The sequence below is a fragment of the Nicotiana sylvestris genome, chromosome 3 (genome assembly GCF_000393655.2).
Source record: "Nicotiana sylvestris chromosome 3, ASM39365v2, whole genome shotgun sequence".
In the NCBI taxonomy this organism is placed as follows: Eukaryota; Viridiplantae; Streptophyta; class Magnoliopsida; order Solanales; family Solanaceae; genus Nicotiana; species Nicotiana sylvestris.
This window is the reverse complement of record NC_091059.1, coordinates 489,677-561,765: the sequence shown is the minus strand read 5'-3', so window position 1 is coordinate 561,765 and position 72,089 is coordinate 489,677.

Here is a 72,089-nt window from a genome sequence, read left to right as displayed (position 1 = left end):
TGTTTTCATGGTGATTTCACTTCTCAATCACTAGTTACAACATGATTTTGATTGGGTTTCATAGGATTTCTTCAAAATCTCAAGAACACCCCAAAAGTTGTCTTTCAAGATTTGGTCTACAAGAGGTAATCCTACACCCTTAGACTTACATATATGGTGTTATTATGGAATCATGAGTATAAATCAAGTATTACAACTTATGGTATGGTGATTGGAAGTCATAAATTTCCAATTTAAATACATGATCATGGTAGGGATTTAAGGGTGATTATTTGATAGGATTTGTTGGTTGGGTGTGAATGGATGGTCATATACGTGATGTTAAAAGTTATAAATTGGTTAATCATGATGGTAGGATAAATTATTGATGAATGGTGGTAATTAGATGAACTAATTATATTGTGATGAGATGTAGAGGTTTATGCCTACAAGGTGTTTGATAATATGCCTAAATGGCTTAAGTTATGGAATTTGTTACTAATATTGATTCCATTGGATATTGCTATTGTAGATTGAAGGTTCTTAATGTTGTGGATCATTGTAGTATCACTAAGGGGCGACATTGAGGTATGTGAGGCTAACTCTCTATGTTTGGAAATGTTAATGATCCTCCCTACACTACGTTTCTTTTACGACGTATCAATTGCCTCAGAAATATAGTTAAGCCTAGTTCCTTGAATAGTTGTAGAGCTTCTATTCTCTAGCTTCATAACTCGTTCATGACTTTCATTCCGAACGCTGTGAGCTCAGTTCGTATTCAATATAGACTTGGGTTTGATGTCCCTAAGTCTCAGTATGGCTTACTCAACATGTCATAAACAGTTGAAGTTTCGGTGTTCATAATCAGTTCAAGAATATATATCTCATTCTAGTCCTATTCAGTATTCCAGTTTTATGTAACTCAGTATGATTTAGTATTCCAGTATTATGTACTCAGTATGACCCAGTATTCCAGTATCATGTAACTCAGCGTGATTCAATATTTCACTATTATGTATTGCAGTATGATTCTCAGTTCCTGATTTTAAAATCCCTGAATGTTGAACACCTGTATTTGGGCATGAGGCCGCAATCAATGCTTTATGCATCTTTGGGCCTGAGGCCGCAGTTTATGATTTATGCATCTTTGGGCCTGAGGCCGCAGTTTATGCTTTATGCATTTTGGACCTGAGGTCGCAGTTATGTATACGTATACTTGGGCCCGAGGCCGCAGTTTGTGCACACACATATATATATATTGGGCCTGAGGCCGCAGTTTATTATTCAGATAAACAGGTTGTTTATCATTCAGGAGAGGGAGTATTCATATCCTTACTTCCTTTGTTCAGTTCAATTATTAGTTACCATTTTAGTTGCGAGTTATCAGTTTAGTTATCAGTTATCAGTTCAGCTATCAGTTACCAGTTCAGCTATCAGATATCAGTTCAGTTCAATTATCATTTCAGTTTCAGTTTCAATAGTTATCATTTCAGTTATCAATTATCAAATCTCAGTTATCAGCTTAATTTCAGTTTCAACATTTATAATTCTTTCTTTCAGTTGCTTTACATACCAGTACAATTCAAATGTTCTGACATCCCTTTTGCCCAGGGCCTGCATTTCACAATGCAGGTAATGATTTACAGGTTGATGATTCCGAGCGCTAGGATTCTCGTACCAGCTATTTGGTGATCCCAGTTCTTTCGGGGCATTTTCATTACCTTACAGTCTTCAGTATTTTTTTTGTTACAGTCAGTGTTTTCAGTACTTTTTAGAGGCTTCATAGACTAGAGTAACAGTTAGACAAATTCACGGGCTTTTCATATTAAGCTATGTTGGTTACAAATATGTTTTAGAATTGTATTAGTATTTCCGCACTTTGATTTATATCATCCAGACTTTCAATATATCAGCATGTGTTAGTTTATCTTCCGCATTTAGTATGTTATGATACCACATGTTGATTCAGCCAGCCAGTTGGTTCGCTCGGTCACATGTAGTCAGGCACCGAGTGCCGTGTTACGTCCAAGCCCAGGTTCGGGGCGTGACAGTAGTTGTTTGTGTTTTGAAGACCAATTAGCCCCTACTCACCCCTTGTATTTGCTGGTCTATGTGCATCTCTTCTTAGCCATGATTATGTGTTTCTAATTTGGACCTTTGTGTCCCCAACCCCTACTTCCCTGTTTGTAACTCCTGAAGCTGTACTGCTCTTTGAACTTGTTCTGTATGTGTTGTTGTTGCTCCTATCCCCTTCCCTTTTCAAAACTGTTTTCCTTAAGCAACTGTTCTATTGTCTTTTTGCAAACTCACTTCAAACATGACTGTTTTCAAAACTATTTTCCAACTCAACTCCTCTAAATCTATGTCAAGCACTCTCACATATACTCTTAGACCACCAGGTTCTGCCCTTTTTGTGTGAGCCTTGCTTTGGGACCCTTAAGCTCCCTCTGAACCTGGACACATAAGAGCTGGCCCTTCCATACTACACTTACTCTTGGTTATGCAATCTGGGCGTGAGCACTGCCCGGGATCCCTAGAGGTTCTTAGGGAACTCTGACACATCCAGATATGAGAAAGGCTATGGAATGATATTAGCACTTGAGGTGGTTTATTACATAACTCAGAGAGGAAGTCCTAATCAGGCTTTCTATAGTGTAGCTTCTTAGTTTTTATTTCTACTTATGTAATTCCCTCACATGGACTATAATAATTTGTAAACAAGTATTGGGGTGGCTAGTGAAAAGGGGTAGAGTACATATGCATGTTATAATTTGTTAAGGGTAGAAAATATGTCATTAGGTTTATATTCCTAATTGTGCAATAACAACCATGCTTAGGATTCATACGTGCATTATAAATCATATTCTTAGGATCCATGTTTCTTACTTTAGCATCTCATTCATTAATCCATATTTTATGTCTATCGCTTAGAAATCCTGCTCCTAGGGCAATAACAACATTGGTATAAAAGCTGTTACTCATGAAGTCGTATCTTAGTAATTCTGCAACTCTTGTGTACATTTAGTAATCATGCCTTAGGGACTTTGTTTTCAACAACCCTGCCATTTTCATTTTAGAATATCATGTTTTAGGATCCTGTTTGCATTTCGTTCAAATGCCTAGTTAATTACCGATTCATGAAAATGTAGTAAGTAATAATTTTCACATTGTGATGCTTTCTAAATAAGTTGGTAATAATATCTGCATACTAGAACATCATATTTTAGGTAAAAATAATCTCCAAAATATCTTAATAACTTGGAACAATTACTGCATATCGCTTTGCACCTAGGTAAGCCTTAGGTAATAACTTAAATAAAACTAGAACTGCCTTTGTTTGATTATCAACTATTACAATCAGTAGGCAAACCTGATTCAGACTTTTTTTCTAAGTCATGTGATAAATCTAGTTCTTCTATTATCACTTCAACACCCTGATTTAGGATTATGAATTCAGATTTTAGCTGTGCATGAGTCATTCTATCTATGTGCATTATTTGTGGAGGTATACTTGAGCCTTCTACTCGCTTCTATGTTTTCCCCCTAAGTGCAGTCTTATATGTTTTGTATATCGCTTTAGTATTTTGCCTTTAAACCTGAGGTTCTGCCTAGAACCTCCTTCTTATAGGATATGAGTCCTAAATTCCTCCAGGATTGATAGGAAAGGACGGGTAACAACATGCAATAGGGGTCGAGACCAACCCTCGCTTTAATTACCTTCACGGGCGGGAAAGGGTAGATATGGATATGATGACCGGTGTGCTAATACCACGTGTAGCCCCTCTTTTGAGGAGTGTCATAGCGGATATTGCATTGATGTGATCCATATTATTATTAAGGCTAGGACCCCCTCCCCCTTTTAGGATTAGATTGTTATTTTTCTCAAAAATCTTGCTTTTCACTAATTGTTTTCAAACACTCGTATCCCCTTACTATTTGAGCCCTACTTGTCTACTTGCTAATTGCACATATTCACAAAAATTGTTTTGCTGGGAACCACACTAGTGGATCCTGAGGGGTGCCTAACACCTTCCCCGTAGGATAATTTCAAGCCCTTACCCTATCTCTGGTTATCCAACCATAGTTAGAAATGAACCCTATAGGTGCCCTAACGCACCTTAAAATCATTAGGTGGCGACTCTTCATAATTGCAAAACCCCTTTCCCAAAAGGAAAGAGTTGTCCCATACCAAAATGTCTTGAACCCGATTTCCGCGGAAAGGAAAAAGGGGGCGCGATAGCATGGCGACTCTGCTGGGGTTTTTTTTAGGCTTTTACCATTTCAGATTGTTCTTGTGAATTTGTAACCCCCCCTATGTGCAATTACTTGTTTAATTTCTTTAAGCATTTAATTTTTTCTTCAAAAGCAAAACTTACATATCTTTTTTGTTTCTTTCCTTCCTTATAACTACTTTAAATTATGAAACTATTGTATTTATCACTTTCTTAACGTGCAAATACATGTCAACATGCCTTTAATTATTGCATAATCATGCTCAACATCATACTCCACTCGTGCCAAACAAATACTATAGCAACGCTTGATGAGTGGTTGCGCTCTTCATATATCATTACCCCCTAAATTTGGAAAGGCATATTTGCGATAAAACTAGTCGATCAGCGGTGTAGTCGACGGTTCCGTGCTTTCCCCCTTGAGTTGTCCGCTCAAGGGTACCAGTCTAAAACTCTATAAAAACCTTACTCTGTTTAAATTATACATGCATCATGGTCAAACCTAGACGGGTCAGTTATGTTGTCCACATAATGATCCTTTAAGATAGCCTTATCCAAAAGTCCATTGGGTTTCCCTAAACCCAAACGGACACCATCACGTTCTTTGCATTTATTTGGAGAACTAAATGCTTCTTGCTAATTGTTGATATTAAATAGTCGAGTCTGGTGGGGGTAAGGGCCTAACCTTATTTAACTTGTAGAAATATGAGGCACGAAGTCCCCAGATTCAGCATGGTCACCAACATCCACCCAAGATTGCTAAGCTAGTGGAGAGATTTACACTCTAGTGACCAAACCCTCGTCAGAAAATATCTGGGCAGTCTACCATCCCTCCTGGAGGTCCAACCTAACAACATAATAATAGAAGATGCTACCTTATTTTGGGATTGTGAAAAAGCCGTGTTCCACTTTAGGGACATCGAAATGACACCTTTACTAGAGGAGATAGAAGGACTGGCCCATCTAGTGTGGGAAACTCTGGGTTTGCTAATGCTGAGAACCGTAAAGGCAAGGGTTCCCTTAAAATGATGGGTTTGAAGAAGAATGCAGAATTGACATGCCTGAAGGAATCATACATCCCTTTTGACTACCTGTATGAAAGATACAGTCACGACAAATCATACCGTACCTACCCTAACGAGTTTGCCATCACGTCCTTGGGACATATTCATCTGTTCGTCTTCATGTTTTGCTTCCTGGGTCTGATCGTGTTTCCAACGACGAAAGCAAGAATCCATACTAGACTGGCTATGGTGACCAAGACCCTAAAGGAGGGGATTGGTGGGCAGACATTCAACATTGTGCCCATGATCACTGCAGACATATACCGAGCCTTAGAGAAGTGTCAATGAGGAGTGAGACACTTTGAAGGTTGCAATCTACTACTTCAGCTTTGGCTCATGGAACATCTCTAAAAGGGCAAATACCGACAAGAAATTTAGCAGAGGGACTGGGATGACCACATCGCTTTCCACCATCCAAAGCAAATGAATTACATCCCCGACATGTTCACTCAGCTGGAGAATGCCAAAGAATGGGTTGAGCACTTTGATAATCTGACTGAAGAGCAGTTTTAATGGATGTTCGAGTGGTTTCCGATAGAGGAGTTCATCACCCGATCCAGAGACGCACCTTTCCTAATACTGATTGGTCTAAGAGGAACGTACCCTTATGTCCCTCTTCGAGTTATGAGGCAAGAAGGTAGGAAGCAAGTCATACCCAGGGTCGACAAGATGAGCCATTTCCGAGCTGACTTCCAAAATGATGATAGTCCCTACAAGTGCCAAGCCCAACACATATGGCACTGCAAGATCGTAATGGGGAAAGACACCATCGAAACAGACAGATAACATGCCAGTTGTACTCCTTTCTATTCAGGTTGGTTGGAAGACAATTGGGATGGTCTGGGCCAGCCAGGGTTTGTTCGAGGTCACAGACTTATAGATGAAAAGGCCGAGGCACAAGTCAAGTACAACCAGCTATGCAAAAGGATCCCTAAATGCGAGAGCGAACACTGCGAAATACAAGAATCTAACCAGAAGCTGATTGAGGAATAGAAGGACATGGCTATCAGTGCAAACAAAAGGCTAGGATACTTGGGGCGAGGCATAATAGAACTAGAGAGGAAATTTCTCAAAAGGGTCGAAGACTATCAAAAAGTTAAAGGGACCGAAGATGGGCATCTAGCCAAAGCATACCTGTTGTTGGGACTTCGTGAATTGGGGAAGCTGTTCGACGGAGCCAGGGATGCCGAGTCTGGGGAAGGTCCTTCTGGGACCAAGTAGATAGGAGTTTACCTTTTTCGCTTTATGGATGTAATAAGGCCAATAGCCATTAGTGACTTTTATTTCTTATTTATTTAGTGTCGTTTTGGGATTCGTCTATTTCTATTAATAAAATGAGGCATTTAGAATTCTAAGTTCTTCGAATCAATTTGTTTCTAGGCCTACCTCGGGCACAAAGAGGTTCCCAAATTAGGACACGCTTTACATTCCCGCACTATGTGTTTAAATATTGCAATACTTTTTATAATCCTCACTAACTTGATTACCTTTGGTTTTATTTTTGTTTTATTATTCCCTTCCCCAAAGGTTAGTTCATGTACTCTGGCATGATCATCTTATTTCACAAGATCCAAGGGTCCTCCACCCACTCCTCCTTTTAGTCCCATTAAAGGCAAGATGGAAGATTTGAACAACATCAGGAAGGAGAACATAGTTGAACACGTAGAGTCCACTGATGGATAGGGTATTCGGGTTCCTAACGAGAATGTGTAACAACTTGAACAGAAACTGTTGAAATTTCAGGAAGAGCTCGATCAGGTTCGAAATCTGGCAAACCTGTCATTTTCCCTCAACACCCCAGATATCAACTTCCCCAACACTCAATACCCTATACCTCCTCAAAATATAACAAAACAACAGAATCATCCCGCTCCTCATCATCGCATTGCTCCCCCAAAGAACTAATGTAACACCTGCCATACACCAAATAACACTCCACTACTCATCCCAGAACCTCAAAACTCCACAAATGATCATTTCCACACCCATACACCAGGCTACCATAACACTCCTATCTACGTGGAGACTATGCCACACTCTACCCAACCTATCTCAGGCACACCTAAATATAATGAAAAGGATCTACTTATCAGGAACTTGGCCGATGAACTTAAGAAATTGACCAGCCGGATTCAGGACATCGAGGGAAGCAAAGGAATCGAGGGGCTGAACTATGAGGATATCTGCATACAACCTGATGTCGAACTTCCCGAGGGGTACAAACCTCCGAAGTTCGAGTTTTTTGATGGTACGGGTGATCCAAGGGTCCATCTGAGGACATATTGCGATAAGCTAGTTGGAGTAGGGAAGGATAAAAGAATCCGCATGAAGCTGTTCATGAGGAGTTTGAAAGGAGATGCATTATCTTGGTACATCAGCCAAGATCCCAAGAAGTGGTCAAGCTTGGTAGGCATGGCATCTGACTTTATGGACAAATTCAGGTTTAATATAGAGAATACACCAGACGTGTTCTATATTCAGAATTTGAAGAAGAATCCAACGGAGACATTTCCCAAGTATTCTACTCGATGGAGGTCCGAAGCTGCTAAGGTCAGACCCGCCTTAGAAGAAGAACAAATGAAAAAGTTCTTTGTTCGGGCTCAGGACCCGCAATACTATGAACGATGGATGATGATTGAGAACCACAAGTTTTCCGACATTATCAAGTTGGGTGAGAGAATTGAAGAAGGTATTAAAAGTGGTATGGTTACAAACTTCGAGGCCTTACAAGCAACAAATAAGGCTTTACAGTCCAGTGGTGTATCCAAGAAAAGGGATGTAGGGGCCGTGATGGTTGCACAGAGGACTAAATCTCCCCTCAAATACCAAACTTATCCAACACATCCACTCACATACCAGCCAACCCCAAATTACCAAGCACCCTCACCTTCATACCAAGCTCCGCCACCAACTTATCAGTCATCTCCACCTCCTACATATCAACCTACCTCACCCAGATACTCCCAACCCGCTTATGTCTACCAAACTTATAATACTCAACCATCCCATTATTAATCACCCCCTATATGCCAAAATTTCCCTAGACCCCGACCTAATTTTGATCACAGACCTCCAAAGCAATATACAGCCGTCGCTGAACCCATCAACCAGTTGTATGAGAGACTCAAAGCTGCTGGTTATGTCACCCCCATCCCTGCTGCAACCCCTGAGAATCCTTCTCAGTGGGTTAACCCAAACAAGTCCTATGCATACCACTCTGGCATGAAAGGGCACACCATCGATGAATGTCGCTCCTTGAAAGACAAGATACAATCCTTAATTGATAACAAGATTATTGTGGCAAAGGAACCCGCTCCAAACATCCGCAACAAACCTTTGCCAGAGCATAAAAGTGGAGGTATCCACATGATTGAAGTAGAAGATGACTGGGATCCCGACGGATCAATCGGATTGATCGCAGAAGGTGATGACCCAAAGAAACCAACAATTACTCTCAATCCAATCATAGTCCATATCCAACCGTCTGAGGACACTGAGGTGAATATATCTATACCTCTTGAGTTTGAAGCAGCACCATCCGCAAAAACACCGACACCAATTGAGGTTGAATTCATGTCCCCGACAAAAGCACCCTTTGAGGTTGCAGTCTTGCCACCCAAGGCACATGTTCCATTCGAAGTGAGGATAGCTGCGCCGATCCCAGTGGCGATGTCTTGCCACCCAAGGCACATGTTCCATTCTATACAAATGTTGTACCCTGAGACTATGCAACCGAGGCGAGAAGGAAAGGCAAGGTCAGGATTGAAGAAACTATCGCAACACAGGGTATGACAATAACTGGTAGAGTCTATACCCCTGAACATCTAGCTGAATCAAGTCCACAGGCCTCCAATTGGCCACCCGTCATTGAGACAAGTCCGGACGACCTTTGGAGGAAAATACAGGCCAAGGAGTTTTCGGTCATTGACCAGTTAAACAAGATGCCAACATGAATATCCATTCTCTCTTTGCTGTAAAATTCTGAGACGCATAAGAATGCTTTGTTAAAGGTGATGAATGAAGCATACGTACCAAGTAACATCACTCGTAGGGAAGGTGGCTAATATGGTAGGACAAGTTCTGGAAAGCCATAATATCACCTTTTGTGAGGACGAGCTGCCACCTGAAGGGATGGGCCACAACAAAGCACTGCACATCCCCATGCAATGTGAAGATTATTTCATCACCAGAATCCTAATCGATGGAGGTTCCAGTCTTAACATTTGTCCACTGGTAATACTCAAGAAGTTGGGTAAAGGGCTGCATGAGATAAAGAATGGACCAATCAATGTGAAAGCCTTCGATGGTTCTCAAAGGACCACCATTGGTGAGATTATTCTATGTTTGCAGATGGGACCAACCTGGTTCGAGGTCGATTTCCAGGTGATAGATGTACTAACGTCTTACAACTTGTTGTTGGGACGGCCATGGATTCATGCTGCTGGGGCCGTAGCATCAACGCTGCATCAAGCAGTAAAGTTTGAATGGAATCAATAGGAAATGATCATTCACGACGACGGTAGCAACCCTATATACAATCGTCAGACCATTCCGGAAATCGAGGGAAGAAGGAAGTTAGGTGGAGAAACTTACCACCACATTGAACGGGTCAATGCTATCGACAAAGACAAATGGTGGGATAGTAAAATCGAGAATATACTAAGTTGGAGTGGGTACGAACCCGACAAAAGGCTCGACAAGAACCTCCAAGGAATCGCTAAACCCATAAAACTCAAGAAACATGGCATTACCTTCGGTTTGGGATATGAATACACCTGGGAAGAATTCAATAGCTGGTCGCCACCATGGCGCAGTCCTTACTACCCACTAGAGCAGCCAATACCGTATCTGGAGCAGACCTTCCAACAGGCAGACATTATTTATGGGTCAGATGAAGAAGAAGCACTTGTAGCAATGAAGAACTTGTTTTTAGAGGACAATAATATGGACTGTTGTGTTATTCTCGAGGAGGAGGGGGAGGAAGGCCCTTCCATACAAGCTGTGAGCAGAGGGGCACATCTCAAGAGTTGGACCATCAGGACAACCAAAGGTCGACGTGCCTCGGGGTAGCAAGGCTAAAACAAGCATTGTTCATTGTTTTTACTAAATAATTTTCTTTTTGCATTTTCAATTCCCGCAATAAGATCTTCAATGTTCAAAACAATCATTCAACTTATCAAAAGCATTTTGATTTTTCTTATGAATTAATATTTATTGCTATCATTTTCTCTCCTTACTTTACCAATACAACATTACTATTACATATCTTGATGAACCGATGACTGTGACATGCAATGAGACAACACAACAAATAGACATTGATTCAGAGAAAGATGACATACCTGACAAGATTGTCAAAGAAGTTGAGAACTTTGAGAACAGACCTAAGTCCAACCTGGACGAGACCAAAATCGTCAACCTGGGAGATGCAGAAAACGTCAAGGAAACACGAATTAGCATTCACCTATCGCCATCAGAGAAGAAAGAATACATATAATTTCTAAAGGAGTATGAGGACATATTCGCCTGGTCATATGATGACATGACTGGTCTGAGTACATCTATTGTGGCTCACAAACTGCCAACCGATCCAATGTGCCCAGCGGTAAAGCAAACACTCAGAAAGTTCAATCTTGATATGAGTTTAAAATCAAGGAAGAAGTCAACAAGCAGATCAAAGCTAAGGCTCTCAGGGTAGTACAATACCCGATATGGTTAGCCAACATTGTGCTAGTGCCAAAGAAGGATGGAAAGGTTAGAGTTTGTGTCGACTACCGAGATCTCAATCGAGCCAGTCCGAAAGATAACTTCAACTTGCCAAATATACACATCCTGATCGACAATTGTGCCAAGCATGAGTTACAGTCATTCGTAGATTGCTTCGCTGGTTATCATCAAATCTGGATGGATGAGGAAGATTATGAGAAAACGGCTTTCATTATGCCGTGGGGAATGTACTGTTACAAGATGATGCCATTCGGCCTGAAGAATGCAGGGGCCACCTACATGAGGGCCATGACTACCATTTTCCATGATATGATACACAAGGAGATAGAGGTATATGTGGATGATGTTATTATCAAATCCAAGAAGGCCACTAACCACATGGAAGATTTGAAGAAATTTTTCAATAGACTACGGAGGTACAACCTAAAACTAAACCCCGCCAAGTGTACATTTGCGGTTCCTGTTGGAAAATTGCTTGGCTTTATTGTAAGCCGACGACGAATAGAACTGGATCCATCAAAAGTCAAAGCCATTCAAGAACTACCACCGCCAAAGAACAAGAAGGATGTGATGAGTTTCTTGGAGAGGCTTAACTACATCAGCCGATTCATAGCACAGTCTACAGTTATCTGTGATCCAATCTTTAAGATGTTGAAGAAGGACGCCACTACCAAATGGACCAATGACTGCCAAAAGGCCTTCGACAAAATCAAGGAGTACTTGTCAACACTGTCGCACCTCCTTTTTACCGCGCCCGCGGGGCGCGTGGAGAGTTTTCTCCAATTAAAGGACAGTCGAAACGGGATTTATTTAATTATTTTTGTTTCAGAGCCGCCACCTGGGAATTTTAAGGCGTCCCAAATCACCAATTTTTAATCCCTGAATCGAGGAGAATATGACTCTGTTTATTATTCTGCGAACCAGAAATTCTGAGTAAGGAATTCTGTTAATCCGGAAGAAGGTGTTAGGCATTTCTGAATTCCGTGGTTCTAGCACGGTCGCTCAACTGTTTTTATTATTGGCTTGATTATCTTGATTTTATTAAATACGTTTTTGTTACATGATTTTACTACCGCTTTTATTTATTGTTTACAATTATATAGACGAATTACGCGTACGTATATTCGTATTATATACCTTTCATAGTTACGGGGATCATGTCACACATACGTGTACACAATATAATTGATTATATTATATCCTTTATTACAAATTCATATGTTCGTGATTTAAAATAGAATTAAGAATGTTACCATCCTTATATTTAAACAGTGAACTGCACATCCCGGGTTATATGAAATTATTTTAACATTTTTGGAGAAATCTTTTTTATTAAATATTTGTTCGAAATTGCGCGTACGCATAATTCGAATTTGCTTTTAAAAATATAATCAGGGTACGCGAACGCATCCCTAATTGCGCAAAATATTTGTAATAATGTTATGGATCTTTCACAAATTGTTTATTATATCTACACCTTTTATATGAAAATCTTGAGAAATTCTCATTTAAGGGATGCCTTTAAATTCTTAAAAAAAATTCACAATTTATTAAATGTTGACCGTCGATTATAATTTCCGCGTATAATTTATGTTCATCCAAGACTATTCAAATTCAAAGTAAAGAATAAGAACATGATTAATACTATTCTTCACAAATACAACATATATACATATACCAAAGGATGAATTGCATATGAAACTTAACAAAAATGATTTATGAAGGGAAGAAGTATTTTTGAACAATTTTTATTTATTTTTATTTAGTGCAAATTCTATTTCTACTTACCATTGATATAAATGTTGCAATTCGTGCTTATACATCTCATCTTATTCTCATATACTTGCTTTTAATCCAATAGGCGAAATTAAATTAATTAATTATGCTTATGATTGAGTTGGGATATATATATATAATCAAACCAATTTGATTCTCAATCTATGAATTATTGCTAAACATTATCTTTCACATTGTATAAGTTCCAAAGCCCTTTATTATTAAGAAAGAGAACAAGTCTAGTTGACTTAATAAAATGATATTGCATACAATATTACTCACCATATTTGACATCGTGAACATAGCGGATTATACTAACGCTTCTTTCAACTATTGATTATAAACACAACCAATGTTGTGCCAAAAGATAGCAAATTGCAACCAACATCATCTAGCGTTAAACAACAACTAACTAACTAGCAAAATAAACTAATAGCATATTTTCCTTGATATTTCCATATTATGCTATACCTAGCTAACAATACCATAAAGTGTAAATAAAAGCCAACTTTCTGCCATGCTTCCTATTTACACAACTCAAAGATAACTAAACTAATGAAATTTTGACATGGATAACATTATTACAAAGTTTTATATGAATTTCAAAATAAGACAATTAACTTGTAGCCATCGAGTCGAACTCACTACTGGTTAACCAACATGAAACCAAAGCTGAAATTTTTAACTAAAGAACTTAAATGAATAGAAGATAGTATTACAATTCAAACTTTATTTATTTGTCATGTTGAATCTCTTTCCAACATGAGTTTAAAAGATATGTACCTGGAAATGAAGGTAGAAGAAGTAAATTTCAGCAATAGCAGCAGTAATAAAATCAGCAGAATAGAAGTATTTCCCCAGATTTGAGCAATAATAAGATCCGAGGAACCCAGATGCACAGTAACAGTATTTTTAAAGAAACTTCAGATTTTAACTGAACAATGGAATCAAATAAATTTGAACAGATTCAACGAAAGAACAATATTTCAGATTTCAGTTTCTTTTCTGTTTCAAATTCCCATTTCTGATTTTTCTGTTTCTGCTGTTGTATCTGTGTCAGATATTGTGTGTGTGTGTGACTGTTCTCTTTTGGTTTCTTTTCTGTTTCTTCTTCCTCTTCAGATTTTCATTTCTGATTTTCTGCTTGATTTTCCACACTCAAATCTATCTTTTCCCTCTCTAAAAAAAAACTCTTACTGAAGACTGATATTCAGTCCTAAAATCTCTGTCTGAAAAACTGATTTCTCTTTCTCTCCCAATTCCCTCTTTAAAATCTGATCTCAATCTTTCTTCCAAATCTATATTCAAAATCTCACCTTTCTCCTGATCTCTTCTTCTTTTTCTTCTTTTTTTTTTCTTCTTGTTCTCCCTCCTTAAAATCTGATCCAGCTCCCTGTATTTATACAGGGCTGCCCCTTTCTTTTTAAGTGTTGCCTGGACCCCTTTCCTCTTTAAAAATCAGAAAGTTCCAATAAAAACTGCTTTTGAATACTTTAAATGATCTTATCCTGATTCTAAGCAGCCCCATTACCCTTTGTTTCCCATTATCACTTTAAATAATAGCCAATAACTTTCCACTTTCAACCCATTATGCTATCATATTACCCTCACTATTCTGTCCCAGAAATAACCTCAGAAATCCTACTGTGATTACTATTATTACTGCTGTCAAACTTAAAATCTAACAATACAGATTTTTAAAATCTGTTCAAACCTGATTATTAATCTGATTTAAGACAGCTACAACCAATCCTAAAGTTTTGGACTGAATCCTAACTAAGAATGTAACCTTCTAACACAATTACATCTAATCAACATTTGTAAAATCACACTGAATTCAACATAACAATTTAAACAGAACTTCAACATTGAGTTAGGATCAAACAGATACAGGAGCATTGTCAATATACTGACAATGCCCTGAAACTTAATGCTCAGAAATCAACACACATACAACATCCATTTGATGGATTTTATTGAACTATAAACAAAGATGACTTAATTAACGAGTATTAATTAAACTGATTATCAAATAAGAAACAACTGATTACAACAAAATAATCCATCCGAAACAGGTTGCTTCAGTCAACATTTTCAGAAACAAGATTCACAATACAACTAATCGACGAACTTAATCGAGTCGATTACACACATTGTAAATAATCACAACCAACAGAAACAATTCACATTTAGAATCAAGTATACGGGTAGGAGACAGTATAACAATAAAAGATGGGAAAATTACACAGACTAATGAAACAAACACAAAAATACACGTAGAATACACAAAATAAATAGAAAAAAATACCTCTGAATCTTTCAATTTTAATCGGACTCGAACTCAACTTGGATTTGGACTTTGTTTGAAATCAAACAGACCTTAGTCGAAGTATTTTCCACTGAAAATACTTCGACTAAGGTCGATTAAACCTCAATCTTTATTTAATTCGGGCAGAATCCAAAAGTCTGGTATTTCTAGGGTTCCTGAAGATTCGATTTGGGACTTAACCATTTCTGGTCAGATTCGAGGGGAACCAACAATGACACAAGGGTGAGGGTAGCCTAGGGGTCATTTGGTGTCAGTTTAGAACAGATCTGAGTTTGTTCTTGTTTGGTCCGAACCTTCAAAAGAAGATTCGAAGAGTTCTGAGGGGATTCGAACCAAGCAAACAATAGATCCATACCTAGGGTGGTTAGGGGAAGCTATGGTGTCGATTTGGGGCTGTTTGGTTTAGATCTGAGCTTGACTCGAATCTTCAAATGAAGATTCGAGAACCTTCAGGAAGATTCGAGCCAAAAGGCTAACATATTCGGATAGAGGGTGTTTAGGGGGTTCTGGGGTGTTAAGGTAGTGACCGGCGGCGTTGTTGCCGCCGGGTTTCAGGCGGTGGGATGTTAGGGCGGCTAGGGTTAGGGGTGGGTTTGAGGAAGATGATGATGAACAGTGGAGAGGGGGGGTGTTAAGTTAGGGGCCGGGGTAGGGATTTGGGCCTTATATAGGGGTGGGGTGGATTGATCTTATCCGTTGGATCAATTAAGATGCACGGTTGAGATATATCCACTTAACCAAACGTTGTCGTTTGGTTGAAGTTCGGGGTCATGGGTTGAACCGGGTATCGGATCGTGTAATGATTACGGGTTAGGTTCGTGGGATCTCAGCCGTTGGTTGGCTTTGATCCAACGGTCACTGATAAACTACGACCAAACGCTGTCGTTTTGACTCGTTTGAATAAGACCGGATCTGGGCTCTTTGGATTGGGCTGTGGGGGGGGGGGTAATTTGATTTGGGCCTGGATTTTAATCCAGGTCCGAGTTTTATTTTACAACTTACATATATTTTTTCTAATTTTATTTTTAATTATAAAAAATCCTAATAATATTATAAAACAATTTTTAACCTTACACAAAATATTAATTACTTTATAACAATTATTTAACACATAGTCAAAACATTAATCACACAGTGAAATATTAAAATTAGAATAGACACATATTTTTGTGATTTTATTTTTTGAATCAATTATTAAATGCATAATTAAATCCTAGATATGCATGCAACATATATTTTTATTTTTATTTTCATTTTGTTATGACAAAGTAAACATTTACGGATATAAGACAAATATTTAACAAACATCACGCAAATTCAAAAATTGCACAGTAAAAGAAATTTAATTTATTTTTGATTTATTTTGGAGTAGTTTTTTCGTGAGGCAAAAATCACGTGCTCACAGCTGCCCCTCTTTGTGCGGAAACTCGAAGAGTTTTCGTGCAAAGATAAAGTGAGCGGATACGAGCGATTTTTGCCCGTTCAAATACTCCGTGGGAAGCATTTTTTTGAAAGATTTGACCGAACCTCTGCTTCAAAGGTTTCCTACATATCCTTGGCTATAAAGGAATCAGGTCAATGTAGTTCGGGAAGTTTTGGGTAGCTGGGACTACCGTGGGACTGTGATGTTACTGCTGCTTCGTGCTGTTTTTACTGCTTGCTGACCTCCTTATTACACCTTACTTCAAAGGTAATACAAAAAGCTAAACTAGACTATGGTACATGAATTATAAAATCTTATCTAGATCATGCCCTTGCGTTTCTTGTTGTCTTGATATCTTGGTGACTCTTGGGCATTTGGCTTATTCCGTATTCCTTTTCATTGTGTCCCGTATTTTCTTCATCTGTTTGGGACTCTTGTCGTTTCCTGCTGGGGACTTTGTTGGATCACTCTGCTTTATTGATTCTAAGTGTGCTCCTTTCTCATATGAGCGGGCTTTTGACTTCAATACTTCAATTGTATTCCCTTGTTCTCCAGGTGGGTGTCTGACTGCGGATTCATCCTCATTCTCCAGGTGGACGCCTGACTTCTTCAATTCTTTGTCCTCGTTCTCCAGGTGGACGCCTGACTTCTTCAATTCTTTCAACCTCATTCTCCAGGTGGACGCCTAACTTCTTCAATTCTTTCATCCTCATTCTCCAGGTGGACGCCTGATTTCTTCTTTTCTCATCCTCATTCTCCGGGTGGATGCCTGACTTCTTCAATTCTTATCCTCATTCTCCATGTGGACGCCTGATTCCTTCTTTTCTCATCCTCATTCTTCAGGTGGACGCCTGACTTCTTTAATTCTTATCCTCATTCTCCAGGTGGACGCCTGATTTCTTTAATTCTCATCCTCGTTCTCCAGGTGGACGCCTGATTCCTTCTTTAATTCTTCATCCTCGTTCTCCAGGTGGACGCCTGACTTCTTCTTTTCTCATCCTCATTCTCCAGGTGGACGCCTGACTTCTTTAATTCTCATCCTCATTCTCCAGGTGGACGCCTGACTTCTTCAATTCTTATCCTCATTCTCCAGGTGGACGCCTGACTTCTTCAATTCTTATCCTCATTCTCCAGGTGGACGCCTGATTTCTTTAATTCTCATCCTCGTTCTCCAGGTGGACGCCTGATTCCTTCTTTAATTCTTCATCCTCGTTCTCCAGGTGGACGCCTGACTTCTTCTTTTCTCATCCTCATTCTCCAGGTGGACGCCTGATTTCTTTAATTCTCATCCTCATTCTCCAGGTGGACGCCTGACTTCTTTAATTCTTATCCTCATTCTCCAGGTGGACGCCTGATTTCTTTAATTCTCATCCTCGTACTCCAGGTGGACGCCTGATTCCTTCTTTAATTCTTCATCCTCGTTCTCCAGGTGGACGCCTGACTTCTTCTTTTCTCATCCTCATTCTCCAGGTGGACGCCTGACTTCTTCAATTCTTATCCTCATTCTCCAGGTGGACGCCTGATTTCTTTAATTCTCATCCTCATTCTCCAGGTGGACGCCTGACTTCTTTCTTTAATTCTTCATCCTCGTTCTCCAGGTGGACGCCTGACTTCTTCTTTTCTCATCCTCATTCTCCAGGTGGACGCCTGACTTATTTAATTCTCATCCTCATTCTCCAGGTGGACGCCTGACTTCTTCAATTCTTATCCTTATTCTCCAGGTGGACGCCTAATTTCTTTAATTCTCATCCTCGTTCTCCAGGTGGACGCCTGATTCCTTCTTTAATTCTTCATCCTCGTTCTCCAGGTGGACGCCTGACTTCTTCTTTTCTCATCCTCATTCTCCAGGTGGACGCCTGACTTCTTTAATTCTCATCCTCATTCTCCAGGTGGACGCCTGACTTCTTCAATTCTTATCCTTATTCTCCAGGTGGACGCCTAATTTCTTTAATTCTCATCCTCGTTCTCCAGGTGGACGCCTGATTCCTTCTTTAATTCTTCATCCTCGTTCTCCAGGTGGACGCCTGACTTCTTCTTTTCTCATCCTCATTCTCCAGGTGGACGCCTGATTCCTTCTTTTCTCATCCTCATTCTCCAGGTGGACGCCTGACTTCTTTAATTCTTATCCTCATTCTCCAGGTGGACGCCTGATTTCTTTAATTCTCATCCTCGTACTCCAGGTGGACGCCTGATTCCTTCTTTAATTCTTCATCCTCGTTCTCCAGGTGGACGCCTGACTTCTTTTTAACTTCTTCATCCTCATTCTCCAGGTGGACGCCTGACTTCTTCAATTCTTATCCTCATTCTCCAGGTGGACGCCTGATTTCTTTAATTCTCATCCTCATTCTCCAGGTGGACGCCTGACTTCTTTCTTTAATTCTTCATCCTCGTTCTCCAGGTGGACGCCTGACTTCTTCTTTTCTCATCCTCATTCTCCAGGTGGACGCCTGACTTCTTTAATTCTCATCCTCATTCTCCAGGTGGACGCCTGACTTCTTCAATTCTTATCCTTATTCTCCAGGTGGACGCCTAATTTCTTTAATTCTCATCCTCGTTCTCCAGGTGGACGCCTGATTCCTTCTTTAATTCTTCATCCTCGTTCTCCAGGTGGACGCCTGACTTCTTCTTTTCTCATCCTCATTCTCCAGGTGGACGCCTGATTCCTTCTTTTCTCATCCTTATTCTCCAGGTGGACGCCTGACTTCTTTAATTCTTATCCTCATTCTCCAGGTGGACGCCTGATTTCTTTAATTCTCATCCTCGTTCTCCAGGTGGACGCCTGATTCCTTCTTTAATTCTTCATCCTCGTTCTCTAGGTGGACGCCTGACTTCTTCTTTTCTCATCCTCATTCTCCAGGTGGATGCCTGACTTTTTCAATTCTTATCCTCATTCTCCAGGTGGACGCCTGATTTCTTTAATTCTCATCCTCATTCTCCAGGTGGACGCCTGACTTCTTTCTTTAATTCTTCATCCTCGTTCTCCAGGTGGACGCCTGACTTCTTCTTTTCTCATCCTCATTCTCCAGGTGGACTCCTGACTTCTTTAATTCTCATCCTCATTCTCTAGGTGGACGCCTGACTTCTTCAATTATTTGTCCTCATTCTCCAGGTGGACGCCTGATTTCTTTAATTCTTATCCTCATTCTCCAGGTGGACGCCTGACTTCTTCAATTCTTTTATCCTCTACCAAGTGTTTCCTGACACAAATGTTGTTTTTGCCGCTGTTTTAAATCAAAGAAAACTTCTTTAGTTTAAAGCAGGGTGGTTAATTGGGGTATTCTTGCCGATGGTGGGGCTTCTTCTTCGTCTTGTTTTATTGTCTTGGAATGGTTGAAAAACACTGTTTTGTCTTTGTAATTGATCCTTGACTATAGGATTCCCCTCTGTATGTTTTCCTTCAAACCCTTTTAACTGTAATCATATGTCCCTCCTGACATTGCTGATCCACTTTTGATTTCACTTTTCTTCCTCACATATCTTATTATTTTTATCTCCCGCCTTTCATGGCCGTTTTTTGCATCATGTAATCCTTGAATCTTGGTTGTACACCTTGACATTCCTTCTTATTTGTTTGGAATAAAACTTATCTCAAAGCTTTAGAAAAGTAAGATTATTAGTGACGAAACGCGCTGATTTCGACAATTATAGAATGAAAGGATAAATCCAAATTTGGATGACTGTTGGAGAGGGAATAAAACTTATCTGATTGGAGTTACTGGCACCAATGATCAGGGTATGCATTTCGCGATTAATCAACCCAGTCTTTTAATCAATCTCCTTTCAATTGTCTCATTTTTGTTTTCCCCAAAATTTCCGTAATCCAACTTTATTTTTCATTTTACAGACCTGTTGGACTTGCAGTATCTCAAAGAGTTTTCACCGATAAACCTTCCTCATTTGTTCATTTCTTACTTCTTTTTCGCCTTATGGTGCCTGCGAAGGTTTTCACCAATAAGACTCTCTCCTTTTACTTTCTCTCAACTTCCATCGCCTTATGGTGCCCGTGTGGGTTTTCACCTATAAGACTCTCTCATTTTTACTTTCTTTTCTTGTTTGTACCAGAGTGTTATGAACCATCTTCATTTGTTTGACTCAGCATTTTTCTAAGATTGATTGAAAGGTCTTTTTGGTATGTGGTTGGAAATGGAAAGGTATCAAAAGCTAAACAATTTTGGTATGAGTTTAAAATTACAACTCTTGGAATCTTTTTTTATTTCCAATACAATTCTTGCCCCAGTTTCTTGATAGGGGTCTCTTGAGTTTCATTTTGTGCACATTATGTATATTGTGCACCCTATGACCGAGCTGTAAGGCGCCTACATATCCTTCTTTGAGGAATCAGGTCAAACGTAGTTCACTAAATAATAGTGATTTTCTTTTTTTTTTATTTATTATTATTATTAATATTATTTCATAGTTGATTTTCATTGATTCCAAGAGAGGGTAGGAAAGAAACAAATGTGGCTTAAAAGGGAAAGCAAAGGGTATAGTGTTTGGATAGCAGAATAAATTGCCTTTGTCATTCCAATCTTCGAAATAATGCTAAATACAAACATTCAAAGAATTATGCATAATATCTCTTTACTGCGTCAGAATTGATCGCCATGTCTATGCATTTGCCTTCAATATCTGTTAAGCATAGTGCACCATTCGATAATACTCTGGTCACAATGAATGGTCCTTGCCAATTCGGGGCAAATTTGCCTTTTGCCTCAACCTGATGTGGAAGAATACGTTTCAGCACATGTTGACCCACTTCGAACTTCCGTGGACGCACTTTTTTGTTGTATGCTCTTGCTATTCTTCTTTGATATAATTGACCATGACATACTGCGGCCAATCGTTTCTCATCAATCAAGTTTAACTGTTCCAGACGGGTTTTGACCCACTCATCATCATCAATCTTTGCTTTGGCGATGATCCGAAGGGAAGGGATCTCAACTTCTGCAGGAATTACTGCTTCAGTGCCATATACCAACAAATAAGGAGTTGCTCCTACTGAAGTGCGAACAGTAGTGCGGTATCCCAATAATGCAAATGGTAATTTTTCATGCCATTGTCTTGAACCTTCTACCATTTTCCGAAGTATCTTCTTTATGTTTTTGTTGGCTGCCTCGACTGCTCCATTCGCCTTGGGCCGATATGGGGTAGAGTTGCGATGTGTAATCTTAAACTGTTGACATACTTCCTTCATTAAGTTGCTGTTAAGATTAGCACCGTTATCTGTGATGATCACCTTTGGGATTCCGAATCGACATATGATATTTGAGTGGACAAAATCGACCACAGCTTTCTTGGTCACCGATTTGAATGTCTTGGCCTCAACCCATTTGGTAAAATAATCAATGGCTACCAGAATGAACCTGTGCCCATTGGATGCTGCCGGCTCAATTGGTCCAATCACATCCATGCCCCAGGCAACGAAGGGCCATGGTGCCGACATTGTGTGCAACTCGGATGGTGGAGAATGAATCAAATCTCCGTGTATTTGGCATTGATGACACTTGCGCACAAAACTGATACAATCTCGCTCCATGGTAAGCCAATAGTAACCAGCTCGGAGGATTTTCTTTGCCAACACATATCCACTCATGTGGGGTCCGCAAACTCCTGAATGTACTTCAGACATGACAGTTGTATCTTGTCTGGCATCTATGCATCTTAATAATCCAAGATCTGGTGTTCTTTTATACAAAACTCCTCCGCTTAAGAAGAATCCATTTGCCAATCGCCTAATGGTCTTCTTTTGATCTCTTGTGGCTTGTGCGGGATATATCCCCATCCTGATATACTCCTTGATGTCGTGGAACCATGGTTCACCATCAAATTCTTCTTCAACCATATTGCAATAAGCGTGCTGATCGTGGACTCGAATATGTAGTGGATCCACATAAGCTTTGTCTGGATGGTGCAACATTGATGCCAAAGTAGCCAATGCATCGGCAACCTCATTACGGATCCTCGGAATATGCCGGAATTCCACTGATTGAAACCGCTGACAAAGATCATGTAGACATTGTCGGTATGGTATGAGCTTCAAGTCTCGGGTTTCCCATTCTCCTTGAATTTGATGTACCAAAAGATCCGAATCTCCCATGACTAAGATTTCTCGGATACCCATGTCTGCGGCTAGCCTTAACCCCAAAATACAAGCTTCATATTCAGCCATATTATTGGTGCAATAAAATCGCAGTTGAGCCGTAACAGGATAGTGATGCCCTGTTTCAGAGATGATTACAGCTCCTATCCCAACTCCTTTCATGTTAGCGGCTCCATCAAAGAAAAGTCTCCAGCCAGGTTTTTCAATTTGCTCCGTCTCATCGATATGATTAATTTCTTCATCAGGAAAATAGGTTTTCAACGGCTCGTATTCCTCATCGACCGGGTTTTCGGCTAAATGATCGGCCAGTGCTTGGGCTTTCATTGCAGTCCGAGTCACATAGATGATGTCAAACTCTGTGAGCAAAATTTGCCACTTTGCAAGTCTTCCCGTTGGCATAGGCTTTTGAAAAATATATTTCAATGGATCCAAATGCGAAATGAGGTAAGTAGTGTAGGACGACAAATAGTGTTTCAACTTCTGAGCCACCCACGTTAGGGCGCAACATGTCTTTTCCAGATGAGTATACTTAACCTCATAAGCTGTGAACTTTTTGCTAAGGTAGTAGATGGCCTGTTCTTTTCTGCCGGTGTGGTCATATTGCCCCAATACACAACCAAACGAGTTTTCCAAGACCGTCAAGTAAAGAATCAGAGGTCTTCCTGGCTCTGGCGGGACCAACACGGGTGGGTTCGACAAGTACCCTTTTATCTTATCGAACGCTTCTTGACACTCATCGGTCCATTTGACCGCAACATCCTTTTTTAACAATTTGAAAATTGGCTCACAGGTTGTTGTGAGCTGAGCAATAAACCTGCTGATGTAATTTAACCTTCCCAACAAACTCATTACTTCAGTTTTGTTTCTTGGAGGTGGCAATTCTTGGATGGCTTTGATTTTTGATGGGTCTAGCTCGATACCTCATCGACTGACTATGAATCCCAGCAATTTTCCAGATGGAACTCCAAATGCGCATATGGCAGGGTTAAGCTTGAGGTTGTACCTGCGAAGTCTTAAGAAGAACTTCCTTAAGTCCCCAACGTGGTTGGCCTGATGTTTTGATTTTATGATCACATCGTCCACGTATACCTCAATCTCCTTGTGTATCATATCATGAAACACTGTGGTCATTGCTCTCATATAGGTTGCTCCGGCGTTCTTCAAACCGAATGGCATTACCCGGTAGCAATAAGTTCCCCATGGTGTGATGAATGCCGTCTTTTCTGCATCTTCTTCATCCATTAGAATTTGATGATACCCGGCATAACAATCCACGAAAGATCCTATATCATGCTTGGCACAATTGTCGATCAAAATATGGATATTGGGTAATGGGAAATTATCCTTTGGACTTGCTTTGTTGAGATTGCGGTAGTCGACGCATACTCTAATTTTGCCGTCTTTCTTTGGTACAGGAACGATATTAGCCAACCAAACAGGATATCGAGTGACTCGAATGACCTTTGCTTCCAATTGTTTGGTGATTTCTTCCTTAATTCTCACACTCATATTAGGCTTGAATTTTCTCAGCCTCTGCTTGACAGGAGGCACCGTTGGATCGGTGGGCAATTTGTGAACCACTAAATCAGTGCTCAGGCCCGGCATGTCGTCATATGACCATGCAAAAACATCTTTGAATTCTATGAGTGCTTTAATTAACTCTTCTCGGATCTTTGGTTCGAGATGGACACTTATTTTAGTTTCCCGGATATTACTCGTGTCCCCTATATTGATGTCCTCGGTATCACTCAAGTTAGGTTTGATTTTTTCCTCAAAGTGAATTAACTCTTTACTAATCTCTTCAAAAACCTCATCTTCATCATATTCTGATTCATAATCACAATATATTTCTTGAATTAATATTTCGGAACCAGATTGATTTTTAAGACTGGGCTGAGGATTCCTCATGCATGCCATATCACTAGAGCCAGCGTAAAAAGAACTGTACAGGAAAGAAGAAAAAGAAAAGAAAACTATCAGGAATGATAATAAAAAGGAAACTGCTTTTTATTGGATGATGAAAGATAACAAGGTTTTGCACACTTCAAACAAACTGTAAGATAAGCTTTGGGATTACAACCCTGAAGTAACCCAAACAAACTGAAAGAAAATCAAAATAAACTACCAAGACTCCTTTCGAATTGGGAGAGGAGTGACCTTTCCAATTATTAAGCTTTGTTTCTGGCCCAACGAATTGAACTTCTGCGTTGCTACACCCTTCTCCGCTTTCCAACATATTCACATCATTAAACAATTTCTCGAATCTTTCAATTAATTCCTCCTCAGGATTGACCCGGGATTTAGGAATTGTTGTTATCGGGCGGTTTTTAGCACCGGTCTTGACAAAAGACTTTGATAGAGGTGGGACTGATTTTGGAAGATCCCATGCCTTGTGTTTCAGCTTTCTGCCCTTTTTCACATCTGTGATAGTGGGTATAAATCCCAAACCAAATGTTCCCCAATTCTCGGGGAGAGATACTGGTTGTATAATTCCTTGCAAAGATGAGCCCAGACCTTTGCCGGGTATAAAACCGTTTTTTAACATTTCATAGGCTACTATGACTGATGCAGAGGATATCTTCGGATTCAAAAGCCATTTTCCCTCTGGAATTTTCTCTACCGACACTATGTCGGACACTTGGTATACCCATGGTCCCTGGTCATTTTCTGTTCCCTCGACTGGTACAATGGCACTGCTGCGAGCATTTAAACTTTCTTCCCCATGCACAACTATTTCTTGATGATCCCATTCAAACTTGACAGCCTGATGTAGTGTTGACGGGACTGCTTTAGCAGCATGGATCCATGGTCGACCCAACAACAAGTTGTAAGAAACAGTTATGTCCAACACTTGAAATTCCATTGTGAATTCAACTGGCCCTATTGTTAGTTCCAACACTATGTCGCCACATGAATCTCTGCTTCCACCGTCAAACCCCCGTACACAAATACTATTCTTCTGGATCCTCTCCTCTTTAATTTTTAATTTGTTTAAAGTGGAGAGAGGGCATATGTTTGCACTTGACCCATTGTCAACCAATACCCGGGTTACTACGGAGTTTTCACATTTCACGGTGAGGTAAAGAGCTCTGTTGTGCTCGGTACCTTCCACAGGTAATTCATCATCAGCAAATGTAATTCTGTTTGTCTCAAAGATTCTGTTGGCTATTTTTCCCAAATGATTTACAGAGATCTTTTCAGGAACATGAGCCTCATTCAGGATTTTCATCAAAGCCAGACGGTGCTCCTCTGAATGGATCAGTAATGACAACAATGAAATTTGAGCGGGCGTCTTCTTCAATTGATCCACAACAGAATAATCATGGAGTTTCATTTTTCTTAAAAACTCTTCCGCCTCTTCTTCCGTCACAGCTCTCTTTATTGGTGTTGGATTATTTTTAGTTTTTCTTAACTCTTCGGGCGTAAAACATCTTCCCGAACGAGTCAAGCCTTGCACCTCACACACTTCTTCCTTGACTTCTTTTCCCTTGTACATTACAGTCACCCGTTCATAGTTCCATGGGATGGCTTTGTTGTTGATGACTGGCAGCTGGGTTACAGGTGTGATAATAACCCGATCTGTACGGGCTCCTTCCACGAATACAATGGGTTTGTTAGCAACCCCTGGTACTATCACTTTCGGCCTTTCTTGTTTTGTGGCAACTTTGCTCGATGATCCCTCCTCGACTATCATAGATGGTTCATCACCATTTCTGTTCTGCTTAGGTACCGGCTTCTCCTCTGTTAACTGCTTATCTGGCTTGGCTTCATGAGACTTGATCATCATGACAGTTTGTGACGGCTTCTTTGTCTCCCCATCAGCTTGTATGATTTCTATCATATTGGCCTCTTGATGGGCTGGCATTGGATTTCTATTGATATTGGGAGCTTCGGGGGTTTGAACCTCGATTTTATTAGTATCAATCAGCTCTTGTATTGCATTTTTCAAATGCCAGCATTTCTCCGTATCATGGCCTGGTGCACCGGAGCAATATTCACAGCTAATGGTGTAATCCAGATTCTTTGGCGGAGGATTGGGTAGCTTGGATTGTATTGGTCTTAGCATGTCTAGCTGTCTCAGCCTGTGGAACAGACTAGTGTAAGACTATCCCAATGGAGTGTAAGTTTTCTTTTTCTGTTCCCTTTCTCCCCTGAATGCTGGCCTAGGCCTGAAACCTGGTCCGGGATAGGATCGTGGGTAAGTACTTGGTATGGCAGGAGCACGCCAATTGGCGTGAACAGGTGGCTGATTGTATACTTGAGCATGGTTAATGGAAAAATGAGGCTCCGAAGGGTGATAGTAATGTTGGGATGAATCGTGGTGGTAAGTTGATTGGCGAGGTCGTTGTTGATTATAGTAGAGCGGTGAACCTCTGGGTCCTGACCAAATTCCTGAATCAACTACCGTTGCTTCCTCCGTCTTCTTTCTTCCGATTCCTCCTACCCCGCCTTGAATAGCTTGAGTAGTTGCCTTAATCGCTGAATAGCTCATGATTTTATTTGTCTTGAGGCCTTCTTCCACCATACCTCCCATCTTTACTACTTCGTTGAATGATTTCCCAACCGCTGAAACCAAATGGGCATAGTAAGTTGGTTCCAAGGCTTGGAGGAAGTAGTCTACCATTTCACTCTCCTTCATAGGAGGATCCACTCTTGCTGCCTGTTCTCTCCACCGGAAGCCATACTCTCTGAAACTTTCATTGTGTTTCTTCTCAAATTTTGTCAAAGATAGTCGATCTGGGATGATTTCCAGATTGTATTGGAAATGGTATGCGAATGCCTGTGCCAGGTCATCCCAGGTGTACCATCTCCCATGGTCCTGGCGTGTATACCACTCCAAAGCTGATCCGCTTAAACTTTGACTGAAGTAAGCCATCAATAATTCATCCTTTCCCCCAGCTCCTCGCATCTTGCTACAGAAACCCCTTAAGTGGGCTATTGGGTCACCGTGCCCGTTGTATAGGTCAAATTTGGGCATCTTGAAGCCAACTGGTAATTGTACATTGGGGAATAAGCACAAATCTTTGTATGCTACACTGACTTGCCCACCTAATCCTCATATGTCTCTGAATGATTGTTCTAGACTCTTGACCTTCTTGAACATCTCTTCTTGTTCAGCATTTTTGGCTGGCTTGTCAATTTTGGTTGGGAGATCAAAACGAGGAGCAGTTGAATGAATTTCGGAGGCTTTGAGGGTGGGCTCCGGGGGGTAATATTGGTTGTCCTGGGCCTAGAATGTAGGCTCACTAGGAGATTTGTGGAATGTAGCAGGGGGAGGTGCTACGAAAACAGGAGTCATAGGTGGAGGAAAATATGGAACTGGTTTCGGAGGTGGAGACTGCGGTGTCTGAGAGGTGGTGCCTCGGTAGTGTTGGTAAATGGGGAAATTTGGGGATAATTCAGTGGTAATATTATCCTGAGTTTAGGTCATTGATGGAGCAGGGTTAGTTGAGTAAGACGGGGGTAACTGTCCTGTAGACCAGGCTTGGTACATCTCAGCCATTTGCTGCTTGAGTTTAAACATCTCTTCTTTCATTTTCCCGACATCCATCTCCTCTAGCTCCATACCTGTGTCAACATCTGGGATAGACATACTTTCGGGTAGTGGTCCTTTTGATCTCGTGTGATAATGATAATATGCCAGTATACTCTTTAGAGAAACTAACTGCTTGAATTCTGGAAATGAACAAACTTGTTAGTTTTGAGAGTTTAACACATATATAATTACACGTTGAGATGCAATGCTCCTAGACAAATAATCCCTTTCTATTATGCATTTGCTCGGTTGCTTGTATCGTCCCAGCTTTCTTGGAATTTTTATTGTTACTCACTTTTATTTTATTTATTATATTCCTTTTATTGTGGTGGTCGAATCTTATAGAGATTGCCTACGTATCATGCCCCCACATGAATCAGACCTTGCGTAGTTCGGACTAAAGGCAATCACTTTTATTCATTATACAAAGATGGAATTACATTTGAAAACTTTAAGAAAATAGCTTGAAACACACACACTTAAATCAAAATAAAAGATACAATTCTTAACATCTCGTAACGTGCCCCACTTTCCACTTGTGTTGTAAATTATTAGATTATTTGCTCAATGTGGGGCTTGACCTGGATGACCTCCCAGCGTACGATACATCCTTTCCAACTCCATTGCTAGATGACGGGCAAAAATGGGTGCATGCTCTGTAAACCTTTCATAATCCATTCCTTGGCAGTTTACGTAACTTTGAGAGGTGTAGACCGCCAGGTCGTGGATTTATGCCCTGAAATCTTGGAGACATTGGTCTTGGTCCTGCAATTGCTGCTGGCGAGTGGTGGCTATATCTCTGACACGGTTTTCACGATCTAGAGCTGACTCTAATAGAGCTCGGAGTCTGGCCTGCTCTAATCTTGCATGCGCTCTTTCCCTGTCGATGTCTGCTTGTTGATGTTCTCTGTTGCATCTTCTTGCCTCTTCTAGTTGTGCACGAAGCTGATCTTCTGATCGTATCCAATGGTCTTTTTCCTTCTTGAATTGTGCCCTGTCTTCTTAGGATTGCCTTACTTGGCGTTCCTTATTAGATCTGGCCTCTTCGTTTAATTGTTGGATCCTTTCTTTTGCTTTGCTCAACGCCCTTTCGTTTTCCGCAAGAATGGAATCATAATCTTGCATTCTTTCAAAAAGATTGGCGATGGTTTTTTGATCCTTCCAGCTCCTCTTTGGTGTCTCAGAAACTCTTTTCATTTTTTGGAATCGAGCATGAAGATTTTCATTCTCACAAGCTAGACTCTTCTTCTCGCCTTCGGCTTCTTGTGCTTGCAAATCTTTCTCCAAACTGAGGCTTCTCAGATTTTCTTTTAGGGCATGGATAGTTGCTTTGTACCCTTTTTCCTTTTCTCCCCAGATCAACCGCTCTTGGATTTTATCATTGAAGTTTTGAACATGGGGTCTTTTTGTTGGCCTTCTTAGCTCAGGCTCTGGTACATCATCCACGCGAGACCGTTTTTCAAACCACCTTGCATATCCAGGATTTATCTCACCCTTTGTAGTGTCTGGGACTTGAGTATCACTTTTCAAGTATCGACATCCATTCCACATCTGCTGAAGTAGAGCCTCGGGAATAGTGGCTTCTGGGTGTAATTCGATTACTTGCATACTCAAATCTTCATCATCAGGAACTACTTGATATCTCCCTAGTTGTCTTAGGACTCTTAGTGGCGCATACGGCTGGATGCTTCTCAATCCCAATAGTAGCAGATAACTATTTGAGGTTGACATGTGTATCACTTCCCTCATCGGGAGCCATCCCAAAGTCCATTCAATCTGATTTGCCGTTAAAGCCTTTAGATGAGATACCCATGCTTCTATCCCTTCTGGAGCCTGATAATTTTTTATTCTTTCCTCATAACTCTCGATGCAATTATCATTGTTTGACCCATACTGTATGATCTTGGGCTGTTGTTGGAGATGTTCAATCACCCACATTTGCAACAAAATTTTGCATCCTTCGAAGACTTTTGCTCCTGATTTACATAAAGTCAAAGCCCGATAAATGTCTGAGAGAATGATGGGGACAAGGGTGTGATTTTCTTTGGTGGTGAGGATTTGCACAACTTTCGCGGTGCGAATATCAATTGTTCGCTCTTTGTTTGGGAAGATCATGATTCCTAGAAAAGCCACCATGAAGGCAAAGCGACGGTGAATCTGCCAAGTGTCTTTGTTTTGCTTGTTAGTAAGGCCTTTCTCATGAATTTCGAACCCATCTGACTTTCCGAACCTTGAATACAAAAAGTTGAAGGAACAACATCCATTGATGACATTGCTTTTCCTGATTTGACTGCTGATGTTCAGAAGACCGAAGAATCGATGTACCGAAGGAGCCTTTGTGAATATCAGGCTTTGATTTCTTAGACTTCCGTCAAAACCAGCATATCCAGCTATCTCCTCTAATGTAGGAGTAAGCTCGAAGTCAGAGAAACGAAAGACATTGTGAACAGGGTCCCAAAAAGTTACTAACGCCGCAATCAGATCATCACGGGGTTTAACTTTCATAATATCCGTGAGATTTCCCAAATGCTTGACGACCCATTTTTGACCATCTTCGCCTAAATCATACCACCACATTTGAAGCTGAAATAGAAACTCTTCTGTATTCGTGGATGGGGGGTTTTGCGTGGTGCTCATTTTGTATCTGAAATTTAATTTAATAAAGTCAAGACTCATTTTGAAAATATACACTAAAAAAAATCGTTTTCAAAATTTTTTATTTATTAAAACCTTTATTTCAAGATTTAAAACTATTTTTTGGAAATTTTTAAAACAACCCATTTTATTCCTTGGTTCTTACCATGATTTCATTTAAGCTGGTCAACAAGCATGTTCGAGGCAAATGAATGCACAAGTAGCAAGTAGGATGCATCATGATGGTCTTTTCATTTTGGGTTCACCTGTCCTAGACAGACCCAACCCCTGTGTTGAGTCTCCAAGGCCAAATGCATATGATGCAAATATTCGTTCCTACTAGGGATCCGGTACATGGCTGAGTTATTCTAAGTGTAAAACCTGAGGTTGATTGCTCTAAACCTGGCTTACCCAAACGGACAGTTTGAGCCGAAGTGGGGGCAACGTACCGGGAGCACGAAAGTCTACCCGGCCTAGTTACTTGTCCCAATTTCGTCTTATTTGGTATGACTTTAACAGAAAGGTGGGCCACGCGCACGTGTGCACCATAAATTCAGAAGACTCAGAAAGAAGGAGGTTTCGTAGCAATTGTATATGCATAATTCAAATAATATTAAAGCAGTAAAAATTTCATTTAGCATATTGAGCATATATCATGTAAAAATCAGACAATAAATAAAGCCAGTTATAACAATTATTTTAAGCTCGAATTCTTTAAACCATGAACCAGTGGTTCTGGGTTACAGTACCAATATTTTCCCCAGCAGAGTCGCCAGAGCTGTCGCACCTCCTTTTTACCACGCCCGCGGGGCGTGTGGGGAGTTTTCTCTAATTAAAGGACAGTCGAAACGGGATTTATTTAATTATTTTTGTTTCAGAGCCGCCACCTGGGAATTTTAAGGCGTCCCAAGTCACCAATTTTTAATCCCTGAATCGAGGAGAATATGACTCTGTTTATTATTCTGCGAACCAGAAATCCTGAGTAAGGAATTCTGTTAATCCGGAAGAAGGTGTTAGGCATTTCCGAATTCTGTGGTTCTAGCACGGTCGCTCAACTGTTTTTATTATTGGCTTAATTATCTTGATTTTATTAAATACGTTTTTGTCACATGATTTTACTACCGCTTTTATTTATTGTTTACAATTATATAGACGAATTACGCGTACGTATATTCGTATTATATACCTTTCATAGTCACGGGGATCATGTCACGCATACGTGTACACAATATAATTGATCATATTATATCCTTTATTACAAATTCATATGTTCGTGATTTAAAATAGAATTAAGAATGTTACCATCCTTATATTTAAACAGTGAACTGCACATCCCGGGCTATATGAAATTATTTTAACATTTTTGGAGAAATCTTTTTTATTAAATATTTGTTCGAAATTGCGCGTACGCATAATCCGAATTTGCTTTTAAAAATATAATCAGGGTACGCGAACGCATCCCTAATTGCGCAAAATATTTGTAATAATGTTATGGATCTTTCACAAATTGTTTATTATATCTACACCTTTTATATGAAAATCTTGAGAAATTCTCATTTAAGGGATGCCTTTAAATTCTTAAAAAAAATTCACAATTTATTAAATGTTGACCGTCGATTATAATTTCCGCGTATAATTTATGTTCATCCAAGACTATTCAAATTCAAAGTAAAGAATAAGAACATGATTAATACTATTCTTCACAAATACAACATATATACATATACCAAAGGATGAATTGCATATGAAACTTAACAAAAATGATTTATGAAGGGAAGAAGTATTTTTGAACAATTTTTATTTATTTTTATTTAGTGCAAATTCTATTTCTACTTACCATTGATATAAATGTTGCAATTCGTGCTTATACATCTCATCTTATTCTCATATACTTGCTTTTAATCCAATAGGCGAAATTAAATTAATTAATTATGCTTATGATTGAGTTGGGATAGATATATATAATCAAACCAATTTGATTCTCAATCTATGAATTATTGCTAAACATTAACTTTCACATTGTATAAGTTCCAAAGCCCTTTATTATTAAGAAAGAGAACAAGTCTAGTTGACTTAATAAAATGATATTGCATACAATATTACTCACCATATTTGACATCGTGAATATAGCGGATTATACTAACGCTTCTTTCAACTATTGATTATAAACACAACCAATGTTGTGCCAAAAGATAGCAAATTGCAACCAACATCATCTAGCGTTAAACAACAACTAACTAACTAGCAAAATAAACTAATAGCATATTTTCCTTGATATTTCCATATTATGCTATACGTAGCTAACAATACCATAAAGTGTAAATAAAAGCCAACTTTCTGCCATGCTTCCTATTTACACATATCAAAGATAACTAAACTAATGAAATTTTGACATGGATAACATTATTACAAAGTTTTATATGAATTTCAAAATGAGACATTTAGCTTATAGCCATCGTGTTGAAACTCACTACTAGTTAACTAACATGAAACAAAGCTGAAATTTAAACTATCGAACTTAAATGAAATAAAGACATAATTACAATTCGAGCTTCATTTATCTTGTCATGTTGAAAGCTTTGTATGACATGAGTTTAAAAGATATGTACCTGGAAATGAAGGTAGAAGAAGTAAATTTCAGCAATAGCAGCAGTAATAAAATCAGCAGAATAGCAGTATTTCCCCAGATTTGAGCAATAATAAGACCCGAGGAACCCAGATGCACAGTAACAATATTTTTAAAGAAACTTCAGATTTTAACTGAACAATGGAATCAAATAAATTTGAACAGATTCAACGAAAGAACAATATTTCAGATTTCAGTTTCTTTTCTGTTTCAAATTCCCATTTCTGATTTTTCTGTTTCTGCTGTTGTATCTGTGTCAGATATTGTATGTGTGTGTGACTGTTCTCTTTTGGTTTCTTTTCTGTTTCTTCTTCCTCTTCAGATTTTCATTTCTGATTTTCTGCTTGATTTTCCACAGTCAAATCTATCTTTTCCCTCTCTAAAAAAAACTCTCACTGAAGACTGATATTCAGTCCTAAAATCTCTGTCTGAAAAACTGATTTCTCTTTCTCTCCCAATTCCCTCTTTAAAATCTGATCTCAATCTTTCTTCCAAATCTATATTCAAAATCTCACCTTTCTCCTGATCTCTCCTTCTTTTTCTTCTTTTTTTTTCTTCTTGTTCTCCCCCCTTAAAATCTGATCCAGCTCCCTGTATTTATACAGGGCTGCCCCTTTCTTTTTAAGTGTTGCCTGGACCCCTTTCCTCTTTAAAAATCAGAAAGTTCCAATAAAAACTGCTTTTGAATACTTTAAATGATCTTATCCTGATTCTAAGCAGCCCCATTACCCTTTGTTTCCCATTATCACTTTAAATAATAGCCAATAGCTTTCCACTTTCAACCCATTATGCTATCATATTACCCTCACTATTCTGTCCCAGAAATAACCTCAGAAATCCTACTGTGATTACTATTATTACTGCTGTCAAACTTAAAATCTAACAATACAGATTTTTAAAATCTGTTCAAACCTGATTATTAATCTGATTTAAGACAGCTACAACCAATCCTAAAGTTTTGGACTGAATCCTAACTAAGAATGTAACCTTCTAACACAATTACATCTAATCAACATTTGTAAAATCACACTGAATTCAACATAACAATTTAAACAGAACTTCAACATTGAGTTAGGATCAAACAGATACAGGAGCATTGTCAATATACTGACAATGCCCTGAAACTTAATGCTCAGAAATCAACACACATACAACATCCATTTGATGGATTTTATTGAACTATAAACAAAGATGACTTAATTAACGAGTATTAATTAAACTGATTATCAAATAAGAAACAACTGATTACAACAAAATAATCCATCCGAAACAGGTTGCTTCAGTCAACATTTTCAGAAACAAGATTCACAATACAACTAATCGACGAACTTAATCGAGTCGATTACACATATTGTAAATAATCACAACCAACAGAAACAATTCACATTTAGAATCAAGTATACGGTTAAGAGATAGTATGACAATAAAAGATGGGAAAATTACACAGACTAATGAAACAAACACAAAAATACACGTAGAATACACAAAATAAATAGAAAAAATACCTCTGAATCTTTCAATTTTAATCGGACTCGAACTCAACTTGGATTTGGACTTTGTTTGAAATCAAATAGACCTTAGTCGAAGTATGAAAATACTTCGACTAAGGTCGATTAAACCTCAATCTTTATTTAATTCGGGCAGAATCCAAAAGTCTGGTATTTCTAGGGTTCCTGAAGATTCGATTTGGGACTTAACCATTTCTGGTCAGATTCGAGGGGAACCAACAATGACACAAGGGTGAGGGTAGCCTAGGGGTCATTTGGTGTCAGTTTAGAACAGATCTGAGTTTGTTCTTGTTTGGTCCGAACCTTCAAAAGAAGATTCGAAGAGTTCTGAGGGGATTCGAACCAAACAAACAATAGATCCATACCTAGGGTGGTTAGGGGAAGCTATGGTGTCGATTTGGGGCTGTTTGGTTTAGATCTGAGCTTGACTCGAATCTTCAAATGAAGATTCGAGAACCTTCAGGAATATTCGAGCCAAGAGGCTAACATATTCGGATAGAGGGTGTTCAGGGGGTTCTGGGGTGTTAAGGTAGTGACCGGCGGCGTTGTTGCCGCCGGGTTTCAGGCGGTGGGATGTTAGGGCGGCTAGGGTTAAGGGTGGGTTTGAGGAAGATGATGATGAACAGTGGAGAGGGGGGGTGTTAAGTTAGGGGCCGGGGTAGGGGTTTGGGCCTTATATAGGGGTGGGGTGGATTGATCTCATCTGTTGGATCAATTAAGATGCACGGTTGAGATCAATCCACTTAACCAAACGTTGTCGTTTGGTTGAAGTTCGGGGTCATGGGTTGAACCGGGTATCGGATCGGGTAATGATTACGGGTTAGGTTCGTGGGATCTCAGCCGTTGGTTGGCTTTGATCCAACGGTCACTGATAAACTACGACCAAACGCTGTCGTTTTGACTCGTTTGAATAAGACCGGATCTGGGCTCTTTGGATTGGGCTGTGGGGGGGGGGGGTAATTTGATTTGGGCCTGGATTTTAATCCAGGTCTGAGTTTTATTTTACAACTTACATATATTTTTTCTAATTTTATTTTTAATTATAAAAATCCTAATAAAATTATAAAATAATTTTTAACCTTACACAAAATATTAATTACTTTATAACAATTATTTAACACATAGTCAAAACATTAATCACACAGTGAAATATTAAAATTAGAATAGACACATATTTTTGTGATTTTATTTTTTGAATTAATTATTAAATGCATAATTAAATCCTAGTTATGCATGCAACATATATTTTTATTTTTATTTTCATTTTGTTATGACAAAGTAAACATTTACGGATATAAGACAAATATTTAACAAACATCATGCAAATTCAAAAATTGCACAATAAAAGAAATTTATTTTATTTTTGATTTATTTTGGAGTAGTTTTTTCGTGAGGCAAAAATCACGTGCTCACAAACACCACCAGTCTTAGTCCCACCCGAGCCAGGCAGGCCCTCATTACTCTACCTTGCAGTGTTAGATGGAGCTTTCGGCTGCGTTCTGGAGCAGCATGATGAGATAGGGAGAAAGGAGCAAGCCATTTATTATCTCAGTAAGAATTTCACCCCGTACGAGGCCCGGTATTCTCTATTTGAACGCACCTATTGTGCTTTGACTTGGATAGCTCAGAAGCTGAGACATTACTTCTGTGCCTATGCTACATATCTCATATCGGGAATGGATCCCTTGAAGTACATCTTTCAGAAGTCCATACCCACTGGCAAGATAGCCAAATGGCAAATCCTGTTGAGTGAGTCGACATTGTTTATGTAACTCAGAAAGAGGTCAAGGGACAAGCACTGGTGGACCACCTTGCTGAAAACCCCGTGGATGGAGGATACGAACCCCTAAAAACGTATTTTCTTGATGAAAAGGTATCATTCATAGGAGAAGACATTACAAAATCCTATGACGATTGGAGAATATTCTTAGGACTCAAAATGGCCATTGACATGAACGTTCAAGAGCTGCTGGTGATTGGAGATTCAAACTTGCTTATACATCAGGTACGAGGAGAATGAACAACCAAGAACTCCAAGATACTCTCGTATCTGCATCATGTACAGGAATTGAGAAAGAGGTTCACAAAGACGGAATTCCAGCATGTTCCTAGAATCCAGAATGAGTTTGTCGATGCATTGGATACCCTATCATCTATGATACAGCATCCAGACAAGAATTTCATTGATCCCATTCTGGTGAAAATCCATAATCAACCAGCTTACTGTGCCCATGTCGAAGAGGAAGCAGACAGAAAGCCTTGGTTTCATGATATCAAGGAATATTTGGCAAAGGGAGAGTACCCGGAGCTTGCTAATCTAATTCAGAAATGCACACTTTGGAGATTGTCCAACAACTTCTTTCATAGCGGAGGAATCCTGTATAGGAGGACTCATGATTTGGGACTATTAAGATGTGTCGACGCAAAGGAAGCATCCAAACTACTAGAGGAAATTCATGCTGGGACCCGCGGTCCACATATGAACGGTTTTATCTTAGCGAAGATGATACTCCAGGCTGGTTGCTTTTGGATGACTATGGAAACAGACTGTATCCAGTATGTCCGGAAATGCCATCGCTATCAGATTCATGCAGACATGATAAAGGTACCTCCAAGCGAGATTAACACAACAAGCTCACCGTGGTCGTTCGTCTCCTGGGGAATGGGCGTTATTGGACAAATCTAGCTTGCCGCTTCTAACGGACACAAGTTTATCCTAGTAGCCATAAACTATTTCACCAAGTGGGTCGAATCAGCATCTTACAAAGAAGTAACTAAGAAAGTCGTGGCAGACTTCGTTTGCGACCGCATTGTTTGTCGATTCGGGATTCCAGAGTCAATCATTACTAACAATGGCTCCAACCTCAATAGCGACTTGATGAAAGTTATGTGTGAAACTTTCAAGATCAGACACAAGAATTCCACATCCTACAGGACTCAAATGAATAGAGTTGTGGAGGCCGCTAACAAGAATATCAAGAAGATATTGAGGAAAATGATAGAGAAGCAGAAGCAGTGGCACAAGAAGTTATGAAATTGCTCTACTAGGGTACCGCACCACAGTCCGCACATCAATCGGTGCAACCCCCAATATGTTGGTTTACGGTACAGAGGCTATCATTCCCGCCGAGGTAGAAATTCCTTCCCTAAAAATCATACAAGAAGTTGAGCTCGACGACGCAAAGTGGGTAAAAAGTCATTATGAGCAACGAGCCCTTATACACGGAAAGAGAATGAATGCAGAATGTCCAAAGCCTTCAACAAAAGAGTAAAGCCAAGACAGTTCACCCGGGACAGCTAGTGTTAAAGAAAAATTATCCACATCAAGATGAAGCTAAAGGAAAGTTCTCTCCCAACTGGCAGGGTCCATACATGGTTCACCGGGTTTTGACAGGAGGAGCCCTCATACTTGCAGAAATGGATGGAGAAGTCTGGCCAAAGCCGATCAATTCAGATGCAGTCAAGCGCTACTATGTGTAATCTTTATGCTTTCCTTATATGATGTAAATTGAACTACGCCTGACCTGATTCCCATTTAAGAGGGGATACGTAGGCATCCCTATGAGTTCGGTCATAATTCAATAAAAATTTCATTTCCCCCCGCAATTGGAAACTGGGGCAGAATTTTGAGGAGGAACATCAAAATTCCCAAGTAACTTTAGCCTATCGTCACACGAGCAACAGTCAGAAACGTCAACCCATCAAATTGGGGCGGAATTTTGAGGAGGACCCTCAAAATTCCGTAGCAAGAGAGGTTGCAATGTTCCAAACCACGTCACAGTCGTCGGTTCATCTAAAAGTTTTTTTATTATACACTTATGTCATACTTTTACAAAATCATGCATATTTATTATTGAAACTGCTTTGTTTAGCAATGCTACCCCAATGATACAGACGGTATCACTAGATCAAAGACGAACGAATCAAGTAGAGACAGCGGGGATATGAATAACCTCCCCCCTTACAAAATTCACGATATTTCTTTGGATACAGACACTAGGATTGCAAAATCATCAAACATATTGTACGCCCATGGAACAAACATTGATCAATGATATGACTCTCCTAACCATTGCACTCGCAAAACATTTGCTATCAGCAAACACCAGTGATGTCCCCTATGTCACAATGCTCCCACTAATCACAACACCGCAATCTGTTATCAGCTAAGAAAACTCTACTGTCAGCTGTTATCTTATTATTTGTATCAGGCTACCATTCTGCCTTCCGAGACTAAATGTTGTCTCCATCTGCATCGGCATTGCATAAGGCTACCATTCTGCCTTCCACGACTAAACGCTGTCTCCATTTGCATTTTTTGCATAAGGCTACCATTTTGCCTTTCGAGGTTAAGCTCTACCTCCATCTGCATTCGCATTGCATAAGGCTACTATTCTGCCTTCCAATCTACATAAGGCTACCATTCTGCCTTCCGAGACTAAACGTTGTCTTCATCTGCATTCTCATTGCATAAGCTACCATTCTGCCTTCCAACTTGCATAAGGCTACTATTCTACCTTCCAATCTGCATAAGTTTACCATTTTGTCTTCCGAGGTTAAGCTCTACCTTCGTCTGCATTAGCATCTTTGCATAAGGCTATCATTCTTCCTTCAAAGTCTAAGATCTGCCTCCAATTTTCTTCGAAACAACGCGTCATCTCAAGCACTATTTATCTCACTTTTCTTACGGGCTAAGCTCTGCCCTTCAAATCGCAAGACTAAGCTCTGTCTTGTCTGTATCATACTACTGCATCTTTCATGGGCTGAAATATCGCCAACTCATCCAAATGCGTCATCCTTCGGAGGCTCCATCTTTATATCTTGAGAACACCATGTCATGGCCTGAGGATCTCTCGCAATCTTTTGCACATCATTATTCAAAGGCATCATGGTTCGGAGTCACCATCCTTATAGCTCGATAACATCATTTCATGGCATGCGAATCCTTTATCATACGCTTCATGGCCCAGGACATCATGGTCTGAGGATGCCATTCCTAACCATCCAATGACAACATTCATGGTCCAATGGGAATTTGTGTCATGTTTAAATTTATGCACAACATATGCTTGTATTGTGTCTAATTGTAGGTAAACCGGCAAGCAATGACTATCCTGGCAGGAACGATTCCGCTCCAGTTCCCTCAGCCATTCAAACCTAACCATTCCCGTAAACCTTTCACTCACCCAGCCCTAAATATTACGTCCGTTCTTGAAAGGTCTTCATCGGTATACTCTGCCGATGGATCCTGAACTACATACGGCCTGATTCCTATAAAACCAGGGATATGTAGGCAGCTCATAAGCCAGGGTGCGGCCTAACCTCTTCAAAACCATTTCGCTCAGTCAAAATTGGTCATCATATCTCTACCCAACAACTCTTTCATCCTTCCCAGGTAAAGAGGGGCAGCTGTTGATACCTAATTTTCCCTATATATTTCTTAATTATGCAAAATACCTGCAAAATAACATACATATGCATACATAAGCATATCCAAGGTTTTTATTATTTTTCTATAATTTTAAAAGGTTTAAATTGATTTATTTTCCCCCCCTTTATCCATAAAATCCCCAATAATTATTTTCAAAATTATTATTTTAATAATTCATCTATTGTATTTATATTTATGCCAAAATATGGCTAAAGAAATTTTTATAATTTTATTTAGTATTTTTAAAACTAAATTGCACATAATTGCAATATTAGCCCTTTTAAGATTTAATTATTTTTTATATGCATAAAATTGGATCCTGTATTTTTAAATTGTTGATTATGTATTATAAATCATTTTAGTACTTTAAATTAGTTTTCAGAAACTATTTACTATTTTTATAAATTACAAAGGTAAAAATGGCTATTTAAAATGTAGCCAAATTGGCTTTCAATTATAGCCCAAATCAAACCCCAATTTCCCAGCCCAATTTCAATTAAAAACCAACTCTAACCCAATTTAAATCCTACCGAAACCTGGATCCCCACCCGCCTGTCTCATCCTGGCCGTTGATCTCTAAGATCAACGGCCCCTATTTCCCCTTACCTTTTTTAACCCAAACAACCCCCTAACCTAAATCATTCTTACCAATCCGCTGCCCTTGAATCCCCTTTCCTCTCCAATTCTCTCTGAAAACCTAACTCAAACCCTAGCCGCCGCCGCCCAAACCAGCCCTAATCCCCTTTGATCCTTACTCAATCCATGGATTCCCATGGCTGTTTGAGATGTATACTCGTTTCCTACATCTCCTGGATGCCCGTTTTTGTGATTTCGTGGAGAGATCTCGAAGAGATCTAGTCCGAATCTTTCTCAACTTCCACCCATGGTCTCTTATGCTACTTTCCAATCATCCATGGCCGTTCGAGTAAGATCCATGGCTTTTCCGGCTGAAATCGATAACGATCTAATGTTTTCTTATCTTCCTTGGGTTCTCTGAAACCCTAGCTCCTGAGATTTTCCATTTTTCTTTAGATCTGTCTTAGATCTAAGTGTGTCCATGAGTTTTAACCGATTTTTTCTTCATCTTTGATATTTTTTCGAAACCCTAACTCACTACTGTTCGATTCTTCTCAGATCTTTATAGATCTGAGATGATTCAAGTATTATTAAATGTTTTCCTTAAAACAATCTCCTGTTTTGAGTAACTATTTCGATTTTAGTTGCTCTTTTCTAGACTAGGATTTACTGAAACTCGCCTTATCAAAGTTCTCATGATTTTCGAGTGTTAATCATATGTTCTTAGGTATTATTGACTGATTTCTGCTAAGATTGTCTGGACCCTAACTAGTTTGTGTTAAAGCCTTAATTTTCTTATGTTTTTCTTCGACTTTGAGTCTTTCCAAGCTACTTGTTACATTGCTGGTGTTGTGCTTTGACTTTCATGATCTCCCCATTTAGCCTAATTCAGTATCTCGTGACATTTACCCTAGTTCATCTCTACTAGGGTTTCTGAGTTGATCCCTTGGCAAGTTTATGCATGCTTATGAAATTCTATTTTTGCCTATTTGTCTATTTACAGAAAACTGATATTTTCCCTCTCTTCAAATCAATATTCTTTTTGAAATTTTTATTGCCTGGTTTGTTCTGTTAAAGATTCGTATGCATGAACTTTATTTGTTTCCTTATTTGTAATTTTAATTGATCACACTTTCCTTAAATATCTGTCAGTATGATTTTGTGATTTTTACTGATCCTTTACATTGTATGATTGGGATTCTTTCCTTAATTAGACTCTCTTGTTATTACCGTTAATAAATTACCCTTAATTAAGGGGTCTATTCCCGACTGCCTTATGATAATTAATTCTGTGATTGGTTGATTGATCCTTAAATGATTGAACTCTGATTCCCTTTACCTTATTACTTCTACTCCTAAAGTGCTATATATACACTCTTGTTTTACCTCTCAACACACGAACAATTAGTTCAGAACACACACATATACACTCAAACTCTCTCTTCTTTCTCTACTACGTGTGCTATTGCTTTGTCTAGCCGGCTGGAAGCCAAGGCAAGACTGTGGAACTCTGATTGCTTTACTTTATTTGCACTTTGCTTCTTCAACTGGTATGTTCCTTGTTCAAATTCTGAAACTCAACTCTATGTGTTCTCTTATTTGTCAATCTCTGTCTCTTTCTGCACTGATTTAATGACTTATGTTGTTAAATTGCACTTCTTATTTACTGCTTTACTCAGCATGCCTAAAATTCTACCCTCCCTTGTTCAAATGTAATCAACATGTTTACTTGGTCTTGTTTATATCCCTCAACTAGTATGTCTCCTAATGTACTTGATTAATACTAATTCATGACTGATTATGTGTAATAGGCCCCCTGTATGACTACTCCCATACCCTGTCCCTATGTTTTATTACTATTATAATTTCAAGCATGATTCCCCTGAAGTAGTTGTTTGTGTTTTGAAGACCAATTAGCCCCTACTCACCCCTTGTATTTGTTGGTCTATGTACATCTCTTCTCAGCCATGATTATGTGTTTCTAATTTGGACCCTCTGTGTCCCCAACCCCTACTTCCCTGTTTGTAACTTCTAAAGTTGTACTGCTCTTTGAGCTTGTTCTATATGTGTTGTTGTTGCTCCTATCCCCTTCCCTTTTCAAAACTATTTTCCTTAAGCAACTGTTCTGTTGTCTTTTTGCAAACTCACTTCAAACATGACTATTTTCAAAACTATTTTCCAACTCAACTCCTCTAAATCCATGTCAAGCACTCTCACATATACTCTTAGACCACCAGGTTCTTCCCCTTTTGTGTGAGCCTTGCTTTGGGACCCTTGAGCTCCCTCTGAACCTAGACACATAAGAGCTGGCCCTTCCACAATGCGCTTACTCTTGGTTATGCAATCTGGGTGTGAGCACTGCCCAGGATCCCTAGAGGTCCTTAGGGAACTTTGACACACCCAGATATGAGAAAGGCTATGGAATGATATTGGCACTTGAGGTGGTTTATTACATAACTCAGAGAGGAAGTCCTAATTAGGCTTCCTATAGTGTAGCTTCTTATTTTTCATTTCTATTTATGTGGTTCCCTCACATGGCCTTTAATAATTTGTAAACAAGTATTGGGGTGGCTAGTGAAAAGGGGTAGGGTAAATATGCATGTTATAATTTGTTAAGGGTAGAAAACATGTCATTAGGTTTATATTCCTAATTGTGCGATAGAAACCATGCTTAGGATTCATACGTGCATTAGAAATCATATTCTTAGGATCCATGTTTCTTGCTTTAGCATCTCATTCATTAATCCATGTTTTATGTTTATCGCTTAGAAATCCTGCTCCTAGGGCAATAACAACATTGGTATAAAAGCTGTTACTCATGAAGTTGCATCTCAACAATTCTACAACTCTTGTGTACATTTAGCAATCATGCCTTAGGGACTCTGTTTTCAACAACCCTGCCATTTGCATATTAGAATATCATGTTATAGGATCCTGTTTGCATTTTGTTCAAACGCCTAGTTAATTACTGATTCATGAAAAAGTAGTAAGTAATAATTTTCACACTATGATGCTTTCTGAATAAGTTGGTAGTTATCTATGCATTCGACTAGAACAACATGTTTTAGGTAAAAATAATCTCCAAACTATCTTAATAACTTGGAACAGCTACTGCATATCGCTTTGCACCTAGGCAAGCCTTAGGTAATAACTTAAATAAAACTGGAATTGCCTTTGTTTGATTATCAACTGTTAAAATCAGTAGGCAAACCTGATTCAGACTTCTTTTCTGAGTCATGTAACAAATCTGGTTATGCTGTTATCACTTAACCACCCTGCTTTAGGATTACAAATTTAGACTTTGGCTGGGCATGAGTCATGTTATCTATGTGCATTATTTGTAAAGGTATACTTGAGCCTACTACTCGCTTCTATGTTTTCCCCCTAAGTGCAGTCTTATATGTTTTGTATGCCACTTTAGTATTTTGCCTTTAAACTTGAGGGTCTACCTAGAACCTCCTTCTTATAGGATAGGAGTCTTAAATTCCTCCGGGACTGATAGGAAGGGATGGGTAACAACAGGCAATATGGGTCGAGACCAACCCTCGCTTTAATTACCTTTACGGGCGGGAAAGGGTAGATATGGATATGATAACCGGTGCGCTAATACCATGTGTAGCCCCTCTTTTGAGGAGTGTCATACCAGGTATTGCATTGATGTGATCCATATTATTATAAAGCCTAGGACCCCTCCTCCTTTTAGGCTTAGATTGTAATTTTTCTCAAAAATCTTGCTTTTCACTAATTGTTTTCATACACTTGTATCCCCTTACTATTTGAGCCCTACTTGTCTACTTGCTAATTGCACAAATTCACAAAAACTGTCTGGCCGGGAACCACACTAGTGGATCCTGAGGGGTGCCTAACACCTTCTCCTTAGGATAATTTCAAGCCCTTGCCCTATCTCTGGTTATCCAAACATAGTTAGAAATGAACCTTATAGGTGCCCTAACGCACCTTAAAATTGTTAGGTGGCGACTCTTCAAAATTGCAAAACCCCTTTCCCTAAAGGAAAGAGTTGTCCCATTCCAAAATGTCATGAACCCAATTTCTGCGGAAAGGAAAAAGGGGGCACGACAACCATCCAGTGGGTAACGACAAGCAGAATCCTCCAATAAATCTATACTAAACATCATGAAGAAATATCTCGAAGATTCCAAGGGTCTGTGGCCGGAAATGCTACCAGAAGTATTATGGGCCTATCGAACAACTCCAAAGATGAGCACAGGAGAGACGCCCTACTCTTTGGTCTATGGGACTGAGGCAGCAATATCTGTCGAGGTCGGAGAACCCAGCCTAAGGTACTCCTATGAAAGCGGCACGGGTAATGACGAGAGCAGAATATAGGAATTCGATGAAATAGACGAGCGAACAAACATAGCCTACATAAGAATGGCTGCCCAAAAACAACAAGCAAAACGTTATTACAACAAGAAAGCAAATATCTAGCCGCTTAATGTCGGGGACTACATACTGAAATCCAAAACTCAAGCGAGCAAAGATCCCAGGGCAGGCAAGCTGGGAACAAATTGGGATGGTCCGTACAAAATCATTGCCAAAGTGAACAAAGGTTTATTCCAACTAGAGACAATGGAAGGAAAGCTACTTCCAAACAACTAGAATATCAGCCACCTCAAATACTTTAACTTTTGAGAGAAAAAGCGTCTCCTAAGTCGTACTCTTTTTTCCCTCACTTGAGTTTTGTTCCATTTGGGTTTTCTCAAGGAGGTTTTTAATGAGGCAGTGAAAGGAACACTTCGAGTCAAAGTTTGCTAAGGTAGGTTCGTGGTTACTATTTCATTGGTCGACCTCTCAATACTCTCCAAGTCAAGCAATGAAGGGACTAGATAGACTAGGTTTAGGACTGGAATGCCAACAACTACCCAAAAATCTGTAAATTTCTCTAAGTATATAACCAAAGCAACAATGGCGGCAATAAGAAACTTACACTTATCAGCACACCTTTTTTGCGTTAAGGCTATGTTCGACCCCGCTCGAACAAACACCTACCGGACCTCTGCCGCGATCTAACAAAAGGTTATATTCGACCCCGCTCGACACCTACCGGCCCTCGACCGCAATCTAACGAAAAGTTATGTTCGACCCTGCTCGAACAAATACCTATCAGCCCTCGGCCGCGATCTAACAAAAGTATATGTTCGATACACATACCGACCCTCGGCCGCGATCTAACAAATTGTTATGTTCGACCCCACTCAAACATAACCTACCGACTCTCTGCCACGATCTAACGAAAGGGTATGTTTGACTAGGCTTGAACAAATACCTACTGACCCTTGATTACAATCTAACAAAAGTTTATGTTCGGCTAAGCTCAAACAAACACCTATCGACACTCGACCACGATCTAATGAAAGGTTATATTCGACCTCGCTCGATCAAACGCCAATAAACCCTCGACCACATCCCAACAAAGAAACAAAAATATACACAAGTACAGAAAATAAACCGCAAGACGAAAAAAGAGATACAAGGAACAACGTCGATATTTCATACACTTAAAACTGTTTACAATAGGATCATGAAGACACCAGCAAAAAATACTCAAAAACTCAAAAGAGAAAACTACTGGTCACCACCATTACGACCTTCAATATCTTCGCTATCTTGGCCCTCAACATCGTCGCCACCCTGACCATCAATACCCTCGACATCGCCACCGTCGCCCTCAGGATATACAGCATTATACCAGGCATTCTCTTCGAGCCGGCCTACACCCTTATCCCTCTCATCCTCACTGGCCTCAGGCATATCGGGATCATACCTACAAGTGACTCGAGCTTCACAAGCCTTAACACGAACATCTTCAAGGGCAGCCTCAGATACGGATCCCGCCATATGCAAATCTTGAAAGACGTCTAGTTGGGCCTTAGCTTGAATCCACTTCTCATATAACTCCCGAGGAACATTGGGAAAATCTGAAGTACGGGAGGAGGACGGCTATGCCAGTAATTGGGCCTTCTTGGCCTTCAGAGCAGCAACTCGATTGTAGAGGCCAGAAGTCTCTTTCTCCAACTCTCCAATCCTCTCATCAATCTACTTTTCTTTAAGCCTCACCATTGCTAAGTCAATTTCTTGCTCGGAATGGAGAGTTCGGATCACCACCTAAAGAGACTCTGCCTTCCTCAAAGCCCCCGACCAAGCGGACTCTGCCTTATCTAGCTCCTCCGTCTTCTCAACGACCTCGCCATTAAGAGCCTCTGCCCTGCATTGACACTCCTCAAGCTGGGCTCGTAGCAAAACCACCTGAGCTTAGAGATTACTACACTAGGTTTCTACCCCCTTGCTGAGCTCGAGCTCTTCCTCTTTACTCCTCAACGTCCCCTCCAGGATGCTACACTTCCCCACCATCCGCACCAGCTCCTCGTCTCTAGACTTCAAGTCCTCCCTCAGTTGGTGCACATCGCCACCCTCACAAAGATGACACCAAAACTCCCAGTATATCTCAAGAACTCGGAAGTACTTGTCCTTCAACTTCACATAGATATCTTTACGCCTCTACTCCCTATGAGCACTCTCAATTTCCAAGACGAAGGGAGAGGCCGGCAATGTTATTTGATTGTTCGTTGTCATTCATAGTCTTGAGGGTCATACCCACAACTTCAGAACTAAAAGGGACAAGGGAGGGGGTAATTTTCTCGGTATCCACGAGAAGATTACGATCCATCGGGATCGTAATAGTCCTTGAACCCCCTCCAACCTCACTTCAACCTGAGTAATCCCCTCATCGATCATCCTCAACTCATCTACATCCATGCAAGAATCAGATCCAACATCCTCCTTGGTAATAGCCTTCCTTCTATCATCAGTCGAAGAAGGTACGTCCGTCGCAACCCCGGAAGAAGAGGCCTCTTCACGTCTTGGAAGAACACGACTGCCACTTCCCACCATGCCTTCGACTGCATCCCCCACAGGTCGTATATCCGTATCCTCCAAACAAATAGCCTTAGGACTAGCCTCTGGGCTCTCCCCAATATGCACTGTGGCCTTCTCCAAAAGATGGAAACCACAGTCTTCTACATCGACGGTCGCTGACCTCTCTCCCTCGACATCTATGACCCTCCTCCTACAAGGCATCAAGTCTTCATCACCGGGAAAAGGTTCATCCTCCTCGTTTATGAGGGCATACTAGGGAGAAGTCGACGACTTCGTGGATGAAGTCTCCACGGACGAAGGAGGGATAGGTTTGGGCGCAACAATAAGAGGAACTAGTATAGAAGCAGGATTAGCCGCAGTCGAAGAAGGGGCGAGAGCCGAGGACGTAGGAGCTCTCCTCTTCCGAAATGAGGATGCGAGAGCTCTCGACCTCCTCGAAGACACCCTGGACAAAGCTATAAGAACACAAGGAAAGGCAAAGGTCAGCAAAGGTAAACAAAAATGATAAAAGGGACTTACCAGTCGAAGGGAGAGCAGGCTCAAACTTCTTGAAAAAACTTGGCCATTCACGAATCCCTATGATGTGAGGGAGGAGCCGATCGACCCAGTCAGAAATACGAGCGACCAAAGGAGGAGGCAAGGTCTTGGCTGTATGAGAAGAAGACAAGATGTCGAAACCCACGATCAAGAACAAGAGAAAAATAGGATACCTACAAACAGGGAAATTAGGTATGTATGAGTATAATTCCAAGTCTCAGGAAAGCCGCTGACATTGGCCACCACGTCCTCGGTTTTGACAAAAAAGAAGTTGAACCAGAATTGACGGTTGGCTTTATCGTCCATCTTCACCATCAAGCACTTGCCCCCCGCTGGAGAATATTCAACATTGTTCCCTTATAATAGCTAGGGGCGAACAGATGTATTAAGTGCCAAAGTGTTAACCCGACCTCGGCTAGCTCGTAAAATTTGGTAAGCATCTTTATAAGCTTGTAAACGTACCACACGAGCTGAGCTGGCAAACGCCGTAATAATGACAGAACTCCTCGACCAACGGTAGGAGAGGAAGGGAATAAACGATTTGGAAGGGGTAGGTGTAGAAGGCGCATTACCCAGGATGGTGAATTTGCACCGTATCCCACCCATTCGAAATTAACTCAATATGATTGGGAAGGCCAAACTTAGCCTTAAGCTCTTCCAATTACTTCACCGTCATCACTAACCGAAAAGCACCAAGTTCAGCATTAGGTTATTTGATGAAATTAAATCTGGAATCAGGGTTGCATGAAATTATCTCTTCCATTGACGGGAATGTTCCATCCTCAACGAAGGTAGGAACACCCTCCTCGTGGGAAGGAAATACCACTGCCAAGGGGGCCACATGACTTCCCTAACCAGACTCAGAAGATACGTTAGACATAGTTTAATGTAGTAAAGAGAGGTATCAAATGAGGAAGAGTTAAGAACAATACAAATCACTGGAACAGAGAAGAGAAGTTCGAAGCAAGAAGAGAGCAAGAGAAAAAAAGGGGGTTTCAAAACAACAAAAAACTAAACCTCAACATTGCTTCCAAAAACCTCTATTTATAAATGTCTTGACACCAGAACCAAAAACTGCTCATCATTACTGGCACCGAAACTGAAGCGGCACGTTCAATCAGATGTCACACACTAAACAAAGCAATGCATCAGGAATATGCATCGTAATGACGCATGACGTCATGACCTCATCCTAATTTATGGACAACATAATTCCAGCAAATTGCTAGGAAAAATTGAAGCGCTTAAAATATGTGGCCCACACAGGGCCACTCTTCCAGTTTGCCGCAACCACTGCGACCTGCATAACTTGCTCGCTCGTTTCGACCACAAAGGACAAGATTCGCTCATCGACCCCGCCTGAAGCCGGCCTCAATAAGAGGAAGGACTAACTGTATGAGTCAAAATCTATCTTTATAATATTTAATCCAAGATTGTACTAGGAAAGAGTTCTCAAGTCATCATTTGTCGAAATGGCCCAAGCATCGGCGAAGTCTGTGGTCGAAGAGTCAACAAAGATCGAAGTCGAAGAGTGGGTCGAGACCGAGGTCGAGTACCTTTGACAGAGTTATAATGGTTATTTTCAAGATATGATATTAAAGAGAATAGTCTAGTGGATATTCTCTGCACTTATACTATTAGGGTTTCTGAGGAGCAAGTTCCCTATAAATAGAAAAAGACACAATGATAGGGGACATGTGATATTCATTTGTAAAAAACACACTTTTACTTGAGAAAGAGAATCAGATCTTCTTTGCTAAGATACAAATATCACCTTTTCACTGAGATGCTTATCTATACTTTTCCACTAGATCCGATAATAACTCAAATATTCAAAGGATTGTTTATCATTCATCATTGTCAGAGAAAATATCCACTCATTCCGCTCTTTCTTGGGTGAGTCAGTCATTCTATTTATTTAAATGCCATTTATTGCTATTTATTGATATTGAGTGCTACATTATTGCTTATAATTTCTAGAATATTTATTGTGTGCTACCACCGCTGTCCAACCGTACCTACATAATATCTACTGCTTCTTTAAGAACTCCATTTAGGGATATTATTATTAGCTAGGATTGAACTTTATTAATATAAGTTTGATTATTCGAACCAAGATCCACATTTTTGGTAAAACAAGATGCTCCTTAGGTGTATTAATTTTGTTTGTTACAGTAATATTTTACAGTTATTTTCAAAAAATTATATGTACTTGTAATTTAGTATAAATACTGGATGCCAATAAATTTTTACTTTAATGATCATAACCATATGGTCCTTAATATATTGGGGTTGTCATATGAGTTGCACATGAGCCGACGGGTTTAAACTTAACAACGCCTTATGAAAGTCTATTAGGTTTAGGGCTTTAGACTAGGCATGTCCATGGATCAGATTAGATTGGATTTAACACCTTTCGATTTATAATTTTGAATTTTGGATTCTGTAAATTGCAATTCGAATCCAAACCAGAGTAAACTCGGATCGGATCGAATTTTGATCTTTAGATCGGATAATATTTCGGATGTCGGTTCGGATTGTATGCCTTATTAAGATGCTAAAATAAATAATTTTAATATGCTATCTCCTACCATTTTTAGTAGCAAAACTCATTCATTTTCATATCTTTTACTTTTAATATTGAAAGGAAAGAAAATGACAAAAACATTGAGTGCAATAACAAAGAAACCTTAGAATTTTTATAAGGGTGCCATCACTTTTAGATGTAAAATATTAATTTTGGGTTTCAGATCAATTTGGATATAAATTGAGCCAAACCGTATTCGATTCGATATCCAAAATAATTAAATTAAAGATCCAAAATTCGATCCAAAAGACTAAAATCCAATCTAAACCAATCTGAATAACACGGATCGGATTTTTGAGTTGACCCAAATAATGCACAACCCTACTTTAGACCAAAATTCTCACGACCCAAACCGAAGGGCCGCGACGGGTATCCGGTGTCCTTACTCAATCGAGTATCAATGTAACGTATTTTTCTCATTACATCAACATGGGTAAATGGGCCAGAAGGGTCGTATGAGGTAACAAGTATAAAACATGAGAGTACACTCGACATAAAATGACCCAACCTGATATATTAACTTATACATATGACGTACAGGCCTATAAGGCCAAAATAATCACCTATACACTGAACATAGGCTGACAATGCCATACAATCTTTCATATACATGACATATGTCTACAAGACTCTAAGAGTACATAAATGTCATAAGTCCGGGACAGGGCCCCGACATACCAATCAATACATGTCTAAATCATGCTAACCAAATAAGCAACTCCAGAGCAAATGGAGCACACCAACATCTTCCGCTGAACTGATAGCCTACTTGGAGGACTCTCAACCTGTCTATAGGTGTCACGCCCTGAGCCTGGGGGCGAGATAGGCACCCCGGTGTCTTACCTATCCTTGCGTACCACTTACGACCGAGAGGCTCTGAACATGTAATGTCATACTTTGGCCATGTGCCACATTACAAGATAATGTGCGAAGCAAAATATAAAATTGAATAGAGGCTAACGCTGATTAAATGTCAACATAAAGCTGGACCGGTAAGGCCGTTATAACTACTATAACTGACAAGCCAACAAAATATACATACAGGGCTTACAAGCCCAACATACTACACTAACTGACAGGATATGTCTACAAGCCTCTACTGCTGGATGTACTATGATTGGAACAGGGCCCCGACCTACCCATAACCTATATACATATATATACAAGATGTATACAAAAGTCTAGACCTAGCAATTCTGAAGGACGTGGAGCTTACCGATAAAGCTGAACTCAGGCAACACCTACTGATGAGGTCTACCCGTCCGTCTATCTGAACCTACACATATGAAATGCAGTGCCCCCAGAAAAAGGGACGTCAATATGAAATAATGTACCGAGTATGTAAGGCAATATACTGAAAGCTGAAACTGAACCGATAATATAATAACTGAAAGTAACTGGGAGTCAAAGAAAATCTAAAGATATGCTCACTTGCCGATACTGACTTAACTCTCTCAATATAGTAAGTAAAATAGCTGTCCGACCTTATAAAGCTCACTATATATATATATCTGCTCTGCCATAGTAGGCTCGTTCATAGACGCTCGGCCATACTAGGCTTTGTATCTCGGCCAACTGGGCTCGCTCATAGGCGTTCGGCCACAGTAGGCTCGGCATATAACTTACCATCTCATTAGAGGTTGCCCAATAGGGGCCTGCCCATCGATTATAGCTCGATGGTAATGAAAATAATGTAATAATGTATATGTAGACTCTCTCCTCTCTTGAATGAAAGAAGGAAATACTCAATTGAATATTGTAACTTACAAGACTAGGAAAATATACGTAAATTTCGGGATATGGATTTTTCTTTATGCCTTGTTGTCAAACTTGTGTAATTACGAGATCATGCCAAAATGAAGGAAGGGCTTAGCCTTAACATTCCTGGAGTAGGAAAAAATTCCGTATGATATTCTTATAAAAGGTAGCACCGAACTCCCTTAGAATCGCAAAATCTTACGTTGCTAATGTGTAAATAATTCTCGCAGGAATTGTTGAAAATTGTAGGAATCACGTTACTTAATGTAAGATTTAGAATCTGACTTAGGTGTTTGAAAATGAAAAGTTGGAAACTTATCTGTAATGGTCAACGTTCCCCACTTCTAATTGTAGTGTTATTTTGTAGGAATTCGTAAGCACTTACTTGCTAATGTTCAAAGCTCACATCTTAATTGTATTGACAATGTTGGAACGTTACTATCTTTTCCCAAGGCTACACATTTGATTTGTATTGGAAGTGTTGGAATTGATGTGTCTTAAAATCCATACATTAGGTTGCCACCTAATCCCAAATGACCCTTAGTCATTTGTTTGGTTAGCTCCTTGCTGCCGTGTGGGGGTGAGGTGGAAAATATTAATCTTTATCCACTTATTAGGTAATTAGGTAATGTCCCGTTATTCGGTAATTAATCAATTACCCGCATAATTAAGAATTATCTCAAATTACTTAACATTCTACTTATTTTTAATATACTTTATACATCATATTATCACGGTCATATGGTACCTTGTATGGTACTAGTCCATAATATTGGGTATTACAGCTTGGACCGTACTTTATCCCAAATCAACAACCTTCAACGAAACTCATTTTCTTTAATTCGTGTACAATTTATCCTTCATGGCACTTACTTATCACTTGTTATAAGTAGCATAAATATGCTAACCTCAAGATAATCTCATCCATGTATCTATGTCAATTAATTGAAGACGAAACTTTGACGTACGAGAAACGTGAGATGTAACATCCTTCCCCCTCCCCTAGAAACATTCGTCCTCGAATGTGTACTCTTAGATACCTTGGAAATGTTTTGCCAGAATCTCCTTTGTACTCTAGACTAAAACCACCCTGCGCGCAGCTAGAAAACATACTATACATTCCACACTTGGCCTCACATAGCTGTCTATTATGAATTCAGAATGACAAAAATAAGAGCTTACTTGAGGACCTACCGGCTTGAATAGGGTTGTGCTGAGGTATCCCATCTCGATCCATATCTCCAATTTGAAATAAGTGGGGGTATTTAGACTTTGTTTCTTCCTCCGCTTCCCATGTCATATCTTCCACATTCTTGCTTCTCCATAAGACCTTCACAGAGGGTACCTCCTTATTCCGTAGCTTGCGGATTTGTCGGTCTAGGATGGCAACCGGAACTTCCTCATATAACAAGTCCTCTATAATCTGTACATCATCCGTGGGCACCACTTGGGTAGGATCGCAAATGCACGTCCTTAACATAGATACGTGAAAAACCGGATGGACAGAGTCCAATTCTGAGGGCAATTCTAACTTATAAGCTACTTGGACCACCCTCTGAATTATCCTATATGGCCCAATATACTGTGGGCTAAGTTTGCCTTCCTTGCCAGTTTATAACCATTACTCACCTCAAGCAGGCCGAAATCCTAGCTCGCTACTCCCTTGCCGCGCAAATCAATCTCCTCGAGCGTCGAATCTGATCAAAACCACAAGTAATACGTTAGAATAGGCTAAGGGAATACAACCCAATCGAAAAGACTCGAAAAATATCACAAATCACGAAGTCCCATTTCTCGAAAAATCAGAAAATTGACATCACCGGATTCCTTATCTCGCCACGAGTCTATACATATCAAATTTACCGAAATCCGAGCTCAAATGCTCCCTCAAATCCAAATTTGAAATATTAAAACTCAAGCCCTAGTTCTTCCTCTTTTGCTAAATTTCCATGGATTCCAAGATCAATTTCACAATAAAAACGTGTTTTTTGTTCATAGGACTTACCTCCAATCACTTCCCATTGAAACCCCTTCAATTCCCATCCAAAAGCTCTTAAGGTTGCTCAAAAATGGAGGAAATGGGTTTGGGTTCGCAGATGAAGTGTTTTTAACATTCTGCCCGGATCACTGTAGCTAAATCTATGTGATCGCATTCAAACCCATGCGATCGCATAGACCAAAAATTCCATGGTCTCAAATTACCCTATGCGATCGCAACAGGCCCTATGCAATCACAGTGCCTTACCAAACAACAATGTACGATCGCAACCCCTTCATGGGATCACATTGAATAACCAAACAGCCCCTAAAATCCCTCTATGCGATCGCAACCCTTTGTGCTATGCGATCGCATAGAGCAAAATTTCTCTGCACTGACTGCTGCATTTCTGCAGCATTTTCCAACTTCAAAAATTCCCGTTAGCCATCCGAAATCACCCCGAGGCCCCCGAGACCTCAACCAAAAGCACCAACACATCCTAAAAAATCATCAAAACTTGCTCCAATCGTCGAAACACCTCAACTAACACCAAAACCATCGAATTACATCGAATTCAAGCCTAAGTTCTTTTAAAACTTCCAAAACACGCATTCGATCAAAAACCCAACCAAATCACGTCCGAATGACCTGAAATTTTGCACACATATCCCAAATCACTTAACAGAGCTACAACAATCTCTCAGAATTCCATTCCGACTCTCGGATCAAAATCTTACCTATCAACCGGAAATCGCCAAAATACTAACTTCGCCAATTCAAGCCTAATTCTACACCGGACCTCCAAAATTACTTTCGATCACACTCCTAAGTCATAAATCATCCCCTGAAGCTAACCAAATCACCGAAAATCACATCCGAGCCCTCTAACTCAATAGTCAACATCCGGTTGACTTTTCCCAAAACAAGCCTTCCTTAAAGAGACTAAGTGTCTCATTTCCTATCAAAACCAATCCGATTTAACTCTAACACACTGAATACCGATAACAAAATATGAAGAAGCATAAAATGGGGGAAACGGGGCAGTAACTCATGAGACGATGGGTCGGATCGTCACATCCTCCCCAACTTAAACAAATGCTCGTCCTCGAGCGTACCCAGAATTTGTCCTAGAAGCCAACCAATAGCTGGATAACCTTACCAAGCATATACCCGGGGTGATCCCATGTCACCCTATCTCCCATAGGTCCGATAACACCACATAGCTGAAATTTCACAATCCATCTAGTCCGTAAACCATTGAACAACATTGCACTTTCCGAAACCATAGACACGATCAGGACCTCACATCTATACTCAGAATAAGCCCGAACCAGATGTAATAACCCATACTTTCAACCTCGTTGCCATTACATGATAAACCACCTAACTCTAATGCTCGCAACCATAACCTCTATTCGCAGCAGCTGCACACAACACCTAAATACCGATAGAGAAACTATTATTGACTGAAATCTCATTCCAACACTTTCATATACTGCTAACGATACTGAAACACGCAATAAACCGAAACCATTTCTCAGGTTAACCATTCATGAGGCCACTTCCCCTCTAGCAATTACCATAGCAAATTTGAACCGAACCTCGATTTTAACCCCTTAAACATGCTGAATTCGAATCTGTTTGTATTCATTGATGATCCCAATGATCCCTTCTGAACAAACACACCATCCAGGTGACATGACACCTCAATACGAGCCTAAACCACAACTTGAATAATACACGCACCAATAAGAAACGGTCTGAACATACTCAAATCATGAAAAATGACTCAAACGAGAGAGCTGTACCTCAAGCTCATCTGTACCATCACAACACAAGGCTGAGACCCCATATCACATCATAGAAATAGAACACCTGAATCTACCCCGAACGGTCATATCTCCACGTGGCCTTGCCACAATGCACGATCCTATCCAAATACTGTTACACATGAAACCCACTCAAGTCACTATGCTCAAAACCGACAGCCACGCACAAGTTAATGTCTGGAACCAAAGCAATTCATTACACCCACAGTGAAACAAATAACATATGCCACGCAACCCGATAGGTCATAACCAATACTCCATTTACCGCACAACACCCAATTACTCTTCTCGCTCGACTTTCACTATGAATCCCTCAATAGAACCGCACTACATGTGCCCATAACCAACAAATCATGACGTCTCACTACACCGAAAAGCAACTCATAGCTCTCCTCATATCACTAACAAGCTCAATAACGATCGAATCAACCTATCCCTCAACAATACAATTCGGGCCCAACTAAGCCAACTCAAGCTAAACACGTATCCAGATCGGCCTACCATCGAACTCATTACGAAGAAAGCCTAAAGCTTCTCCTTCCACTACTATAACTCATGCCTGAGCCGTACGATACGGTGCCCGGCACCAAATAGATATCAAAATCCACAACCTTGCCCGGCGACATGCCCGGCCACAAGAAATGCATCCGAAAAGTCCCACCGGTACGGAACCAATGGTAAAAACCTCTGCACTGACAATCATCACGAAGGCCCAATTAAGAAAAACAATCCTTCCTAGTCACCCGTTGGGTCTTTGAAATATAAGCCACTCTGCTAGAACATAGTCCAATGCACCTCGCCACTCAACCCGTGGCATTTCCGGCATAGCCCATAGCGCAATAGTTCAGAATTACCTAATACTCAGACAACCAGTCTGAATTTCAACATCGCATCCAAAATCTAACATACCAGCAATTAAAGATCCACCTGAGCCTCCAAATCCCGATTGCCGCTAAACGGTGCCGAATACACATGGTCCACAACCACGACCTAGCCTGTACATGAGAACTCTCAGTCTCCAGCTCCATATAGCACACGAATCATCGCACCTGATCCCAATTTCGCTGTTCGAAAGCATACCACACCTTAATACCCAACAATTCCATGATAGATACTCTAAAATTTCCCCGTGTCACCAAGCCAACCCAAATATCACCAGTCGATCCAACAAGAAAGTGCCGCAATACCACCGAAGTGCCATCCATTTAATCATATTGCCCTTTTTTTTTAAATATATACTCTCGTCAAATCACTTTCCAATAGCAGTACCATTTCCTTGATTATCTGAGGCTACCTACTGCCTAAGTGTTTTATGAACTGAACTGTAACCTAACATACGCAAGTCTCGGTCCTCCACAACATACCGCATATAACATACCATCCGAGGAAACATGAAAACTTTACCTCTCTTCTGAGCCACAAACATCTATGCACTCAACTAGTCAAGAGCTTTACATTGGTCCCATCTAGAACAAAAACCACTATACATCCCATGCTCCGCATGCCCATAGAAAATATACGTCTACAAACTACGATTAAACCCAACAAGAACTCTTCCAGTTCCATTTGCACCAACTAAACTTCCAGGATTGAATCCTTCTAACTAGACCAAGCTAAGCAAGCCATCGAAACCCAAGAGCATTGCTGCAGAACACTTGCACGAACTCATTACCTCAAACACATACGAAGGACTAATCATATCCTTACCATACCGATTCGGTCTACTATCAAGCTATTCCATCTATCTAATTTCCCTTCTGACTCATCATCAATTTGATATTCCCCTTGCTGTAGCACCACAGTTCCTCAACCCAGGCTCACTACATGAGACCCACGCGCAAAACCACACTGTCTCACGACCCATAAGTCGCTGAATACTCTCTCAATTATTCCCAAAAATACCACATTCCCGAATGCTTTACTCTGAAGAACTTTCTGCAATCTAAATCTGTTACCCTTACATTTCCTGACACTGATATATAGAATCCCACAGTTAACGTAGAAATACCATAAATCTGGACCTCTTCCAATGAAAACACCGTTTCTAACCACACATGCAATTGTAGAATACTCAATTATTCCCTTTAGAGTCTTTATCACATTAGAGCCATCTTCACAAGTCATTTTCTCTTATTCAATGCAATTTACCTGACCCAACGAATAGAACCACCCGTGCCTCATTGGCATTCCTATACCGCAGAATGAAATCCTTATCCCATTATGACCAAGCAACTTCCTGCTCTAAGAACTGAGCATTCTTTGCCAACAACAACTCTAGATATTCCGTAATTCTCATACCCTATGAAGCATAATATAACCCTGGTCAAAATTTTCCTTTACTCTAACCATAGCTAATTTGCTCGCAAGCCTCAAGCTGGAACCAACATAACACATAACCGAACAATTAGCTAATCAATAGCAAACTCCCCAACTTGGCTCGAAGCCATAAATCAAGATACGCTCAATAACTAATAACACTTTTACTCTATTGATGCCACAATACCATAGTGAGATTAAACTCGAATCATTTATAAGTTAACCCACTCTCTTAAGCGACCCAAAATCTCAAATTCAGTACGTACTCTTCAATTACACATGAAATCTTCTAACATACACATGAGGATCACGCCACTTCAGAACACTTCGCAGGAGATAACCTACCTACTTCACCTCAATACAACATTTTTGCACACCTTCCACCGACATACACATTACACAGTCACTTAGTCTTCCTGAGTCTGAACTCATACCGCAACGTGCAATCTACCTCACTCCCAACGAGGAGACTTGAAAAGATTCTTCACACGCCCATAACTCGGAGCTACACCTCCAATCACAATGGAAATCATACACTTAATAGTCCACCTCTCGCCCAACAGATCTTCCTTGACACTTCCAAGTCATATAGAAACATCACGCAGTACTAACATACTCATCACAAGCTATCCAACCGTCATTCCCACTATTAGGGACAATACAGAACACATAAGTTCAAAACACTTGCTCATACAATCAGCACCTCGGTGCTCAAGCCATAGGCAAGGATCCGACCTCAAGTCCTCCAGACTGGCCCAACATAAAATCACAGAGATCGCATCTCGCCCCTTGATCGGGAAATCATAAGCCATCAAGGCAAATCTGATACTGAGCGCTTATGCACACATGCGAACGCGTGGGAGGATTTTCAAGAGTTACTTTTTCAAGCTGAATCAAGGACGCACGATAAGATTTCAAGAATGTGAAGTTTTCCTAAGGGTTCTGCAGCCTCTTGAGGATAAATACAAACGTCTCTGTACTGATCCACGAGACTCTACTAAACCTGCTCATGACTCGTGAGACCTAGTAACCTAGGCTCTGATACCAACTTGTCACGACCCCAATCCCCGGTCGTGATGGCGCCCAACACGATGCTAGGAAAGCCCGACCAATTCATCACTCACAATCCCTTATGTAGAATTCATTACCAATTAATAAGATTTAATGCCAAATTAACATGATTATAACTCTGTAGTAATATATAGACAGTACGGAAATCCATAAAATATCAATATAAATCCCACCAATCTGGTGTCACGAGCCAAGAGCCTCTAATACAAGTCTGTGTAGCAACCTATACATAGAGTTGTCTAGAATGCGGATAATAAAGAGGATAAGGGGAGAAATTGGGTCCTGCGGACGCCATGCAGCTACCTCGATGACTCCAGAATAAGCTGAACAGTAGTAGAAGGCTCAAACTATGCCTCCGGGATACCTGTATCTGCACACATGGTGCAGGGAGTAAAGTGAGTACTCCAACTCAGTGAGTAATAGCAATAAATAATGACTGACAGAAAGAAAACTCGTAAAACACTACACGGTTCTATATTAAAACAGTGAGAATATCAAAAACAACAACCGAATGAAGAAGTTAGTTAAAAGTCCTTTAAGCCAGTATTCATTTCATTTACTCCTCACAATAACCGAATTCATATTTGTACTGCTGTGGCATGCAGCCCGATCCATATAGTATATTGCTGCGGCGCGCAGCCCGATCCATCTATATATATATATATATATATATATATATATATATATATACTGCTGCGGCGTGCAGCCCGATCCAAGAATAGTCGACTGCGCTCACTGGGGGTGTGCAGACTCCGGAGGGGCTCCTTCAGCCCAAGCGCTATACTACTGCGGCGTGCAGTCCGACCCATATAATATACTACTGCGGCGTGCAGTCCGATCCATATAATATACTACTACGGCATGCAGTCCGATCCATATAATATACTACTGGGGCGTGCAGTCCGATCCATATAATATACTACTGCGGCGTGCAGTCCGATCCATATAATATACTACTGCGGTGTGCAGTTCGATCCGCATAAATATATATATTGCTGCGGCATGTAGCCCGATCCATAGCATATCAAATACCCTCACAATGGGATTCTCGACCCCTCTCAGTCAATACAGACTTGGCCTCTCGGGCATACTAAGATAAGATGGGGTTCTCAACCCACACGTTACTCTCATTAGGATTTAACAATTTCTAAGCTAGTTCATATTATGTTTATTAGTTAAGAACATGACTGAGGGTATGATTTCGACAAAAAAAGTGAGGTCAACCAATACAAACGCCCCCTAAGGGTTCTACAGATCGGCACAAGGCCCCAAACATGGCAACTAGCCCATGATAAAATGATATTAATTAAGTCTCAGTCAAAAGTACAGTGGAGTCATTAAACGGTATGGACCGAGTCCAAATCCCCAGTAGTAACAGATCTCACGCTCATCATACAACGTGTGTCTCATCTCAACATAGCACCACGTTGTGCAAATCCGGGGTTTCAAACCTTCAGAACATCATTTATAACCATTACTCACCTCAAGCAGGCCGAAATCCTAGCTCGCTACTCCCTTGCCTCGCAAATCAATCTCCTCGAGCGTCGAATCTGATCAAAACCACAAGTAATACGTTTCAATAGGCTAACGGAATACAACCCAATCGAAAAGACTCGAAAAATATCACAAATCACGAAGTTGGCAAAATCCGAGCCCCGGGCCCATTTCTCGAAAAATCAGAAAATTGACATCACCGGATTCCTTATCTCGCCACGAGTCTATACATATCAAATTTACCGAAATCCGAGCTCAAATGCTCCCTCAAATCCAAATTTGAAATATTAAAACTCAAGCCCTAGTTCTTCCTCTTTTGCTAAATTTCCATGGATTCCAAGATCAATTTCACAATAAAAACGTGTTTTTTGTTCATAGGACTTACCTCCAATCACTTCCCATCGAAACCCCTTCAATTCCCATCCAAAAGCTCTCAAGGTTGCTCAAAAATGGAGGAAATGGGTTTGGGTTCGCAGATGAAATGTTTTTAACATTCTGCCCGGATCACTGTAGCTAAATCTATGTGATCGCATTCAAACCCATGCGATCGCATAGACCAAAAATTCCATGGTCTCAAATTACCCTATGAGATCGCAACAGGCCCTATGCGATCGCAGTGCCTTACCAAACAACACTGTGCGATCGCAACCCCTTCATGGGATCGCATTGAACAACCAAACAGCCCCTAAAATCCCTCTATGCGATCGCAACCCTTTGTGCTATGCGATCGCATAGAGCAAAATTGCTCTGCACTGACTGCTGCATTTCTGCAGCATTTTCCAACTTCAAAAATTCCCGTTAGCCATCCGAAATCACCTCGAGGCCCCCGGGACCTCAACCAAAAGCACCAACACATCCTAAAACATCATCAAAACTTGCTTCAATCGTCGAAACACCTCAACTAACACCAAAACCATCGAATTACATCGAATTCAAGCCTAAGTTCTTTTAAAACTTCCAAAACACGCATTCGATCAAAAACCCAACCAAATCACGTCCGAATGACCTGAAATTTTGCACACATATCCCAAATCACTTAACGGAGCTATAGCAACTCTCGAAATTCCATTCCGACTCTCGGATCAAAATCTCACCTATCAACCGGAATTCGCCAAAATACTAACTTCGCCAATTCAAGCCTAATTCTACACCGGACCTCCAAAATTACTTCCGATCACACTCCTAAGTCACAAATCATCCCCCAAAGCTAACCGAATCACCAAAAATCACATCCGAGTCCTCTAACTCAATAGTCAACATCCGGTTGACTTTTCCCAAAACAAGCCTTCCTTAAAGAGACTAAGTGTCTCATTTCCTATCAAAACCAATCTGATTTAACTCTAACACACTGAATACCGATAACGAAATATGAAGAAGCATAAAATGGGGGAAATGGGGCAGTAACTCATGAGACAACGGGTCAGGTTGTCACATGAACATTTCTAAAGAGTTATTACTATAGAAGAAAAGTAAATTCAGACAAAGAAGTTGACCACAAAAAAAAATCAGACAAAGAAAAAAACATATAGCATAATATTTGATTGTAGAAAAGAGATGGAGGCAAAGAGAAAATATATAAAAAAAATTTTTTATAAGAATGGTAATGCATATCAAAGTCTCAATTCAATAACATTAGGAAAAAAAGGATGCGACAACTTGTAAACACATATAAAGCGAATATCAGAATCTCATGCAAGCTATCACTCTATAGGACAAAATCACTACTCAATGTTATTTCAACTTAAAGATAGCAAAAGCCTAAAGATGTTAGTTACTTCAAAGGCCAATGAGAGTTGTGAAATACATTTTATTTCGATCTGCGTCTCTTCTGTTAGCACCTTCTCTTAAATATTCTTCTTTTTAAGACATTTAAGACATAGACTAATATATAGAATATCTTAGCCCATTGTTAAAATGGTTATGGTTCACCGGCATCAAAAGCCATTAAATATAATTTGTATGCTTTTGTTACATTCCTAATTCCTTTACGCTGAATGATCTGAGGTTTGTTGAATGCAACAGCCTCTTCATTGTCTGCAGTATAATCCTTTGTCTGCAATAGAGAACTATTCGTTGGTAAACTTAATCATACACAACTTTTTCAATGGAACCTACAATATGAATCTAAGTAATTATGAATCTTAATCAATAAATTATTTGACCAGAAATTCAACTAGAAGAAAAAGATAGAATAATATTAGAGCATACAAAGAAATTCTCTAAATATTCATCCACGTATAAAGAAGGAAAATGCTGAAACAAATATCTATTTTTCTAAGAACCTATGAGACGGTTTTGACAAAAATACTTTTCTTGATGAAAGATAGGTATATATCACATGAATTGTTTGAACAATTGCTAAAATTCTTTGCTTTTCTTCTTGACCTCATCAATGCAATTTTTCTAGGGAAGTAAGTTGATAGTAGTAGATGCTTCTTGTAGAACATATGAATTGATAGCCAAAAAAGAACTCAGATTGAAAGAGGAAGAGATTTGCAACAGAACCCAAAAGAAGGAAAATATAAGAATTTCATGCCAAGGCCAGAATACAAAACGTTTGTAACCGTAAAGTAATTTAATAACATGAGCAATTATTTGGACAATTAATGAGGAAATTTTTGGAGTCTTTATAATATGACATAAATTGAAGGGGAAAAAACGAAAGAGTGGGAGGTATAACTAAGAGGATCTAATTAAAGAATAGATAGAAACGGACACAACTTGAAAGCATAAAAAGAGTATAAAATTACACAAAAAGGAGAAAAAAAATCAAAAAAAAAGGAAAAATTAGATAAATAGGATCCTTGGCCAAAGAGTGGTGCCAACTCATCTCCTATTTTCCCAACTTTATATATATAGATATAGATTGCTTTTGTTAAAATTTTACTTGGTAATTAGTAAAAGTTTCTACTTACCAAAAAAAAAAGTTTACATTCTTGGCATTGACTATTGATTCTAATGTATTTTGCTTACTCATAATGCATAATAATGAATTAGTAAAAATGTCAGTGACGTGTTTTACTGGACCAAGATTAGCTATATTATACAAGAAGATGTGGAAAGGATTAAAAAATACAAAAGTATTATAAACGTACGAAAAAACTAAAAGTTGTGCTGCCTTTTGTAATACTAAAGTTCGGTTGAGTTATAAATATAAAGTAGGAAATGATAAAGTTGGTGCGGCACATCTCTTCGGCTTTCATTCACATTTATCTTTTTACTGGATTTTTTCATTTTTCACTTTATTTTAATATAACTATTTATTTACTCAATATGAATTATAACCTTCTTGATAGTTCCAATAATTTCTATTATAAATGAAATAGGGGGAAGGAAAGATTCTTTTGCTACATTACTTATTTTTGTAATCTATATATATATATATATATATATCCAAAAATTTTGCAACGGTTACATCAATCAATTAATACTAATAAGTGCAATTTCTAAGGATGCCAGAATATGAACGGCAACCAAGTTACAACAATTATCAATATAATTGTGGATTAAAGTAGTAAAGCAATATACAAACTCTTCCTCTTCACAACTGATGTTTCACCCTTTTTCCTATTCATAATACTCCAAGGAACATAAGTATAACCATCAAATAATTTTTTTTAAAACCAGCTACATGTTTGTTTCTTCTATAATACAAATTACTTCTTGCTTCATTGTTACTTGTGATTCATCTTATGACGGTATTGAGTTTGTGTTTCATCTTTTTTTTTGGGTCAACTGCCTATTATTTGTAGGACAAAGCAATATTTTTCCTTCTTTTGATGATAGGAAAAAAATATTTTTAAATTTAAAGAATTATGTAATCTTTATGTGATTTGATTCTGTTAGTGATATAGTAGATATTGCCTAGGTCCAATATCAGATGATTTGAACATATTTTTGTGAACGTTATTTGATATAAAAAATATATATGGCATTTGATTGTGACAACCCGACCTGTCGTCTCCTGTAATTCCATCCTGTATTCCCCGTTATATGCTTATTCATGCTTCAATATGTGTACTTGGTGAATTTAAGTCAATTCGGATCGAGTTTGGTAGAAATTGGGACAAATAGTCTTTTTAATGAAGAATTAGTTTGGAAAAATCAACCGAAAGTTGACTTGTGAGTTAGAGGTCTCGGAATTTATTTCCGATGATTCGATTAGTTTCGGGGGATGATTTAAGGATTGGTAGCGCGATCGGAAGTGAATTCGGGTGTCCGGAGGTCATTTTGAAGTCATTTGGCTAAGTATAAAAATTTGAAGGTTTTTGAGAAAAATTCGACCGGAAGGGGAAATTTTGATATCGGAGTCGGAATACGAATCCGAAAGTTGGGGCAAGTCCGTAATGTCGAATGTGACTTGTGTGCAAAATTTGAAGTCATTCCGGAATGATTTTGGTAAGGTTTGAGACACTTAGTCTCTTTTAAGGAAGCTTAAGTTGGAATAGTCAACCGAATATTGACTTATGTGTTAGAGAGCTCGAAATGCGAATTTTATGGTTCGGATAGCTTCGTTAGGTGATTTGGGACTTAGGAGTGTGTCCGGAATATTTTTGTGATGACCGGTGTAGAATTAAGGTTGAATTGGCAAAGTTAGTATTTTGGCGAATTCCGGTTGTGAGCACGTGATTTTTGCCTTACGAAAAACTACTCCAAAATAAATCAAAAAATAAAATAAATTTCTTTTACTGTGTAATTTTTGAATTTGCGTGGTGTTAAATATTTGTGTTATGTTCATAAATGCTTACTTCGTCATAATGAAATGAAAATTAAAATAAAATACATGTTGCATGCATATAGGATTTAATTATGCATTTGAAAGATAATTTAAATAAAATCACAAAAAATATGCATTCGTTCTATTTTTAAATGTGTCAATGTTTTATCTACGTGTTAATGGTTATTAAAAGATAATTAGTATTATTGTAATGATAATTTTGTTTTTATAATTTTTGATTAGGATTTTATTAATTAATAATAAAATAAAAATATAAGTTAGAATATGAAAATCGGACCTTGGATTAAAATCCAGGCCCAAACGAAATGAATCCCACAGCCCAATCCAACATCCCCATGTCCGGTCCAATTCGAACAAGCCTAAACGACGTCGCATGAGGTACCTCAAATCTGAGCCGTTGATTCATTGCAATCAAACGGTCCAGTTCAGCCCTTGCATAAATAAAACGACGACGTTTAGGGCAACTAGATCTGAACCGTTCATCCATTTTGATCCCACGGTCTTAAAAAACTCACTCAAACCCGATCCATTTCAACCCCGGGTTGACCCTTTCCCCAACTTAAATCAAACGATGTCGTTTTGATAAGTGGATTGATCCTGGCCCTTCATCTTACTTGATCGGACGGACAATATCAATCCACCCCACCCCTATATAAGTCCCAAGCCCTACCCCGGCCCCAAACTAAGCACCCCCCTCCTACACTGTTCATCATCGTCCCCCAAACCCCCACTCCTAACCCTAGCCGCCCTTGGATCCCACCGCCTGAAACCCGGCGGCATCAACGCCGCCGGTCACCAAAATAACACCCTAGAACCCCCTGAACCTCCTCTATTCGAATATGTTAGCCGTTTGGCTCGAATCTTCCTGAAGGTTCTCGAATCTTCATTTGAAGATTCGAGCCAAACTTAGATCTAAACCAACCAGCCCCAAATTAACACCATGGCTTCCCCTAACTACCCTCGTTGTGGATCTGGTGTTGGTTTGGTTCGAATCGCCTCAGAACTCTTCGAATCTTCTTTTGAAGGTTCGAATCAAATCTGAACTCACTCAGATTCTTTCCAAACTAACACCAAACGACCCCTAGGCCTCCCTCACCCTTGTGTCATCTTTGGTTCCCTTCGAATCTGCCTAGAAGTGTTCGAATTTAGGATCCAAGAATCAGAAAACCCTAAAAATTTCAAAACATGGAATTTGCCTGAGTTAAATAGAAGATTGGGGTCTAATCGACCTTAGTCGAAGTATTTTCAGTTGAAAATACTTCGACTAAGGTCTGTTTGATTCAAAAAAGGTCCGAATTCAAAGTTAAGTTCGAGTCCGTATGAAATTGAAGATTCAGAGGTATTTTCCTATTTTTCTTTTGTTTCCTACATATGTTGTTGCCTATTTTAGTTGTCTGTTTAATTTTTTTATTTGTTTAATTCCGTGATTCTGCCTCCTACCTATCTACTTGATCCGAATGTGAATTGTTTCTGTTGGTTGTGATTAATTACAATGTGTCTAATCGACTCGATTAAGTCCGTCGATTAGTTATATTATAGAATTCTGTTTCTGAAAATGCTGTTTGAAATAATCTGTTTATCAGTTGTTTGTCGACAATTGTTGTAAATAATCAGTTTGACTAATACTCGTTAATTAAATCAGCTTTGTTTGAAATTCAATAAGATGCTGTTGATTTCTTAGTATTAAGTTTCAGGCAGTGTCAATATACTGACCATGCCCCTGCACTTATGCTAAATTCAATTTCAATTCAGATTTTTGTTCTGTTAAGTTCTGTGTATTGTTAATACGTTTGTATACAAGTTCAGTGTTCAATCTGAATTTAGTTTTGTCCATTAGCTATTAGACATTGGGTGTGGGATCAATTAGCTATCATTAAAAAGACAAAATGTTTGTTTTGATTTAGGAATTGGTTTTTAGCTGCTAAACAGTTTAATTCAGATAAACCTGTTAAGATTTAGGCAGTCTTTGGTCTGGGGCAGTAAAAACTGTAATTACAGTAGGATTTTCAAGGGTATTTCTGGGATAGAAACAGTAGGGTAATGTGATAATAGTAGTGGGCTGAAAGTGGAAAGTTAATGGCTATTATTTAGTGTGATAATGGGAAACAAAGGGTAATGGGCTGCTGAAAATCAGGGAAAAGTTAGCCTAATGGGATTTAAAGTGGAAAAACAGATTTTTAATGGAAATTTTCTGTTTTTAAAAGATAAAGGGGGTCCGGGCAGCACTTAAAAAGGAGGGGAGACAGACCTGTATAAGATAGAGGGAATTGGGACTGATTTAGATCAGTTTTTTCAGAGAAAGAGAGTTTAGAGAGACTCAGATTTTGAAAGAGAAAAAATCTGATTTAAGAGCTTTTCAGAGAAAGACTGAGAGAGATACATTGAGAAAAATCAGAAATAGAAATCTGAAAATTGAGAAGAACAGAATCAGATATAGGATAGAAGGAAAGAAAGAAAATCAGAAATAGTAAAAAGAATTCTACATCAGACACTAGTATTAAGGCTGATTTTTGAAATTAAGAGCTTTTCAGTTTTCCTTTTCTAAAGTTTTAGAATCAGACAGATTGTTCAGTTTTAAAATCTGAAACTTTTAAGAAGTCTTGTACTGTGTTTCTGAGTTCCTCGGGCCTTGTTTTGTTGACCAAATCTGTTGAACACTGGTATATTCTGCTGAATTTGTTACTGCTGCTACTGCTGAAATTTACTCCTTCTACCTTCATTTTCAGGTACATGTCTTTTAAATTTCATGTTGGAAAGAGATTCAACATGATTAATCAACGAAGCTTGCTTTGTAATTCTGTTTTTTCCATTTGTCCGAGTTCATCAGTTTAAATTTCATTTTTTGTTTCATGTTAGTTAATTAGTAGTGAATTCAATTTGATAACTATGAGTTAATTGTCTTACCTTGAAATTCATATTTAGTAGTGAAGGCTTTGTAATAATGTTAGCCCTTCATCTCATTAGTTTTGTCATGTTTGAATTGTCAAGGTAGGAAACATGACATAAAGATTGGCCATTAACTAGGCCTTGTGACGTTGTTAGTTGAATAAAGAATAGCGTGAAAATGTCAAAACCATATTGTTAGTTTATTCTGATAATCTGATTTAGTTGTGGAAGAAATGATATAAGTTGTACGTTCTTATGTGGCATTATAACAGGTATCTATAGAACCATTAGTGGATGGTAAGTTGAGTTGTTATGGCTCATTATGATGTTAAAGTGCTACGAATGTTTCAAGACATACAAATATGTGGCATGTAAGGCAATGTTGTTAATCAATTTGTATAATAAATCCCTTTCTTATCAATTTGATGCTTATTTACCATCCTAAATAAATAATTAGGCCTATTGGATTAAAAGCAAGTATATGAGAATAAAATGAGATATACAAATTGCAACACTTTACATCAACGACAATTAGAAATAGGACTTGCACTAAATAGAAATAATAAAAGTTCTTGAAAAAATATTCTTCCCTTTATAAATCATTTTTAGTTTCATATACAATTCATTATTGGGCATATAGATATATATGTTGTATTTGTGAAGAATAGTATTAATCATGTTCTTATTCTTTATTTTGAATTTGAATAGTCTTGGATGAACATAAATTATACGCGGAGATTATAATCGACGGACAACCTTTAATAGATTGTGAATTCTTTTCAAAGAATTCAAAGGCCTCTAAAGTGGGAGTTCTCATGATTTTCACATAAAAAATGTATGATATAATAAATAATTTGTGAAAAGTCCATAATACTATTAACAAAGATTTTGCGCAATCAGGGATGCGTTCGTGCACCCTGGTTATATTTTAAAAGTAAATTCGAATTATGCGTACGCGCAATTTCGAGCGAATATTTAATAAAACGAATTTCTTTAAAAAAAATATTAAATAATTTCATATAATCCGAGGTGTGCAGTTCATTATCTAAATAAAAAGGGTGATGATGTTCCTGATTTTATTTTTAATTTTCGAATATATATTTTTATAAAAACTATAACATGGATGATTTTATTGTGTACACGTACGCGTGGCACAATCCCCGGTAATTATAAAAGATATATAATACGAATATACGTACGCGTAATTCGTCATAAACAATAAGTAAAAAGCGGTAGTAAAATCATGCAATAAAAATGTATTTAATAAAATCAAGATAATTAAGCCAAGAATGAAAGTAGTTGAGCGACCGTGCTAGAACCACGGAATTCGGAAATGCCTAACACCTTCTTCCGGATTAACAGAATTCCTTACTCAGGATTTCTGGTTCGCAGAATAATAAACAGAGTTATATTCTCCTCGATTCAGGGATTAAAATTGGTGACTTGGGACGCCTTAAAATTCCCAGGTGGCGACTCTGAAATAATTAAATAAATCCCGTTTCGACTGTCCTTTAATTGGAGAAAACTCCCCTTGTACCCTCATGGGGGTATGTAAAAAGGAGGTGCGACAGCTCTGGCGACTCTGCTGGGGAGTAACAGAAAAACCAGTGTTATTGTAACCCAGAACCATTGGTTCAGGGTTTAAAGAATTCGAGCTTAAAATAGCCCGATAACAACAATTCCTAAATCCCTGATCAATCCTGAGGAGGAATTAATTGAAAGGTTCGAGAAATTGTTTAGTGATGTGAATATGTTGGAAGGCGGAGAAGGGTGTAGCAACGCAGAAGTTCAATTCGTTGGGCCAAAAACAAAGCTCAATAATTGGAAAGCCACTCCTCTCCCAATTCGAATGGAGTCTTGTTCCTTTTACGCTGGCTCTAGTGATATGGCATGCATGAGAAATCCTCAGCCCAGTCTTAAAAATCAATCTGGTTCCGAAGTAATAATTCAAGAAATATATTGTGATTATGAATCAGAATATGATGAAGATGAGGTTTTTGAAGAGATTAGTAAAGAGTTAATTCACTTTGAGGAAAAAATCAAACCTAACTTGAGTGATACCGAGGACGTCAATATAGGGGACACGAGTAATGTCCGGGAAACTAAAATAAGTGTCCATCTCGAACCAAAGATCCGAGAGGAGTTAATTAAAGCACTCATAGAATTCAAAGATGTTTTTGCATGGTCGTATGACGATATGCCGGGCTTGAGCACTGATTTAGTGGTCCACAAATTGCCCACCGATCCAACGGTGCCTCCTGTCAAGCAGAGGCTGAGAAAATTCAAGCCTGATATGAGTGTGAGAATTAAGGAAGAAATCACCAAACAATTGGAAGCAAAGGTCATTCGAGTCACTCGATATCCTGTTTGGTTAGCTAATGTCGTTCCTGTGCCAAAGAAAGATGGCAAAATTAGAGTATGCGTCGACTATCGCAATCTCAACAAAGCAAGTCCAAAGGATAATTTCCCATTACCTAATATCCATATTTTGATCGACAATTGTGCCAAGCATGATATAGGGTCTTTCGTGGATTGTTATGCCGGGTATCATCAAATTCTAATGGATGAAGAAGATGCAGAAAAGACGGCATTCATCACACCATGGGGAACTTATTGCTACCGGGTAATGCCATTCGGTTTGAAGAACGCCGGAGCAACCTATATGAGAGCAATGACCACAGTGTTTCATGATATGATACACAAGGAGATTGAGGTATACGTGGACGATGTGATCATAAAATCAAAGCATCAGGCCGACCACGTTGAGGATTTGAGGAAGTTCTTCTTAAGACTTCGCAGGTACAACCTCAAGCTTAACCCTGCCAAGTGCGCATTTGGAGTTCCATCCGGAAAGTTGCTGGGATTCATAGTCAGTCGACGAGGCATTGAGCTAGATCCGTCAAAGATCAAAGCCATCCAAGAATTTCCACCTCCCAGGAACAAAACTGAAGTAATGAGTTTGTTGGGAAGGTTAAATTACATCAGCAGGTTTATTGCTCAGCTCACAACAACTTGTGAGCCAATTTTCAAATTGTTGAAAAAGGATGCTGCGGTCAA